The sequence below is a fragment of the Oxyura jamaicensis genome, chromosome 5 (assembly GCF_011077185.1).
Source record: "Oxyura jamaicensis isolate SHBP4307 breed ruddy duck chromosome 5, BPBGC_Ojam_1.0, whole genome shotgun sequence".
In the NCBI taxonomy this organism is placed as follows: domain Eukaryota; kingdom Metazoa; phylum Chordata; class Aves; order Anseriformes; family Anatidae; genus Oxyura; species Oxyura jamaicensis.
In genome coordinates, this window is record NC_048897.1 from 8,665 (window position 1) to 74,052 (window position 65,388).

A 65,388-nucleotide genomic window follows, 5' to 3' on the forward strand; every position below is an offset into this window, starting at 1 on the left:
TCAAACTTACACATTTTACAGAATGCACTGGTTTTGATAAGTTTACGGCTATTTCTCAAGTTCAGCAGAAAGCTTCTAATGAGAAAAACAGTAGAGTATACTGTAGAGAATATAGAAGTAGCGAATACCCCTCAGAACAGCTGATATACAGATTTTCATGAAGATGCTTTGGAAATAATTGAATGGGGAATAGAAGTATCAGTAACTTCATTTTCCCTTTTTTTTTTTTTTCAGCTGGGTACTACAATATCTAGTTGCTACTGTGGTTATTATTATTTTTTTAATTAGCTTTCCAAAAAAAAAGCTAATTCTTCCAGAAAAGTGTTGCTTTTGATCTGCTCTCAATAGAAGAACTAGGGTGTTTTTATTTTTATTTTTATTTTTATTTTTTTTTCTCTCTCGAGGAAAAGCTATATTCTACCTAGGTGGACTCTACCAGTGTCTGCGTTAAAATTAAATCCATGGTATCGAGCTATGAAGACGAACATTTTCCCTCCAAATTGTAAATGACCACATAACTATCTGTAAACAGATAGCTGTCCGTGCATAAGTGAACAAACGCATGTGAACACCTATGCAGAATTACATTCCTATCAAACAATGAAAATAATAATGAAATAATGAAAACTGAGAAGTTCGCAATAAATGCAAAATATATCTCAAACATTTCATTGCCTATGTTGTTTTAATTGCTGCATTTTGTGTGCAATACGTTTTCCTAAGAAACCTGCTATTGTCAGCTTAAGACACCTAGACAGACCCAGTACAACAGCATGTTCAGAATGCTCTGGTGCTCTGGAAGATCTGTTTTCACAACAGTTAGGATACGTAAAAGGAAATAACTGGTGTTCTTATAAAACGTTTCCCTGACATACATTACAGAAATATGTCATTCATATGTATATATATATTTGAAAATGTATAATTAAAAGATCTAGTTTGGCCTGTAACACACATTTTACCTGTCCTAGAAAGCTCTTCATTGAAAAAAAGGCAATGACAACATAAATCACCTCAATTTTCAAAGCATGTAGTGTGGTGAAATGTTTAAAAGGTATTTGCTACTGAACTTGCTGCTTGGCATTTTTCAAGGCCACGTAGTAAAAATTTGTGTTAGTCACATTAGCTGTTTCACACTACACTTCTGTACTATAATGAGTATTTTAAGCGTGATGTGAATAGTAATAAAAGCTCTCAATTTATGAGGTAATTATGACTTTAGCAATTGTCTTCGTTTTATTCTGTATTGGAAACTCGTCTGTATGCATGAGTCTTTTGCTCATAAACACCGAGACAAGGCTAAGCACGAAGCAGCAATCGATCTTCATAAAAGTGGGGTTTGGAAATACGTTTTCTATCTAACTCAGAGAGATTCTTCCACTTATTTTGTTTCTCTGATTAATTAGTGAAGTCATAATAACAACTTTCCCAAGCAAAAACAAATAAAAACAAAAAGAAACAAACAAAAACAGAACAAAACCCCAACACCCTGCACCCTGGCCTATAAAACTCCATCTCTTATCCTTCAGTTGCTCAACTCCATAAACAGTTATGCTTACATTAGCCAGAGAGATTGGAGATTTTCTTTTATTTTAAACTCTGGATGGTACTTGCAGAAAGTGCAATAATATAAAGTGAAGTTCATGTAATCTCATCTGGAAAATCGTCCTAAGTACTACATCACACATCTTCGCAAGAGTTAACTAACTGTTAAAGCTATGTTTGTTGATAGATAATAACTACAGGTTACTTATAAGTAGAGCCTTCTTGGTTTGTCTCTGCACATAGATCTTGGTCAGATCACTCTTACACCTTTCCTCCCAAATGTAATCACATCTTTTAACAGTCATGTCAAAGACCAATATTTACACCTACTCTCAAAGGCAACACACAGAGGATTCTGCAGGACATTATGCCAGCAAGCCATCTACAGCACCACATGGCAGGGGATGTCTTTAATTTTTTCCATCCCATCATCAGTCATCGCTGGCTGCTTTATATATGTACATTGGGCCTGATCCAAAGTTCATTGAAGGGTTTGAATTCACTCGGGCACGGTTTGTAGCAGACCATACTTTCATCTCAGATCTTCCCAGTGCTGCCATGAGCATGCAGGGATGCTCCAGCACAGCAGAGGACTGTCCCCAGGACAGCCGGAGCACCGAGAGGTGCAGGGACAGCAGCTGGGAGAAGCAGTCGGGGCCCTGCATTCTTGCAGCCACAGAAGAGCCCAGTTTGGTGAGCTCATTCTTCAAGCGTGTGGGTAAAGAAGTACAGTTCCCTTCAGAAAATTCTCTCTGTGTTCTGTATACTGCAAAGGAAAGCAGATAATTTTATTGAGAAATTTTCTAAACCGTTTAAAGCCTGCAAATCTTTGGTTTAAAAGGTTACTGTGTGGTTTACATAATGCATAAACTGTTAATTGTGTTCAATTCTTCCCTTCAAGAACTAAACACAGAAGAGTTTCTGTTTATATTAAAGGCAGAGATGGCATTTTATCAACCATTGACAAGCTTGGGCTTTTGAAATACGACATCTATCAAGCCAAGTTCAGTTACACCCTTGCAAGGAGTCCTTGGTTACTTCATTCTGCCATTTAAGTCAGGAAGAATTTCTGAAGGACCGAGTTCCACTACTTGTTCCTTTGTGCTACCCTCGCATTGACTCCAGAGACCTGAAAATAGCCAAAGGCCATGGATCTCTGGTCAAGGTCTCTCCTGGGGGAAGAACTAAGGGCAGGGGCAGTAGGGAAATATTAGGTCAACCCTGCAGCAGCTGAGGTGGCATCCAGGCAGCCTGGTGAACCTTGTTCATCATTCCTCAAGTCACTTTTATGTTTCTAAGGTAACACAAATAGCAAAAGCCACGAAAACACTCAAGGCGGTCAATAGCTGTAACAGAATTCCCCCTTAAATCCCTTAGTCTTCAAGTCCTCTTTATTAAAGAGGACACTATTATACAAAAAATAGAGATAAATCCTGAAAAATGGTTCTATGCACAGAACAACAAAAAACCACAGAAGTTAAAGACAGGTTGAAAAGAATCCTCTAATTGCCTTGTGCCTCACAGGAATAAAAACAAACTTAAATTTCTGCTATTAAAAAATAGTGAAGAAGCTTTTCTGACACCCAATGTGTTTACAAAGAAAGTTGAGCTTTCAATCAAGAAAAATCAGTCCTGCACAGCACAACAAGTTTTCAAATACCTTTTAACATTTTGAAAATTACCTTTTGATTATTTTGTGAAAACAACTGGTATTGAGTATAACTTATTTGCCAGGAGGTTCATAACATCAGTTTTGAAATCCCTTTTGCAAAGGACACTGGCTACCACAGAAACAATTAATGAAATATACTTCCTTATAGTAGATGAAATATTACATTGCAGAACAGTAGACTGTAAAATAATCATATGAAAAAGCTTTAAAAACATGACAAAGGCCAGTTTTTGAATTTGAAGCTTGTTCTGAACTATAAAACTGTGAGGCTTCTTGATGCATAGATATCCTAAAATACCATACCTGTCACTAAGATGGTATTTGAAAGACAGAAGATAGCAGAAATGAGAAAAGATCGCTTTTTTAAATCAATTTAAACGAACCAGGAAAGCAATTACTGAAACACAGGAATGACGTGATAAAGTGCTGTCCTGTCTTTTTTATAAAGGTAATTACCTAAGCCCAGACAAACCTGAGCCAAGCTGAGAACTACAGATGAGATTTCAATCTTCTGCAAAAGCAGCATGTACTAATCAACAACATTTTGGTGTACAGCTGGCTAAATTACTGTTTAGTCAAAGAAGACAAAATCTGAAGCTAACAGACAAGGGTAGGCTAACCAGAAGAAACCAAATCACTTAAAAAAAAAAAAACAAAAAACAAAAAACAAACACAGTGAGCAAGTCCAGAACTGGATAATTATTTTTTTTCTGCCAAAAAAAATACCTTCTTGTGAAGAAAGATCCATTAAGATTAGACTTAAACATATAAATACATTTTTACCTTCTCCCAAAAAGTCTTACTGGAAAACAAAAATGAGCATGTTCATAAATAGGATGAGATTTTCTTTCATATACTATAATCACTCTACTATTCTCTTTCACCTTCAAAACAACTTGCCCTAGGAAGAATATTTAGGTTTCCAAAACTAGTATGAGTATCATCACAAAATGAAAAGCTGCTCCACTCTTCCTCATTTGTGCCTATCAGAATGCTGGAAGCCACAGCTTCACAATAAACACTTGAAGGCTTGAATAAAATCCAGCTTTCATCAATACCCAACATCTAATACTATAAACTGATGAATACAACAGTCAGATTTGATGTAGGTCCTGCATTGCTAAGTATTACTCTAGTATCAATAGGGAACCTAAAATATTCCCTCTGACCAAGACAGCTATGAGACTTACAGAACCATAGGCCAAACTGAAGTTAATGAAAGTTTACAGTAAGAATAAATACGTTTAAATTTGAACCTGCACTTCTTGGACCAGTGTCCACCCAGCATCTTCATTCCTGGCACCACTTTATTTGTACTTGCCAGTTATGTTTTATGGGTGACCAGAAGTGCCTACAAGTACCAACGGTTAAGAATAGTGAGCTAGACAAAACACCTAAAATATATTTTCTTAATACAGAGACTGTCACCAGCCACTCACTGCCTATAATCGTATATATCTGGAGACAACAGCACAGTCAAGGACAGACATCCATGCTTCAAATAAACATGTTAGCCTGGGAACAGAAGAATTCATGTATGACAAAAAAAGAAAGTGCTATCAGTAGTGGTAGTAGGCTGTGGTTTAGATTTGCTCATTTTAGTTGGGAATACTGGCATGTAAGAGGGAAGAACTGAGTTCTTGCTCTATGAAGTAGCCATATTACATATATTCAAGGAGAGCTTTGTGTTTGTTAACAGCTATCTCATTTCTGCCTTTTATTACTTAATGTATAGAAAAAATTGCAGTTATGCTTCTAAGACAAAAAGCTCATTTAAATTTTACCTTCATAAGTAATTTGGATTTTTGGAGCAATTTGAAAAAGAGAAAGCAAAGTTAAATGGTCCCATTTTTCTTGCTTTCCTAATATGGGCAGTTTGAAATGCGAGGCTACTCCATTACTTTCCTTCATGTTGCTTAAATTCCACATCAAGTATGCAATAATGCATAAATACAACTTCATACATCATTTTGGCAACATTTGTTCTTTCAAGCCCTATCTAAGCATTTGCAATTTTTCTACTAAGTGGGATTACCCATCTCATTTAACTACTGATTTCCTGTGTTGGTTCACATTGAATATTTCAAATGCAAAACCTTTGTTTTAATTGGTAGAACCTAGAAGTTCTATCTACTGACATCTACCTTTCTCAAACCATACTTGGCATTTAATTCTTTGCTCATCTCTAAGCCTTCAGTTTTGTTTCTGTCAACATTTAGTCCAAAATTTTGCATATTTTTATCAGACAATTTGTGTTTCACAGTATTTGGAGTTTGAAGTCTCCCTGGAGAATGTGTACATATTGATAACTATTCTCAAAATGAAAAATTAGTAACCAATTCTTGTTCTTTCACCTTCCTGTCTCACCCACCTGTTCCATAATATTGCAACTGAAGTTTTTGTAACATTGCGATAGAAATCTGCTTTTCCGACAGGTTACTTTTTATCACCTATTCTCCTAAACCTTGCTTGCTTTTTACTTTTTTTTTTTTTTTTCAGAGGTGGAAAAAATCCATTTGATGCAATGTCTATAGTTAATCAATCCTTTCAGAATCAGTAGAATTTATTCCCTTTTCTGTATCCAAGCAGTTAAAGGTTCCAAAAAACAGTTCCCTCCTGTACCAAATGCTAACATGATTTTAGACATAACCTCCTACATCCAAAATGCTAAGAAAATTTTCTTCACAGAATTTACTTCTCATTTACCTTGAAAAGCCAGAATATACCACGTGTTTTGTCAGTATAAATATTTACGTCAAGTTGAATACTACTATAAAGTTGTGAAGAAGTTTTGAGTTTATACATGTAATTGGTTTGATAAAATAACTGCATAAATTTTGTCAAAAATTCCTTGTTGCATGTGATTAAAATATACCAGCATAAAATAAGATGGCTCAAGATAAAGAGAAGTAATCAAAGAGGAATAAAAAATACCCACAATATAATAATCATGCTAGTTTATAACATACAGTTACTTAAATTTATTTATGGCCATTAAAGGGTAAAAAGAGCTTTGACAAAGAGTGATTCAGAATGGTTAAGGCTTATTACATGTATTTAGATTTTTTTTTTTAGGGGAATCTGAGATTTTCAATCTGGGAACCCATTTCAGGTGGATATTAGCAAGTTTCATCTTGATAAAAAAAATTACCAAAAGAATCAGACATGTGAAAGCAGTGTGCGATCATTGTAAAATCAGTAGAAATGTTGATTTTTCAAGAAAGAAAAAAGCCAAAATTAAGACCGCTATAGCACTGTAAGTACAGATACCTGAAACTACTTCAGCTAATATCTATACTATCAATTAATTACACAGTTCTCAAAAAACAACAGAAGACTCACACAGAATAGAAACACAACAAATCCTTCTACAGAACAATTATAAAAATAAGCCTCTCTGAAAGTGTTCCAGCTTTTGAAGTGAAGAGATTCCAGCTGACTCTTCAAATAAAAACAAATAAAACAAAAAAAAAGATTTCTTAAATTTCTGTTTTGGAAAATAAATGAGTGTGAGATACATAGAAAATCACATTGTGCAGAGCAGTAACAATCACTCGTGTACACATTTAGATCACAGACAAGATGATCAATTGAACTGTTTCCTCTTGGTGCAGCGGGTAGTACAGATAAGCAGCTAACAGAGTAGGTAACACAGCATCCAACTGCCCCATCCTTGTCCCCCAAGCACATAATAGCACAGCTACATTTTCTAACACAGGAGCGAGATTAGCTTAAGTTATTCAGGTGCCTAAAGATGAGCCCTAGTAGAAGGGTCAAAACATCTAAATATCCACAAACATCTAACATTCCTAGGGCATGTAAATGCAAACAAATGCATTTACATTTTTACCCTTCAAGAAATCGTGCTTTCAGGTTAAAACAACTCGTTCTCCAGTTCATGGAGTGCAGAACTAAGATGTCTTTAAACAAAGACTGGGGCAGGAGTGAAAAATCAAACCACTTTAATTTAAAAAGATGACATGAACAAGAATTTTAACTAAATCCCCCTGGCATCTAACCCATTGTGTAGCAGGAATGTACTAACACAAACAGTAGATTTGAATTTCTGGAAACAAGATGGCTAAGCTTACCCCAAAAATATGGGACCATCCCTAAAGCAAGCTTTTACTACAAGACAGATTATTATTCAATAAGAAGTATAGTTTAGCTGTCAAACTACCCAGACTGTTTAGGAAGGACTTAGCTTAAAAATAAGACAGGGAGGAGGAAGGAGTTAATCCCCCAGGAAGAAATCCCATCTGGCAACTTCTGGGAGAACAGATCATTGTGAGATCTATTTCCCCAAGGTCTCGCTGTTTTGTCATAAATGCTGTAAACAATATATATCTTATGAAAATGGGGTTTTGATTAAAAACAAACAAACAAACCCAAACAACAACAACAGAAAGAACACAAACACAAAACCTCTCTGCCCTTCCAGATTGCTATGTACTACAAAATTAATGTTTAGCATGTAAAATGAAACATCGCATGTCCTGGGAACAACCTTTTAGAGGGCAAAACCCAGGTGTTTTAGTTGCTTTCTCTATCCTTTGTAGACCAGGAATTGAACAAGGAAGTAATACTTGTCAATGTCATTTTGGTTGAATACGCCTGTCTTCTACGTAGCTTCCACACGCCAAATGTCTGAGGCCATTTCTCTCCAAGCAAATCAAGCATGTGATGGTCTCTGCTCTTATGCTGTTAACAATGTGGAACGTAGTAAGTTATTACAACAGTTTCTGGCACACTGAGAGGCCAACGTGGTGCTCCCAAACAATGCCCTTGCGCAATCCAGAAGTAGCACATATGCAATAGACAGAGATAATGTGCAGATCATTGACTTGTCTATTCAGTGTTTCCTGTGCCTTGAATGACCACCAAAAACTGACTCACTGATGTTGCTGTAAGGTTATCGTACTTGTAACCAAACCTCCAAGACCCAGAGTTGAAGCAAGAGCCAGCTACCACACTAACGGCAGTGCAAGCAAGCTGCATCTGCTTCAAGGAAACCTTTTTCTCTGCTATTGCTGTGAATATATGGGTTAAATGTATTTAATCTGGCTATAGCAAAATTTCATGTCTAATCTACAAATACAATCAGAGTTTTAAGGGCTGCTAGCTGAGGGAACAGTAGTCAATGTAACCAACTTACTTAGAGGAGCCTGAAAAAGGAGGCACCAAAGTGGTGCAGATCTCACTAAGGTGAGCTCTCTTCTACCACTCCATTATGGAGACTGGGCCAGTCCAAGAAACACATGCCCTTACCTGGGTGGCTGGTACAGACCACTTGTGGCTAGGCAATGTGTTTGACAGCTTTACCACCTGTAATACTTGCCATTTCCTGCAGCGTTGCTGAGCCAGGGGACTAATAAGAACTACAGATATCTGCATTGCAAGGACGGGCTCACCAAAAGCAGTGCTCTGGTTCCAAAAGGCCAGCGCTGTCTCCACAATAATTTTTCATTAAATTAATTCTACATCTAGCTTTATGTTCTTTTTTGTTGTTGTTTTCTTAATTCAGTGGTTATTATACCTGGACTTAATACTAGTCCTCCCCAAACTGCTACTTGTCAAAGCAAAAAACAGCAGCTATTTTAAACATTTAGAAGAAACAATATTTTTCCTAATCGGCTCAAGATTATGCAAGTTATTTCACAACTGCATTTGAAAAATCATGGAAGTCATGAATAATGTGCAGATAGAGACATTGCTTCTCCTAGAGAATATAATTTGAATTGGCCCCCAGACCATATTGGTGCTATTGTCTGGTTTTGTTTTTAACACCTGTGTAATACTATCTGAAAACTGATAACAAAGGATGAAGAGTTAAAAAAAAAATCATTTTTAATCGATAATTTTATAACAGACTGAATGGTCTTCATTGGCCTCTGCAAAGCATACCTCTAAATTTTTTTCACTCTCCAGTAAAGGACAAAAGAGCCAAGGTATTAAATCCTGGAACAGCCCTCTATATGAAGGCATAAGGAAGCAACATTTCACAGTCCTATTATCCAGAATTCTGAAAATTCATTGTTTTTCATACCTCTGCATCCTCAATTTAGCAATAGAGAATCTTATTCTAATTTACAGATGTGGAGCTAAGTAATCGAAGCTGAATATCCCAGACTCCCATACAGTACGACTGAAATATTTAAGATCAAAACCAGGAAAAAAAGCCGAGACCTAATTTTGCACAGCTGAAAAGGACTATTTTTACTTATAATTTACTTCATCTCACTGGAAGATGTAGACATTGTTCGTATCCATGTAACTACGCTAGTTCTCTGTCAGGGATGCCTTGTTGTTTGTTTATTTAGACATCTTAAAGCTGAAAATATTTGATTGGTGCATATCTCTCAAAAAGTCATACGCCCAAACTATGCAAGCTCAAACAACAACAGATGAATTTATTTTTTTTTCCTTTCAGGGAGAACAGTAAAAGCTCTAGACTAGAAACATGACGAACATTCACTTTACCTCCAACAACTGCAGAAAAATTGCATTTTGAATTAGTAATCAATTTCAAGCCGTTATAATTTAGGCTAAAAGTTAAAATCTACTTTAAAGTTTTATGTTGTAGATCGTGAGGATTAAGTAGCTTCAAACCAAACACCTGAACAGACTTAATTTCTATTAATTATACAGATATTATTATATCCAACATCAGAGACTTAAACTTAGTCCAAAAATATCTTTTGCAGAAAATAATATCCTTGGAAGTCCAAGTTCCTTCATTTTAAAGAAGGTGCGTTGAGCTACCAGCCACACCAGTTCTCTATTTCAAGTTCTCTCGAAGATGAGTGAGAATCACAACACAGGAATGTGAACTGAATGGCATATGAACCGTGAGGACAAAAATATTATTAATAGGAGAAAACGTTAATAATCATGCTTTAAGTTGCTACCTCCATTTGTTGGAGGCGGTTTCCTCAGGTTTCTCTTAGACTACGCTTCAGCTAAGGTTAAGGCAGGGGAATAACACTTTAATTTCTCCCTGTTAGACTCCTCTTGCCTTGGACATCACCTAGCTGCTAGTCCAAACACGGCCTGCTGGAAAATGCTATTTGCACTTGTGGTGGTTTTACCGTGCCAGGCAGCTGAACACCATAACTGTGCTCTCACTCCCCCTCCTCAGATGAGGAGGGGAAGAAGTGAAGGAAAGAACAACTCACGGGTTGAGATAAGGATAATTTAATTAAAGAGAAAAAATATTATTAAGGAAATATTACTAATTAAACAATTCAACTAAAAGGGAAAAAAGGGAAAGGGGAAGAGGGAGGGGGAAAGGGAATAACAAAACAAAACAAGTAAAGGCTGTGTGGAAGTGCAGAGGGAAGAAATTACTCTCTACTTCCCACAAATGAGCCATGCTTGACCACGTCCTTGAAGCAGGGCCTCAACACACGTAGCTGGTGTTCGGGAGGAGGACAGACGTTTTTGCAACGAGAGCCCACCCCTCCCCTCTTCTTTTTTTTTCCACCTTTTATTGCTGAGCGTGACATCATACGTTATGGAATATCCCTTTGGTTGGGTTAGGTCAGCTGCCCTGGTGATGTTTCTCTCTCACTTTTTTGCCCACCCCCTAGGAGGGTCAGAGAGAGTCCTGATGCTGTGCCAGCACTGCTCAGCAGCAGACAACACCGGTGTGAGACCACTGCTGTTCTAGCTACAAGTGCAGAGCACAGCACTGTATGGGCTGCTGCAGGGAAAGTTCACATCCCAGCCAGACCCAGTACAGTACTGCAGATAGGCTGAGTACGCAACTTGCTGTTTGTTCAAAGGTTTCAAGAGAGCAAAGGTTGAACTTATTTTTCTTGTCACAACGCCCTTTTTTACATAAAAAAAATGAATCAACAGTACTACTAACACAGAAATAAGAATAGGCAAAGCACATTTTACCCAGTACTTATTGATCTGTATTGTCATATTTCAAGGTACAAATCTTCCATCATGTTAATTAAGAAAAAATGTGAGTCAGAAAGGTTATTGATATAGGAATACAGAAGATGAGAAGAAATTAGCCATGAACCTGTGCCTGCATTGATCATTTTTATGTTTTACAGAAGGATTGTATGATGAGAACAGCGGATGAATGTCTCAGAAGAACCATATTTACTTTAGCACAGCCATTTTTAGTAAAGCAAGTCAAAGAGGACTTCCAGCATCAGAAATAAATAAGCAATATATTTCATTAGCTAAGTGACACAATGCTTCTTTTTAATGATTGATTCCAGAGTCTACAAGTCATTGACATACACAGAACAGACTTGTTTCTTTACTGCAACTGTGGGTTCATGTTTCCAGTGTGGAAGATGTGCTTCCATCACCATCATCAGTAGCTTGCTCACAGCTTTCTGTTTTTTGTCCTAACCAGTTCACACTGAGCTACCAAATTCAGCCATGGGAAAACTCTGCATTTTAACTCATCAGATTTACCACGGTTTGACACAAAAAGAAAGTTAACTTTTGATCAAAGTGATATTTTTCAAAATATCAAAAATACCAAGATGACCTCTATAACTTTTGTCTATAGTGCACTATTTCCAAGTTAAGAAAATACTAGGAACTCTACAATCTCAGCATCAGTCACTTCTGCATTAGTACCAATTATTGCCAGTAGTAGAAATTATACAAATTATGCTGTTTCTGTATGCCATCCTGAACACCATCAATTATTCTGTGTATGACTTTCAGAAATAAAATCATACCAAATAACATGCACTAAGGAAGCAACTTGTCCTTTGTCAATGAGTACAGATGCAAGAAACAAGCCTTGAAGACAAGCAATTTCAGCATTTCAGATAGCGACACAGGATTGCGAACAGAGTGCAATCTTCCTGTAACGCGTGAAAATAGTAACAAGCATAGAGTTTATCAGTAGCCCAGAAGCAACGTCAAAGAGGCCAAAAGTAAAGGGATGAAAAGTAAACAAGGAAGTGAAAACTTTAGGTACAGTTTCCTTAACTAAGTCTACACATTGCCTCCCAGTTTCTGTGGAAGATGCCCTATCTGAATGCTGTATGAAATGTAGTCATTGAGAAAAAAATGCAATAATTATTCCTTAAAAGACAGACAGATTCCAAATACAAATTTGTAACAAGTATAGGTAGAGAGAAGATGAAGTAGTAGTAGTTTGATCATTACTTTGGCACTTCCCATTTCCTGAGCTCTGTACAAAGACCTATATGTTTAGGCAGTTAGCAAAATTGTCATTTACAGAGTCACATCTACTAATGACTTCTTAGACTTATGAGATTATAGAAATAACAATACTGCCAGAGCACCCTTGATTTGGTGCATTCTGTCAAGGCAAAGTCGTGTCACACCAAGCCCTAGTCATTTCAGAGCACAGTTGCACAAGTAATAAATCATTCAGCTTTCAACTGTTTTTCAGCTAAGCCAACCCCTTACCATGTCGGCAGCTTATACATATTGCACCTCATTCTGCACTGTTCTTCAAATGCAAAGTTTGTTATAAAAAGCTTTTCTAATGTAGTAGTTCTCGATGTATATTGTGTCAATAACTACACTACGTGTCATGTGAAAAATATCTTTCACAAATGAATGATTCAAAAATTACCTTTTAATACTGCTTAATTAGTTGATATTCTGACATCAACAGCCGAGTCTGAGGATTTTCCTTATGAATATTAACTTATGCCCAAGCTAAATAAATATATTAGTTAGAAGCAGCGAAGATGAAGAAATAAATTGTCACTTATTAATCACCAGTTATGTTCTTTGGCACATCCAGTTTCTGCAGTAAATGCTATCTGAATGAATGCTGTGGAGCAGAATGCCCTTTGTTTTGCTGCACAGCTGACTTTTTCTGTTCTTTCAGAGATTTTCTAACTACTGCAGCACTACAGCATAGCTCCCATCTCTTCAGAATCCCAATACAGGGAAACATTGCTCATCAACACAGATGCAGAAGCCCCAGACCCAAGGCCCCCCTTACTCACTGTGAAAGCGTTACTGGATCTGATTGATTAAGTTCTAAAATGCAAGGAGTACAAAGAAATGATTTATATCAAGGTTTCTTAATTAAATAAAAACTACAGTTGTGGGTTCAATCTTTAAGAGGCTGTTAAAATCACTAAAACATGCAATTGTCTTAAAAGGTATTTCACAAATCTTTGTTCCATGTCTAGGTTAAAATTGCAAAGGCACTTATAACAATGAAAAAAGTGTTGAAAATTACAAAGATTCAATTAACGTGCATTCCTGGTGCAAGTTGCCCTTGTTAATGGCCAATTTTAACAAGTTATCTTCCCCAAAAACCTATAAACGTTTTTTACTTTTTTTTTTATATACTTAAAATAAGAAAAGCTTTAGTCAGGAAACATCCATATTCTGTCATTAAAGATCATGATGCTCACCATTGGTTTTCATAGCACAAAACTTTAACAAAAAGCTGTCAAACTACGGATGACCAAGCTTACAACTCTCTGCTGCACCGTGTGGTACTTAATTTTAACCACACACTTCAAAATGCTGATATCCGATTTTAGCCTACACATAAGTTGCAAGAGCATGGCCAAGTTAAAACTCATCATCTGAGCTTCTTGCTGATATAAACTCTTATTTAAAGACTGTGTTGTGAGAATTTACTGTACAACTCCTTGTAAATTTTTTCTTTTTTTTTGATTCACATTTTCAGGCAAGAATAACAAACGAAGGTATGTGAATTTCATGATGTGTATTTGCAGTATATCAAAGTAGTGAAACTATTAGCTGCTGGAGACATTTAAGCATTAACTGACATGCAAACCAATCGCAATTTTAACTTGCATCGTATCCCCATGTTGTGCTGCAGCTACCCGAGACTGACACTTAAAGCAGGCTTTCTCAAAGCAGCAGCCTCAGAGCCAGTGCTGGTGCGTGCCAGCACAGAGGGTGAAAACAAAGAACTTGGTGCAGTCAGGCTGCTCCGTGCTGTTTCATAGAAAATTTTAGATACATGACACTGCAAAAGAGAAGCACAAACAGCTTTAGATAGTGCTGGATACTAAGCCATAGTTTAAGCAATGTACTACCGGAATATGCTCTCATAGCAGCAGCTTCAGGAGCTGAGTCTTCTCCCATGAGATGCAAATAAGTTGCTATTGATAACAAAAAGAGTTATTTGCATCGCTCTTTGGTCATTTTCATATTTTAATGAGGTTATAAAGTAAGTCAAAACATAATTCATATTGTAATGGTAAGAGGAAAATAATAAAACGAGAATGAGATTCCACCTAGGGAACAAAATTATCAGCTTGACTCTAAACACTCAAAACCTTGATTTGATTTAAATAGCTCTTCCAAAATGCATTTGGATATCTTAAGAGAGAGCGCTGTGCAGTAGCTTTTGTTCACATCTGAGTGAGGAACAAAAGTACCTTTGGAGTTGATTTGGATACTGGGATGCTTGTTAGAGGAAAGTTGTTAGCTGGCTTATAATTAGCTTTCTATTGAAAATGCACTATTGGATGACAACTTCTATCCAAATTTGTAGCCTCATATTAGATTCACGACAATTATTTTAAGTTTTTAAACACTGTCAGGATTGTGTTTCTGTATCGCCCTTTCAATTTTTAATACTGTTTCCACAATCAATGGAATCTTCAGGTCTGGGCTTTACTCAGGTAGTCTGACAGCAAGTAGCCATCATAAAAAAAAATCGCAATTGTTTACTAATGAAAGCTGGTGCTGCAGAACAAGTCTGCAGAAGCCTGCTAATTAACTAGCAAGATGGTGTGTTCTTTCAGGTGTAAAGTACATATTTAGAGTTTTTTCCTCCTACTTAGGAAAAAAGAGATAAATGAGAAAACTTTTGCCCTGCTTCCCTGTGCAGTGGCAGAGAGGAGGAGTTTCATAGCATCATTAAGCTTGTGGCGTTATCATCAGAACTATTTTTGGAGGACAGTTCAAACAAAGCTCACATGCTAACTTGGAATGTGTAGTAGCTTCACCTTTCTAACATTCATCTGGTTTTTTTATGCCTTATTTTTAAGTATCTTTTCAAAAGGCGACAGGAAACATTCACACACATGGCTATGTATGACTTGCCATTACCAATCCAAAGCCTCAGTTAGACCCACACCTTGTTTCATGCTCACATTGCATGTGCTGCAAAGAACAAAGGAGCACTGACAGTGCCAAGAGGTTGCCTTCCCAACCTGTTCTCCAAGAAGTCAACATATGTATATATGTACTGTGAGTTGTTCAGGTTTTAGCAACATGTCAATTCACCACATCAAATTCCTCAAAAAGCACGTTGTCACAAGCTTGGCACATCCAAGAGATTCATTGGTTCACTCCCTTATCTTTTCAGGAGGAAAGGCTATACCATTTTTTTTTTCACTCTAGTCTATTAGTTACAAAATCATTTTTGCAAAGCTGTCTGTAAGCATTCCTCCCTCCAGAGAAATCGATTTGCCTTTCTAAAATAAAAGTAAAAACCTCTTTGAAACTCACTTTATCTCCTTCACAAATACTTCAAGTTGCTATATGATGATTATTATTACTACTACTTCAAACAGAAAGATCAGTGCTTAAAGTACAGGAGTATCAGTAAATGACTACATTATTACACCAGAGCTATTTCCTTATGAAGATTAAACTGCAATTTTCTTTACTTCCCTAAATCACTTCTCACAAGTGTTCCAACTGATTGTTCAGATGATTTTCTGCTCACAGTTGAGCTTCCCTGTGCTAATATCCTTCGGGATTAAAAGTGTTTTATGTCTGTATGGTGAGTTTGAGGTAGATCCCTCATCTGAAGCAAACAGGTATAACTCCATGAACCAATCGTGAACTCAGCCTTGCACCAGCAGGAAGCCTTGGTCTTCCTTATTGTGCATATTTTTGAATAGAAAAGATCTGCTTATATCAGCTTATCGCCTAGAAATAACTCCTTATTTATATTTATATTTATTTATATTTAATATCGCCTTTCTAACTCCAATGGTGGTCTTCTCTTTGGACTTATCAGGGTATACCCTGACTCCATGTGTATTTTTGCCATTACAAGAAGGGGTCACTTACACCTTCAAACTATCTTTGCTGTCTAGAGGCAGAAAATGTTGTTATAAGGACATTTTATTCTTGAAGATCATCCAGTAAACATTATATAGCACAACAAATATTTAATTTGGGAACAGTTGAAAATATACACGTCTACGTAGACCTATGTATATTAAAACCCACAGGCAGCTCCATAGAACTTAGATCTCCCAGCTGCTTCATGGGCTTCGTCAAACGATTCAGGACCTGTTTCCCAGAAACACCAAGGGGTCCCAGTTCTGTGCAAAACCTGAAGGAGCTTGAATGTTTATTTATTTTTTATTTTTTGATTTGAGGCTCCTCATTCTCTTCACACCTCAATTTTCCTAAAATTGCCAAAGAGAAATTTCCTTATCCCTGAAGACATTTAAAGCTACATAGATGGCATACATCACACCAGATCTTGTATAGTTTTGTGAGCTGCACCCAAAAAAAAGTATAAAAATATCAATTTAAAACCCTTGTCCTTATTCCCCCTTCTCCCCCCCCCAAAAAAAAACACAACACCATAACACAAAACATTAAATGTACATCTTTGTAGACTTAATAAAGGAGAGAATAACTTTACTCTTTTTTACTCAGAAATAATATCAGTAAAGTTATGCTATTGGCACGAGAAGAGAAAGTAACATTAATGCGACATAAGTCAAAGCATTTAAAGAGTGGTTAATAAAGTAAGGTACCGTTAGACAACTGGTTACAAGAAATGGACTGAATGAATACTGATGTTTAAAGCCTATGATGTACTTGGATAAAAGTTGTCATTCAAAAAGTGAGAGGTGTGAAGGAATGAGCAAGAATACAAATGATAAGAATAAATCCAGACGTGCCATGTGAAAAGTCATAAGTGAGATGACACCAAATAAAATTTATTGGACGGATGACTAGTTCAGCAAAGGTCATGAAAAAACCTCAGGAGTTTAAGAAGAGAAGAGTGTTTCATGTGCTGTATATTCAGTTGATCAGAAGACAGAAGAGAACATTCTCTGACCATGAATAAAGAGAGAGAGAAACAGACCAGCTGAAATTGAAAAACATGATTTGCATAAAAGAGCCAAAATCAGTTAGGAGGCTTTTCAGCATACATCATAAAGGAATCATTTTTTAGCTGGTCTTCCTCTGCCCCCAGCCCATTTAAGCATGCTTTATCCCAGTTTTGAACTAGCTAAAATCAGTGATTTAGGAACTTCAGTCTCAAGCAGCCAAACTGTGCACGTGAGAATCCGACGACTGATTTTCTCAAGCTGGGTGCCATACCTCCTGCAGGATTTCACCACTGTTTGTTCTGACCATGTGGTAGGATATCCCTGAGGAGGTCCTGGAAATATGGCCAACAGGATGCATTACTATTCTCCTTTCTTCTATAAGGGCAGATACTGATCCATGCCAGAAACGGTATACCAAGTGAGGTGGACTTCTGACATAAGTAAGGGAATTCCTTCAAATCCTATCAAGGACAGAAAAGCCTAACAATTCCCCCTGAGATCCCAAGTCAGCTCTGCTTTGCCTTCCTGGCAAAGAAAACAGAAAACAAAGAAAATCACAAGGAAAACTTGTGGAAAGGTTTCCTAAAAATAAAAGGAGTACTTTGCAAGTTTAGGTCCACTGTAACTGGTAATACAAACCGAAATAGTAGGAAGTGGGAAAAATACAATGTATTAAAGGCTATGTGGGTCTGAGGCTGACAGAACATCTATTAATGGGACACCTATCCGTATGCTTCTCAATGCCCTTATTTCCTTCCTGACATTAGTGAACAAGCCAGAAATAAAACCTGTGTGAGAAGTTCGTACCAATGACAAACTGTTCCTCCAGAAACAAAGAAAATAATATTAAAAAAGTTACATCTTTTAGTTAAATTCAGAGGACAATGACAAGTACCTCTCAAGGAAAAGAAAAGAAAAAAGTCAATGTTTGGAATAAACTTAATTCAACATAGTTTTTAGGATCCTTGACTTCTGAAGATTTATGGTCTCATTGGGTTTTAATAAACAAACAGCCAACACAAACATTACAGCAAAACTAGGTTCTCTCTTTCAACAGCTCTTCGTTTTCTCAAACAGCTTCCAGAGTCTGTGCATTTTTTTCAAGACAGTCATTTAAAAAAACACAGATGAATATAATTACATTCCTGATTAACGTACATCAGGAATTGCCTCTCCAAAAAGAAAAGTGACAATCCAGTATCATAATGCCATTAAATAAAACGTCATTTTGGCGTGGCAAGGTTTCCAGGCTGAGGGCCTCTATTAATTAATTTTTGTCTCTCTAAAGCTGCGCAAATAGAGCTTGCCTTAGCAGGGAACCTCAGAGAAAAACCACACATACCTCATTTATCTCACCCCTTAGCAAAATAGTATCTGACAACAGGAATCTTGAGTATAAATCTGTGACACAGCAACACAGGACTTTGATGGTGGTTCACTTAAATAATTAATCTGACTCCTTGTTCAGGTTCAGCAGCACGATGTTGGAGTGAAGGAGAGATGGAGTAAACAAATATCCCCCATAAGAGCATTTTCCTTGAATATTTTATAGTCTTGCAGAAATGAAAACTTTTGTATGGAAAGAGGTGGGAGCAGCTTTGGAATGTCAACATCAAAATGTCTGGAACAGCAAAGATATACCAAGATGAAATGAGAAAAAGCTTGCAGAATAGGCTCTAAGTTATTTTAATGACTTCAGGGAATTCTACTCTTTAGTCTTCTATCAATGCCTAGGTAAGGAAAGAAGAAATCTGTTTTAACCTCTTATTCACAGTCCCAGTGCTACACCTTGTATGGTATCTGTCAGCAACCTTTGCAACCACAATGACTGGAAGACTGGTTTGAGCTGTTATTCCTTATTCTAGAAAGAAAATAAGGGAGAAAAAAATAACTCAGGAAAAAAGATAATTAAAGCAACTGCCAGAAAACCAACCAACAAACAAAAACATGCTGATAAAGGTGAAAGAGTTTCCTTTCTAAAAACTATGAGAAAATGCTTCATTTCTAATCACGCCAGGAAAAGGTACTATGGAAAGTAGATTGCACTTCAGTGCTCCAGTAAGATGAATCGATTTCATTTCGATGGACATCATAATGTTCCTCGGAAGCAAGTTAACTAAGCAGTGTTTAACTACCTTTCATTTTAATAACTTTCTGACAGCACCATTAATAGCTAACTACAGTATCAGTTTCCATAGAACACATAGCATTACAGAGCAATGTAGAAGTAAAATAGTAGAGAAATAAGGAAGGCTATTACTTAAAAGATTTATGATGCATGATCTTATTTAGGATGCTGTTTTTTTGTTATTGTTGTTGCAAAGAAGTACAAGCTCTTTAATTTTAATATTGAACAGTATGTATGCATTTTAGAAATAGTCACCTTCAGCATTCAGTCAAAGCATTAAAACAGACACTTGACATTGATCATCCTCACAAAATACACACAGTTAAAGTGATCTGGCATAATTGCACTGGCTCAAGAGATGCCTGTATTTGGATCTAAGTGACATGCCTCAACAAATCCCCCAGAAGTCAAAGCATAGATATGATGGAGATCTAAATAATAATACCTTTGCACGTACAAGAGCTTAATTCCTAAAAATACCATCTCAATTTATTATTTTACCAGCAAAACTGGACATTTTAGGATTGAAACTAATAGGCAGCCAAATTCTTTCTCACCATGTGCTCTTGGAAAACCACACTTGTCCCTTCCAGCATCACTCAAAGCTCTTTCTATTTATAACATTCATCTGCCTGCACAGATAACTCTCTTTCTCCCCCCCGCCCTCCCCGATGTCCCTTTTAAATATTAGTAAACATGTTTTTTCAGGAAGTTTATTATTATTATTTTTTAAATCAGATTAACTTCGGACATAGTATATAAAGAAATATTAAGAAGGTCTAGTGGAACGTGAAACTAGTGAAGTTTCTGTATATTCAGGGTGGTGTAACAATCCCAAGTGTGTTGGCTTTTTCTCTATTAAGACAAAATAAACTGAAACTGATTCTAAGCAATAGCTTATAGACTATGTACTGACATCATTTGTTTCCTCATTGCATGCTGTCTAGACAGAGTTGTCAAGCTTTACAGTAAATAGCCTTCAAATATCGAATACAAATATATTCTACACTGCCCGAAGAGCACTCTTTATTACTCAGAATCGTAGAATGGCCTGGGTTGAAAAGGACCTTAAAGATCATCTAGCTACAAACCTAGCTTTGGACAAGGTTGCCAACCACTAGAGCAAGCTGCCCAAAGCCCCATCCAGCCTGGCCTTGAACACCTCCAGGGATGGGGCATCCACAGCATCCCTGGGCAACCTGTTCCAGGGCCTCACCACCCTCAGAGTGAAAAACTTGCTTCTAATTTCTAATCTAAGTTAGAACTTACCAAACGTCTTTGATAACTTACATCTACTGTTTATAACATGAACCTCAGGCTTTTTTTTTTTTTTTTTTTTTTTTTTTAAGTTAGTGCCACAAAACATTATTTTATTATAGTAGCATACAAAACTATATCCTTACACTAAAATTTTTAAGGAAACCTTAAATACAACAGCGACCTCCCCGATCTGTGCTATCATCTTGCATCCTTACAGCATACTGGACACCCTTTTGTCAATACAAACTCATTATTTAAAGAATAAAAGAAAGAAAAACCATATAGCCTCACTTCTGCTAACAAGACACGGGTGTTCCATTGCTGCAGTCAGCTTCTCGAGGCTTCAGATAGTGTGCTACAACAAGATTTCTCTGATTCTTGCTCTCATTTTTTTAAGCTTGGTTATTGACTCTATACTGATGTTTTGTAAACATTGAATTCACCTTTCAAAAAATTCAAATCTCCTGTTACCTGTGAGGGTAACATTCTTTATTTAGACATATTTGATCTATTGCTATTGAGAGAATTTGGGAAATACAACCTGTGATTATAAATCATTAAAGTATCTTTAGTTTGAGTGAGTTAAACTACCCCACTCTCGAACTAAAAGTAAATAGCTCATTATAGGAAGGACGAGCACAGAAGAGAAATGATGCCTCCGGGAAAAATTAAGTTTCTATACTCAGCGTAGTTTCCATTTATTGTAGCTATGTGAGGAGCAAAGTCATGACCCCCGGGGGCAGAGGTGAATGCCTCAGTATGCTCAGCTTCTATACCATCTCTGAATTATTCATTAGCTACAGGCCTATTTTATACATTATTAATGAACTTTTTGGTATAGAGTGCAGTGCCGAGATGAACCATCTTCCACATGTACCTGTAGCACATCATAAGGTTGAATAGCAAGACTGACTCGTCAGTACTAAAGCATTAGCTCTACCAAGCACATTCTACACGATGTCTCAAGTTCCAGCCTCCATAAGTACATGATCAGAGATGCTTTTTACCCGTTTCCCTTCTCCTGCAATCCCTACACAAGACACCTGTTTCGTTTTGAAAGTGAGAACATTACTGAACAATGACACAGACATCGCCTTTGTTTCCAAGATAAAATTCAAATTCAATATAATGGTGAAAAAGATAGGTAGTCATTAAGTTATCCATAAATAATGAAATCCATACCGCTGCATTGAGGGTAAGAGACTAATAGCATTCCTGCTCTATTTCTGATGTCATTATGTTGCTTATTGGCTTTCAGCGAAGCAGTGGTTTGCTGGGGCAGAAGTAGTAGGATTGTTCAGAACATTGATCTTTGAAACAAGATCTCAGCTGCTTCTTGAAATCAAGGAAAAAACCACTCCTTGACCCCTTATTGTGTAAGAAGTAGTAGAATAAAATAGGACCTAAGTTTTGTGCCATTGTTTGTTACTTTTGTTTATTTTACAAACGCTTGCACAGTTCCAAAAAATTGGGTAAGTGGAAGTGTTTCAAGCTGTGATTCTACAACAGGCTGCAGCTACATCCAAAATTGATTTCAATATACAGACCTTCATTTGCACTGCAACTATTAGACATGGTTTTCCATGTCTGGTGTATTTTCACTTGTTTTCCCTGTATAGTCCTACTTTTCCTAGGAGTAAAGCAAATCAGGGGTGGGGTTCAGGTGACTCCTGCAGGAAACTACAGTTTAGTTATCTGGTTCTCTGGACATTGCACTGCAAACAAAGCACTCCTCAGAATTTAAATAAAAGGAAGGAGAAAATTTGATTCAGAAACTAGAACTTGGTAAACTTCAGAAATAGGAAATGCTAGTTTAGTAGGATTCTTCTGAGGTTCCAGCAGAGATGGAAACACACGTTGTCAAGCATAGTTCAGCAGGAATTATGTTCATATAGGGCTTTGCAATCAGAAGAAATTCACATATAACATGTAGGTTTTGGATTTTTCACATGGTAGAATTATCATTAAACACTTGAATTTTTAATGGAAATGCTCCATTTAAAAGACAGGGGTCTACCACTCTGCCTTCTACTTTCAGCTGGTAACAATGAAGTTACATTATTCATGTTATGAGGTGTGACTGCAGTTTGTCCACTGTGAGCTCTTCTGAGGGGGTAGTATAGCAAGCTGTGTAGACGGGTTATTGAGAGGGCTGTTACTTACAGGGATCATAGAGAGCACTCAGGTGCTCTCATAGAGAGCACACAATAGTGAGATGAAACAGAACAGTACCTATCAGTGATAAGGTTTAAGCTGGAATATTGAGGTTGGCTTAGCTTCCTGTGAGAACTCTGAGTTGCACATACAAAAGGTCCTGAAGGAACTTCTGCCCTGGCCGATACGGAGATCTAATTCTGTATTTCTTTAGCTTAAATAACCTTCAGTTGCCCACTGGTCAGGACAAATTGTTCCATGTGCAACATGGGCATGTTATCTCATGTTATCATGTATTAAAAATAAAGTTGATTTTTTTAAAAAAATTCAGTATTTACTTGAAAAATGCACTTAGTTTTCTTAAGGATTGCTTAGCTTCTTTAAAAACCACCTTCAGCATTATCCTGTGTTTACAGGTATGTCTACTCCATTCAAGCTTTCACTCAGTTTAGCTGTTCTTAGTGCCTTAGCAATCAGTTGACATTGGCCTTTCACATGGTCATGAAGCATTTTGTTGAAGAAGGTCAGTCACTTGTGTCCAAATTCTATCATTTGAAACAGTTTCTATATTACACTATTAGTCAAGCCATAAAGATGGTCCATGTGGAAAAATCAGGACACAAAGGTTGACACTGTCCCTCACATTCTAGGGTATTTCTCTGGAATATATTAACATTGACATACTCGCAGATCCCAAATAAATATGCCTCAGGACTGGTACCTGCATCAGTGATGAAGACAGTGATATACAGAAAGTTAAGCTCATTTATATATTTATTAAGAAGAGTCACATAGGAAAACAATTGAACATTTATATCCCATGATAAGGATTTGGTTAAAGCAGGAACAAAAAAGAAGTTTTTGTGTCCCAGTAACTCTGAGTCAACATCTCAGGTCTTCTAATGACAATTCAATTTCCTGTTTATAGAACATCATACTATTTCAGGATACCACTTTGTCAGAGTATTCGCTTTTCTGCATTAGCGCTGCTGAGTGTCACGTTTGTCATTAGACAATTGGCATGCTACAGGAGAAGGCTCTCTCTGAAGCAACCGTGTTTCTACATTGAATTGGGTTTTGTACATGAAAAGTCACGGCACAAGCATGATAAATTAGTTTTCAACAACTCAATACGTGTGAACAGAAGAAAATATCCTAATGCTTCTCGGTTTACACTGACTTCTAATGTTTTATACCTTATGCTATCATTTGCTGGTGCTTGGTATGATTTTAGAACAGAGTTCTTCAAATCCTTTTCAAAAATACTTCATTTCTTAAAAAGCATAGACACCAAGTGAAAGATTTGGAATCTTTAGAGAGTAGAATACTGTGGCACACAGGAGCCAGCACCAGCAAAACCAGGTGCTACACCCTGATGCATGATGCATGTTGATGTCTTGGAAGATTTTTATACTATTGTCACTGCCTGAGAAAAATGTTTGTTTCCATGGCTCGAAGGTTTCATTTTGCGCATTAGACAGCACTGCTAAGAAACAGATGATTCTTGAAGACATCAGGTTCATTTTAATACAAGCAAAAGCTTTTTTTTTTTTTTTAATAGCTATGGGTGAGCAAGTAGAAGTTCCTTTTAGGAAATGACATTTGGAATCCCAATTCAGCATGGTCACTGCTTCATTCAGATTTCTGCCAACCCAATGCAAGACTGAACTATGGATGACTTGCTTCCTTCAAACACTGGCCAAGTATATCAAGGAAAATTTTCAAAGAGAGAAACTGCATTAGCACTCCATTCCAGGGACCATGACCATATCAGAAATACAAAGCACCAGCATTTACCTCATTCTTCCCATGCTATAAAAACAAATCCCCCTAACACAGTGACAATGCATTTATACAAGATGATCATGCCAGCCCAAGTAAACCATTTGCAACACAATTCCAATAAGTAATTCTTTGAAAAAGTATCTTATTTCCAACATATGCCTCCCACAAGGTTTTTTTTCCCCCCTCTCCTGCAGATGTGTTACCATCCCACTAAAAATACACTACTCAAGCTGAATATTCATTTTAAAATTGATTGACAAGATAGGCTAGAACAGATTACTTGGGCTTTCCAGTAATGCAGCCAAGCACATCACCTACTGCAGGCACAAGTTCCTTAATGACAGTTTGGGGTAGGAGATGGAATTTTGAAGTTACATTGCAGGATCCCAGGGAACAGAAACACGATTCCTGAACTTGTCTGACCTGTTTACAGAAAATCCCCAGATTCCACAAACATTTCTACTATGAAAAATTTCTACTATGAAAAAAATACAGGAAATATAATCAAGTTGTTCAACAATTGAAAAAAATAATAAAGCACAAGATATTTTTTTCTTGCAAGAGAACAGATAGGATGACATTTCTCTATTTTCAAGTGCAAGAACTGAACTTAAGGACTAGCTGTTCCAGAAGTTCTTCACAGAGTTGAAAATGTCAGTTACTTCCATATTCACCTACTTGAGGTGAGTGGAAGTTGCAGTCTTCCGGATCTTGCAGGTTATCCTGTCACAGGACAAACATCGCATTCAGATATTACCTATTTCTCTTGCTTACATTTTGTTCCAGTGATGATAAAAACATGAAAGTATCAGGTTATCCCCTGGGAGTAGTGCAAGTCCAAATATATGCAGTCCACAAGATATTGGAGTCGTCATTCTTACAAGGGATTCCTTAAATGTATTTCCATTGAACTCTTTCCTAGGCATTAGGGACTTAAGTGGGATTACATTGATCAGCTGTGGTTCTGTAGAAATTGAGACAGCTGCATTCCTTGTTTTCATGGCTGAATTTTTAGAGAAACTCAAGTTTCAAGATGCTTAGTTACCTGACATTTTGGGGGGAGGGGGTTGTTCTAGCTATATCAGCTAGAGTAGCTATTTATAGCTATTTTAACACCTGCCCCAAAATCAAACCTATAGACGAGTCACAATGGTCATGGAAGAGCCTTACAGCATGCACATTTACCACTTTGCAAGCCCGGGTGTGATAAAAAGGCCAGAGGAAAGCAGAAGAGGAGGCACAGCACTAAGCACTAGAGGGCACACCTCAGGTACACACTGCACCAAGTGTAATGCCAGCACAGCCCCTTGGGCTGCTCTGATTTACATTAAGAGCCACATTAGCACCCACATATGATCACCATCCAGGTAATACAAGGTAACAGCCTCTTGGGCTCTTCTAGCAGTACCTTGTATGCTGGAGTGCTCAGAAGATGCTGAAAACAGGGTTTGTTTGCATATATGTTCTACCCATTATCTTAAAGAAAAACAACTTCAGATTGCATACACGTGACAAAGACTGCCGTGTTGCTCATCTGGTCTTGTAGTTCACTCACCTGTTACAGGAGTCAATGCACACAGAGCTGAGCAAACAGTTTATATAAAGGCAGGCTTACCAGCTGGTGCAGAACACGAGCAGTGAGGTTGAAAACCATGATAAATCGGCACATAACTCTCTCAATTTGCCTTCCTGAAAGTCTGTCTTGGAATCCTCTTTGCTCTCAATTTCATCTGAAGAAAGTTTATCCAGTTCAATTAGCACCACTGACACCATGAGACAGTCTCAGTATAACCCAATAAAAAAGTGTAAAGAACAAACCACCTTAACTTCAGCTTGAGGTCTGGGGAAAAAATAGCTACCTATCATAAAAATATTTCCCCACGCCATACCCGTGCAAAACACTTAACTTGCTGACTGAGAAACTCCATTTCCATGAAACTGTTCTTCCAGCTCTGCAGCGTTTGCTAAATATTGTGGTTCTATAAGGTAGAAAACTACTTCTTTAACAAGTTCTCTTCTCAGAGTGACAGCAGTATGATGGCATTTCTGCGGAGCTGGTACAAAAATAGAAAGGCTAAGTGGAGACATCTGTATCTCCACTAAGTTCTGAACTAAGAGTTGAATTCCCATGTTGTTACCCGCTGGTCCATCTGGGAGGGGCTAAGCAGTACCGATGAACACAAGTGCATCCCGCACACCAGCCTGGCAGCTGCACAGGGGAAGCTGCTTCTGCCACAGCTCGGTTTCCTGGGTAAGCGCTCAGCTCTGTGTCCAGGATGCACACAGCAAGACATAGGCACACCACACACTCCATCAGTCCTTGAAAACAAACAACAAACAGGTCTTGGTTCCTCTGCTCCATGGTTTTAAGCCTTGATTATACCAAGTTCCTTTTCAGGAAGACCACTTTTAGTAACGTTAGGCTTCCAGGACTGAGCCAGTTTGCTTTCTCTGCAGTTCTCCCCATGCTTCGATACCAATAAACCCCAGCAGAAATCCAGAGACCCGTTTTGCTCCTCTCCCCTTGCCCCAGCAGCTGGAGACGCCGCTAACCAGTGCTGATGGAGGCACCCACCGGTGGCGGGGGAACTGCACGGCCACCGCCTGCACCCCTGGCTCCAAGTTGCCCTGAAGGACAGCAGAGCTGCTAAAGCAGGAATCATCATTCCTCCAAGTGTGCCACACGGGAGTTTGTGCTAAGAAAAAATCAAGCCTGACTGGAGAAAAGGCATCTATGGATGAGGCATCAGGTATTGGCTGCTTACCTTGTTTGCTAGCAGGAAAGAGAAGTGAAAGCAGAGACATCTATGCAGCCACTCAGTTTTTAGTAAAAGAGTCCCTTAAATGGTACCAACAGGATAAGCACAAATCCCAAATATGTAAACTGATGTTGATAAATAAGAATTGCCAGGGCAACCCCAGCTAACAGGAGCCTTGTTTAAAACAAAGCCTCTGGCTGTTACCTCTCCAATCCCTCTGCCGACTGGGAGCAGGTAGAGCTCCCTGGTGCCTGCGTGGGAAACCCATCCTTCACCAGCACCCAGCCATCAACCGAGAAAACCCCAAACATCCCAGTGGGACGCTTCTCCAACTTAAAGGAATCTGCAAGAGGAGAAGGTCTAGGTGAGTTATATTCTAAGCAGGAAACCCAGGAGGGGAATGAGGCTATTGGTATTAAGTAGAGAAACAGGGAAGTGGAACTGCAAAAAAAAAAAAAAAAAAAAAATCAGTCACAGGGGAGGCTTTCCAAGAGGCCAGAAATAATTTGAAGCAGTTCTTTCATTTCACTTCAATTAATGCACATGAGGGGTGGGAAAAAAGACAGCCTGGTCAAAGAATCACAGCACTTCCCCAAACTTTAGAAATGGTTATGTAACAGGGAAAACAACCAAGCCAATGTTATATAGTTCAAAAGGCAATTCCAGCACAACTCATGCCAAGAAAGGCAAAAGAGCTGAACAGACATACGGCAGTATTAATAGAACCCTATTTCAGTTCTTCTTTTAATTACATCAAGTCTGGTTATACTTTTGTTGATAGCTGAAGCAACATGATGGTATTCTAAAACCATCTTCCCCCGGTTGAAAATGCTGGCTGTTTATGACACATTTTGCTGTGCTTAGGTAGGTATCCGTGATTTTTCCCAGCCTATGCAAACAATTTTACTTCCTGTACCAATCCAGATCTGATATTTTAGGTTTCTCTAAAGGTATTGAACTCGGTGTAGTTTACTGTAAAAATAAACCATCTCATTATTAGGTTTCTACTATTTTCTGCTGTGTAGCTCTGAATATGCAAGTCACTCTAAGGTATATTACATCTTTCGCAGTGTGACCGCCTTGCATTTGTATAAGCTTTTTTCCTTGAATTTACACATTTCTGTGTTAGCAGTAGGCAGTGCTTGTCATCAATTTAGAGACTCCCCGAACTGTTTTACGCTGTTTACGCATTTACGTGTGTAAAAACCCTGAAATAACAGTTCGCTGTGCTAACAGGTACGGATCATCCTTTTTACAGTGGTAGAATATGACAGCATATTGTTCATGACTATTTACTTTTAGTTTATCTACTGAAAGCAGTTACCTATTGGTGAAATTTCATAAACCACACTCTTTTCCCTGTGGCCAGCAGAAGGCCTGAAAGGCAGCAGATGCCTAGAGAGATTTCCACATTACTAAAGCAAAACAGAGGTGCAGGGCCTAACACTGCACCTACTTTGACAGCACAGAGCTGAGCCAGCCTGTGAGCAGCTCAAGTCCTGAGTGGTATGGTATCTTGGGCATCTCTCCCTTAGCGTTGTCGTTCCTCTTTCAATACCATCAGTAGATGGCAGAACCGGGAGCCTGATCTATTTTAATACTACTTTTATTTGCTGAGAGGTTTAGGATAAGGAGGAAGAAAAAGAATACTATCCAAGAGTCCCTTCTGGCAAGGTATTAGAACAACATCTTAACAAATCGCATAGGAAGAAACCATTTTCAGAACCTGAAGTGCCTGGAGGCACTCATATAGGCACCTAACTAAACAACCAAAAGCACCAGAACATGCTGTTCCTCCAAAGTCTCTAAACAATTTGACTCTTTTAAAGTTGCTCTGTGAATAGATACTCTAATACCCCTGGTCAAACATGTATATGTACTGGCAAGTTATTTACACTAGTCTCATGGTTCTCATGCTTAGAGCATCAAAATTTGCTGGTGTTGGAATGTGACAGTAGGGTTTAGACCACTAGCAGTATTTTAGAGGTAAATAATTGTCTCATTTGAAAAAAAAAAAACACTCTTAAGTCAAGAGAAGTACGTTTATACAATAATGAAGATGCATTGACCCAACTCTACCTTAGTCCAACGTTTCAGTGCTTAGGCCTTCACTGAACTGAAGACCCGAGCTTAATGACCTCCTCAGCTTGGACAGAGCTGTGCCTGTTCCCAGTGAGTGCTCTGTTAGAGTGTCACTGGGGAATCCACGTGTTACCTTGAGCCTCTTGTCACACCTATTTGAACCACAGATAAACAAGATGTTCAAAGCAGAGGAAATGAGTTACCACCTTCCTAGAAAAAGGCTGAACTGCCATGGAATTATTTATTTCAATCACAGCAGACAAGAATATTTGCTTGTATTACAAGGTTAACATGCTCCAACCACCAATAATATGGGAAGTGATCTACAGATTGCTGTGCTGCATTTGCTTAGAAGTGCACTGTTTGTTTGAATACATATTCAGAGGTGTTTGACATTTCGACTCTCATGTAGTAGTTTTTAGCCTGACTACATTATTCAGCAAGCCAACGGTAGTCCAACAGCAATTGGCAAGGCCTTTGCAGCAAGGACACAAACTTGCCTAAGGAGGGGGAGTGAGAGCGCAGTTGTAGTGTTCAGCTGCCTAGGACAGTAAAACACCACCACAGTCCCTGATAGAGATCCATGGACAAAAAAGCAGAGGCTTCAGTGCACTGACAAGGAAAAGAAATGCATCTGGCTGCACGTTTCCCAGATGAAACGAACAACATGGAAGAGAAGCAGTAATCAGTTGAATTTGTCTCATTCTTGGGTGTTTGTTGACACAACCTCAAACTGTGAGAAGGCAAAAAAGGCAGAAAATACAACTAGTTCTGAATTCCTACCTTTCAACTCCTACCAAAGGAAATCTAAACAGGTCCAATATAAAACCATCTCATTTCTATTATCAAGAGCTACCATCCTTGCTGAGGGTTTTGGTCACAGATGACCCACCACATCAAGGGCCAGAAAGACTATCTCAACAGAAAAAGCATACAACAGAAAGAGCAGCTAACCCAAAATGCCTTTGCACAGAGGCTCTCCTCCTTAAGTCACATCTTAACACTGATGATTTAAGAAATAATGGTGTTGCAAGCAACTGTAAATATTTGTACCAGAGACAGCTTCAATGCATACAGAACTTCATTTATACCTATAAAAACCAAATGCTGCTTTACCTAATACACAGAGAGACCATAAATATAGCATGCTGTAATGAACCAGAACAGTTTTTAAATAACAAAAAAGTTTATACTACCATAGCACATTTAATGTTACCTTAGCAATTAATTGAAGAGCTATCTGTTTAGATTTCCACAGAAGTGGTTATTTACATCATAAGAGGTAAGGAAGAAAACTCCATCTGTCTTCTGTTACAGACCCAGGAATACCTCAGACTGTTGGCTAAATCAACTGAGGTACTATTTGTATTTATTTTACTAATGTCATCTTGATCTTTTTCGAGCTGGTAGAAAAGTGAACCAATTCTGGCTACACTCTGCTGATGAATTGACATCAATGATGAATTAGCTTTGCCGGCAATATTGAATAATCCATCTTAAAAGCATAGTTTTCTACTTCCTGTTTTTTTTTTTTTTTTTTTTATTTAGAGTTGTTGGGAGGAAATATTTAATTATGAATTAACTATCCCATAAAAACTTGAAATTCCCTTTGGAGTTTACTGCAATTCTTTGTTTTAAAAGCATTACTGCATGATTCAATGAAGACCTACCCTAAAATAGGACACAGTGACTATCATTCTCCCCAGGGAAGGAAGAACATAATTAAGCAGCCAGACAGCACACTCTGTCATCACCTAACTTTACCATTTATAATAGGAAAATAAGTTGGGAAATACCATTAAGAGCAGACACGCACTTAATGAACTGCAGTCCAAAAACCCAAAGGCTTTTTCATCATAACACTTCTTAGCTGTAGAGATGTTATCTAAATTTAATTTAAGCCACACTTCTTAATATATCTTGCCAGCACGTACATATACAAAATGCATCTAGAACATAGTGCAAGAAGATCATTTATACTACTGAGTCTTTAAAAACCTATTTTGTCTTGAGCAAAATGCTCATGTTTATTTTGTTCCTAGATAATGTTAATACGTTTCCAATTACATTTTGGATTTTTAGCATGCTGAACGCAGTCAGCAAAAATAGATAACAAAATGGATCCTTCATGTTTGTAAGCAACAGTGACAGCTGGAATCAGTTTACATTACAGTATTACCAATAAAAAAACAATACTTGGACATTTGCATTAATTCACTTTCTAAGAGGGTGAGGGGAGACTGCTAATCAAGATATGCTGATACCAGCAAGCTAAAACCAGGATGACCTATTACACACCACTGATGTACATCTAGTAACTACGTTTCCGCATCGTCTAAAAAATCTTTTCCATAAACATAAGAAAGGAGGCCCATAATCCTAACTCTGCCCTTATATAGATGCCTTCACTGTAATGTCAGGTATTTACTTGGATAAGAGACCATTCCCATAATGCACTACCAAACTTATGCTTTGTCACACAATGACCTTTTGCAGTTGCTAACAAAACATTCACATGGTTAAAACAATGCACCATTTCCACTAAGGTGCTGCTTGTAGCCTAAAGCAAAGACCAGAATACCAATAGGAAAGACAAACAGTCTTGCCCAATTATGGAAGACAGTTCCTCTTGCAGGCATTTCCTAACCATCTAACAAGGTGACTTTTGAAGCTTGTGGCATGTAAACCTACCTTTCTCCACTTGCACAGGAAATACTATAATCTAATTGCCCTTAGAGATAAATGAAACAAAGATCAGCCCCAGAGGAAACCGGTGGCTAAGTCCAAAACCAAAACGTGCCCTAGTTACAAAGCAATTACTCCTCAACTCTCCTCTACAATGCTTGACCAAGTTCCTAAAGGCCTTAATGTATTTTTCTAGTTATGAGCTACTATTACACAGGTTCTAGCAAAAACAAAATGGAAAGCTATGCATTGCTGTCAGTAACTGCAACTAAATAATTTTAGATGTAAATTGGGGAATTTAAATATCGAAGATATTCATGGGTGTAATGGAATGCCTTGGAGTTTAAAGAGTCCTCTGTGATAACTGAAATCTTAGTGTTAGACAGTAAAGGGCATGAAAATCAAACCCAGTCTCTCTAACGATTTAGTCTATAGCAACTCTCAACTGCAAACATAGATGCAGGGCAGGTTCTCCAAGACTAATCTCCACACTTTAAAGCACAGTGACAGAACTCAGACAACAGGAAATTAAAGAGTCCTCAAACCTTCGCTTACTGCTTACATAAAAACAACATTTTGTAAAATGTAGTAGTACATCCTTACAGACAATTCGTGTTACTCAAAGCACTAAGCCATTCAGCTGTTTACTCCACACGTGCATTTTTTCAAGCTGGATTTGTATTTATGAAATTACTGAAGTTGTTTCTTGAAAAAAAACACATGTACAATCTTTCAGATGTATACTATTTCCTCAGCATCAGGCAGCAACTTTGAGCATATTAGTCTATGAATGATAGACTTGCTCAATTAATTAATTTCAAGTAGACACTAGGTGTCTGACTTGCTTCATGATAGTATATGCTTGTTGTTGGACAGAAAGGGAATGGGAAATACCAAGGAGAAAACATGTGTCCCCCCCGCCCATCTGGCATTATCTTTTAGTAACAGGAAGGCCTACAGTATGTATATCTGAAATTTGGGGGGGAACAAAGCCATTCAATTTTGTGGCCCAGCTCTTTGTATTGCTGGTTGCAGTTCCCTGTCTGTAGGGGACATACCACTGGCCAACAGTAAATGTCAGTGTGAGGCCTGGCATTTCAGTGATGTTCTCATAAGTCCCAGCATGTAGGAATAAAAATTTTCCATATTCCACCCATCCCGTAGCTGTTGTGTTCCAAGAGCTATTGCCATGTCAGCAATTGTTTTCTTTGTCCCTTCCTCTCAATTCCTGATCTTATCTGCCTGTGCTGTCAAAACCCTTCTGTAAATCCAAGTATATAAAAACAATCCAACTGTTTCCCTACCAAAAGACTCGTGTTCAGAGAAAGGGCTGAAATACGCACTTCACTGAATGCAGTATTCTGTAATTCCACCAAAATATCAGGGTTTGTCTAGAGGAAAGAACAATTCCTTTTGTACATCCTAGAAATTAACTCTTCATTACCAGGGAAAAATGCTGATTTTAACTGACCTTTTGGCTGGAGCTCTATGATGCCAGACTTACAAGGGGTGACTATGATACAAGTTCTGCTCTGGAAGAAACCTCTGACAAGGTAATTCATGCATTCAGTTGCAGTAGGATAGTGAGAAGCATGCGCACAGACTGGTTAACATGGAAAAAACAGTTTTTCAACACAATTTGATCACAGACTTGCCCAGTACAGAAACAGCTGAACTATTTTTGAAGATTATGTGAGCTCTCAAGCTTTGATGTTCCCCTATATTCTGTGGGTTTCAGTTTTCAAAAACTGTTGTATGACTGAAACTGTTCCTGAATTGTACACATCCTGCATCACCGATATTACAAAACCTGAGGTCAAGAGCTGCTTCGCACAACTGCTTGCAGCAAATCTTACTGTAGACAGTTTTATGTGGAGTGTTGGAAAATTTGTTCCCTTGCAACTTAGAGAAATGCAATGGCACGTACACTGCTGTGTGCAGCTGCCTCCAGTAAGGATTTCCTCAGAGAAGAGGGTACAAGCAGGGGTAGGGAACATGGCTGGAGCATGCACATGCACAGCAAACAGGGCTGCGCAGCAGCTCTGGAGCCCGCAGCAGAGCTGTGCCTATGTGTCCCTATGTTTCCCTGTGCTGGATGTTGTTCTCCCTGCCAGCATATATGATATGATACCCTAGACACTTTCCACACCTCTAGCTGTGTGTTCAGTTTCAGGTAAAGGTCTTTGGACATACTAAAAGCCTTAGAAGAACTGCCACACCTAATTACTTTTGTCTTCCTTCCTGAAGACTTTTTTCAAATGCCAACCTCAAAAATTACAATATAGCTATCTTAAAGTTAGACTGAAAACGAAGGTAATTCAATTTCAACACCACCCTAGCGCACACACATTTTCTGATGTGTTCAATGAAATCCTCACTTCACCATACTATGGTCTCTAGTTTTGGTGAGCATCCCTTGAACTGCTGACACCTCCTACACTGCAAAAAGATGAGACCAGATTGCTCTGTTTGCACTCATTCAATAGAATATTATACAGGTGATTCTGTATAGAATGGGATAGTAACATCCATTACAGTAGAAACCTGAACAATGCAAGGTATGCTCCAATAAATTCACTCTCATGATTGCTTCCCATAGCATGATGCTTTTCTGCAGTGTACTCACAAGGCAGAGAAATTTTCTCATCTTAGAAGAGAAGACATTTTGGATACAAGCAAACCCAAGCAATATTATACACAGATTTAATACTTTGGTCTACCTGAATTTTTTTTAATAAAGCAAACACAAGATAAAGTCTAAAGACATCCAAGTCGTCAGAAAATGAGGACAAACAATTATTACAGGGAGCAAAAAGACACCTACTAATAGCACGAATCCTCTTTGCCAACACCACTGAATGGAACCAAATACTTTTCTAGCCCAAGACAAAGACCTAATGAGGAAGAAAAGGTTATAAATGAAAAAGATGGTGACATTAGGGTTAGTTCCTTTGCATAAGAAAGGAAAAAGCTTTCAGGAACACAAGCTAATAGCTAGGGATAGGAGGAATCAAAACAAGCTTAACTACTTGAAATCTCATATTTAGTGAAACCTGCCCAAGGCATTTTGTATAAGCTTAGCTGACCTAGCTGACTCCCATTCACTGATAACAGCCTCCAGGGCTATCATGGACTTGAAATAGGAAGACTTCAAAATCCTATCGAATGTGTAAGAAACGAGTTCCGGTTTCAGAAATGACTGATTCCTAAGTGGCTCCCAAGGGGATCATTTTTACTATTGAAAATTCTGTTTCAGAGCTACATCTTTACATCTGCAGTCAAGCGAGCGCAAACTGGAGTTTGACAAGCTAGTGCTGGCAAACAAGGACAGTACAAACCACTCAAATCTTCAAACCTAGTCCCCAGTGGTCACAGGTAGTCATTCAATCCCCTCTTTTCAGAGAAGACATGGTGAAACAATCATTGAGGAACCTTATGATGTGTCATGCATCAAAAGCTAAGCACTTCTTGATTCCTGTAAGGCAAGAAATGGTCACAGAACTATACGGTGCAAATGCCACCTAATCCTTGCACAACTTTTTGAAGATATTGAGTAATTAAATCAATTCTCATTTTCCCAAGACCTTCACCTATTCTGTTCTTTCCATGAAGTTACCTAGCTCCTCCTTGAAGTTGTACTCTGCCTCCAGTCCCACCAAGAGAACCATTCAACTACTCCAAAATCCACATAAGATACCTAAATTATACAATGGCCAGTTTTAGATTATTTCTTTAGTCTTGTGACACTACCTTTGCTTCAGAAAAGGAGAGGAATTAGCTATACTGTACCCACTTTTACTCAGCTTGCAAAACTATCTCCATTAACCCAAGACAAGTTAGTCAGCTTTGTGGATTTTATATTTCTATTTGGTAAGATCAGCAGCCTGTTTGGATTCAGTCATCTTGGAAAATCTTAGTCAGGCTGTACTTAACAAGTACTTAAGTACTTGACAGTACTTAAATCAGATCTTAAACCAGATCCTGTATAGCCTCAAGCTACAGTACTCACACCTCCCTGTTTTGAAATGTTTCACCTGATACCCTCTAAAATTACTTCAGTGCTTTTCACAGCTCCATCACATCAGCAGCTGAAAATTACCCATCAACTAGCCTCATTCCATTACTCTTGACCAAGTCACATGATGGGAGATGATAGGTTGTCCTCAGCACAATAAATACTTCTAACATGTTTTGTCCCTCGTTTTCAGGTCACTAATGAACATGCAGAATCCCCACATTCGTTATTTCAAAATATTGCTGCTGATCTCTCCCAAGGATTTAATGTTACCCACTGTAACTTCCTGTTCAACCATATCTTCAAACATTTGGAATGAATCCCCATTATCTTCAACTTCAAGAACCATTTCCTGTAGGGAACCACACCAAGTTCTTAAATCACAAGACAGTTTGTCAAAACATGTTCTCATTTTCTCACAGTATTCAAGTTAATTGCATCTTCCTTCTCTTCCCCACTGTTGGCAATGCAGTTAGGTTACATATTACCAGTACTGCCTCCAGTTTGAGGGATCATCGCTTTCCCATTTGTGATGCTGATTTTTTCACCTTACAGAATTAATAAGACCTGTTGATATTGTCACAGGGAGGTTATGCCTCAAACTGCAACATTGCATTTCAGACCTAGTTTGCACTGGCATTGCAATAACTCGGTTGCAAAAACCAAACTACCTGCTTCTGGGGGGCCAGGTAGGCTATGGAACCAGAGCCTGCTGAACATGCTGTCCTAGAACCCCATCCTCTGACCTCCTGCCCTAAGGTAAGTGTCCTTTTAAATGATGGAAAAGGAAAAGAACCAGCAACACAGCTGCTGCTTGAGAAGATTATTTCATCTGCACTTAATATTTCCACTGATCTGCAATAACATACACCTCTGCTCACTTACAGTAACCCTTAGCCTTTCGTTGGTATCAGGCTAGCCAACTCCTGTTTGTTCAAGCAACAGAAACACAGGTGTTTAAGTGTAAGAGCTAACACTCATACCTGCTTTGCTTCACTTACAACATAAAACAGACCCAGATAAGACACCATCTGCTACTGCTCAAACACCTTCTCCCCTACCTCTGAGAAGCTGATATTAACAATCTATTTCCCCCCCCAAATATGGGGAGGGCCAGGAGTTCAGTGAAAAGATTTAAGCTATTAATATTTATAAACCATTTGCATTTTCAGATCTTTTCCTACGTGGAACTACTCAATTGGTATCTTTTCTGGAACTTCATATATTCTGAACATGTTATGCAAGATTAAGTGCATGATTTCCCTCTGAAAGGAAGATTTATGAATACTAAAGAATAAAGGGAAATCTTGTAACAAACATTTGTATTCAAATATGCATTAAGTGTTATACCTATGTAAGCTCTACTCAGGCTTCCTTTCAACTGTAAAGGAAAAGAGGTGTTTGTACACTTGAAGATACAAGGTAAGAACAACTTCATTGCCATTTGCAAATCCAAAACATTCCTCAGACTTGACAGTTTTTCTGAAAAGCTCTGCTAAAGGATGTTCATTTTGGGTGTTTATTCTTGCTCTAGCATATGGTGTCTTGTGTCAGGAGATTCTGGAGCACATCGGTGTCTACACAAGCTTGGATATCAACTTGCACTGCAGAGTAACAACCATCTTCAAGGAAAACGGAGGATTCCTTGCGAACTCCACACTGTTTAGTCCCCAGAAGAAAAATCACATCAGCCTGCAAAACTTTCACAATCCAAAAGGACCCTAATTGCTGAGATACGGAAGCCACATGGAAAATTAAGGTAGATCTTAATCCAAGGTTGGCACAGTTTTTTCATCTAGACTTCAAAGCAATTAAAGCTACATTGTAGACTATATGCAGCTTTTGATTTCCACTTCATAATTTTTTCTCTGCTTTTAAAGCTTTATCATTTAACCTCCGGTTTACCAAGATCTTCAACTGCTAGCATAAGCTCTTCCACACTGTTTACAATTTTCAGTAATAAGTCTGCAAGGTTTCACATAAAAATGTTGGAGGGCACAATTCCATCTTTGAAATTCCTACTTAGTAGTTAATAGTTCCAAAAAGTTTAATAACTTGTTACTTATGACTCCTTTTCATCTGTAAAAGTCACTATTTTACATGAAAACTGTAAACAGGGTTTCTAATAGTGCAGAAAAAACCCTGACTGATGCTAATGGAAAAAGACTACTTGTAACTAAAATCGTTATTGTCCATGCAGCCACTGACATTTGATAGTACTAATCACTGTGCTACCACCCATCAGAGGCCCAGAAGTTTGCCTCTAGTGTTTAGTAGGTACTTTTTGTCCAAGTTTCTGATCACTAAATTTACTTCATAGTATGCAACAACTTCATTTCCTCATTAAATACACTTTTTTTTCTTTAAGCTGTCAAGTTTCACTTACACACTGAGAAAAAGTATAAACCTAGAGACAAAATGAATACATAGATGCGCAAACCCTCTTTGTACAGAAGTAAAGGAAAAACACATGAACAATTTCTCACATCCCTTTCTGGCTTCCCATAATGGTTCATCATAAACCCACACCAGCGTTTCACTTGAATTAACTCCTGCATCTTTTCTGGGAAATACACAGGAGAAGATTGAAAGCCCATAGTTCTAGTTGTATAAAGTAAAACTAATGTCAAGCTGTATATATGTAGCTTGATACTCAGCTGAAGATCACTCTCAAAGAAAACCAACCAATTTCCAGTGGTTTTGATTTCTCTATGGATGGGGTGATTTTTCTTTGCATCTAAACAGTCTCCTTTTGCCTTTATCTTTCCCCCACAAAGCCCAAGAAAAATGACTTCTCATTTACATTACATGTTCATTTGTTTGAAACGTACCAAAAAGGCTTATTTAGCATACTGAAATGCCTGGTTTTCATGCTTCACTCTTTCCATATACTTGTTTACAATACTCACGTGTTATTTTTCTCAGCCGTACCCACCTCATTACTACCACACACAGTAGACTGTTTTTCTAATGCAGTGAATACCCTCCATTATGGGTGTCTGATGTCTTTCTAACAATATTTGAGTCATCTCCTCCCTCACACCACCACAATAAAATTAAACAACCCAACACAATTCCATCTTTTTTTGGACAGGCATGCCACTACTTCCATCTCCAGTGTGAGACATACTCCACCTCTGTTATTTAATTCCTATCTGAAGTATTCAGTAAAAATATTGGTTTCACAAGGTTCTCATCCCCACCTCCCATGCACCCTGACCCCATTTTTTCCTATCACCCTCTTATCCTTTCCTCATTATCATTGTGCCCATCACAAAACCTCTTCTGGTAAAAATTGATGTTATTAGACTTGAAATCACCATTGATGTTACTAGACTTGAAATGCTACTTTTTTCATTAGTTCAATGAAAAGCGATCTGAAAGTACTTCCAGAGGTTCTATTAGATCACATATTGCACTAGACATTTGCTTAATAGAACCCTCTGATGGTTTTGTATTACACTCACCACTATTTTCAAAACTTGGGCATTACAGATGTACTATGAGACAAACATAGCATTGAAACTAGTTTGATAAAAAGGAATAGCGAAACATTTTTCTCATCAAGAAAATCTACCTTGTGAAATAAATGCCACTTTGCTGAAAACCTGAATTCTTTTGGCCAAGTACTGTCTACCAGTCTCAGTTATGTTTACTACTGTACCTGCAATGTTCTTAGGCACAGATTTCCTGTGGAAAGTATTTATTTTTTGGTTAAGTAGGCCTTGAGAGTTTCACACAAAGATAGTACCATGGAACCAGTGCACTTCAGAAACTGAATACTTGGTCTTTACTAAAAAAAAGTAGTTTCAGCAAGAATATCAATATCTACTTTGGAGAGTACACTGTGTATAAGAACTATCATTTTGTGAAGTTTAGTTGCATTCCCAGTTCTAGAACCGCTCGGGTTGGAAGGGACCTTAAAGCTCACCAGGTTCCACATCTCCTGCCAGAGGCAGTGACACCACCCACTCGGTCAGGTTGCTCAGGGCCTCATCTAATCTGGTCTTGAAAACCTCCAGGGATGGGGCAACCGCAGCCTCCCCCCAGTTGTCCTAACAGATCCCTCAAGATTTGACAACAGGTTCCACCTGATTATGAAGTATAGATCTCAGCCAACTTACTAAGATAAAACGCTGTCTCGTAATTCTGAATATACACACCACTTTGCATTACTAATTATCCTGTATAGTGGGTTTTTGGAATTACACAATAAGGATATTTACACTATGTTCAACCTTGCCATGGAAGGGAGGGGGAAGTACAAGGGAAATTGGACTTCTCGCCATAGGAAGCACTCCTGTGTGAACACTTCGAACACCCAAGGCCTGCAGCCAACAATGCCATCATCCCAGCATATGCTACCTCTCACATATCCTCTTCAGCACCAAGGCAAGCTGGAGCACTGACATCACCTTGCCTAACCCTCCCATCATTTTCAACTCAGCTGGGGCAAGACAGCTCTTGGAAATTTCTTCCTTGCCCTGGACTTCCACCTATTCACAGCAATTTAGTTTCAAGGGCCCTCTGGAAATCATCTAGCCTATGTGCACACACAGGTCTGTTCACCCAGAACAGCCTGTCCAGGACTATGTCTAGACAGCTGGAGATACAGATTCCATAAGCATGCGGGTTGCTTTTAATTGTGGAATTTTTTCAGTCATGCCACAGTGATCCAAGCCATAAACAAACAAAACCAGTTATTCATGGAGCAAGCCATTAAACTAGGAATTTCTAAGGAACTACACCACCTTTCCATGTTACCATCATAAAACCGTTTGGTACCAACAAACGTACCAACTTGAATAGCAAGCACTCTATGCATGGGACTGCCATACTGCAGCAGAACAAAGTTATTTGAGCCACGGGAGTCATTTGTTCCATTACACACTCGAAGCTGAATGTAACTACCTCATAAATAACGAAAATGAACCAAGCAGCAACAACAGGCCTGAGAGCAAAATGGGTGTTGTATGAAATGTCGGTTTTGAATATAGAACTTGAAGGGGGTAGCTTTCTTTTGTCACGTTAGTCCATCCTGGTGGCATTTCACACAATTCACCGTGAACATCCTGCCCATGTTCCTTCTTTTACAAAGAGCTTGTTATAACAAGACCACCTCAAACATCTATGGCTTATGAAAATGCTGCCTTCTTTCAGGTTTCCCTAAGAACTGCTCATTTATGCTTGATTAAATCTAATGTGTTTTGCATGAGACAGTTCCTAATGCTCACAAATGTGTATATTTGCTACAACACTATAGTTCTTCATAAGATAGTGTCTACATTTTGCTTTCTTGATTAAAAAGGAAATAGTTTTTGACCTGTGGAATTTATTTCCTCTTCACAATAGTAAGAAAAAAAAAAGGCAACAATATAACCGCTACATGAAACAAGGCTTCTGCTTTTGTACTAAATTCTTTTTAATCTACTGTAAACCAAGGATCTCTAGAGGAAAACATGAGTAAACGCACAAATACTATTCCTGCGAATTCATCTTCCTGTCTTCTCTAACTACTGCTGAACCCACGTCATCACCTTCAGGTGCAAGATCTGCATGCTTCCATACAGTCATGACAGATACTGAAACTGGAAGTTAGACAGAAAATACAAAACAAGGCAATTAAATGGTTTTTAGTTGGACATTTAATTGCTTTTCCAAGTATTGTGTAAAACAATCACTAGTGTGACTGTCAGATGCAAGTCTAACCCCTTCATACAGGTACCCAGAAAGGAACAGGAGTGTTTTTTAAAACCCAGTACAACTACTGGATGCTGAATGCTATACACTCTCAGTGAAACTGTAGATGACAGGATACAGACTACAACTGAATACAGTTACTTCCTGGTACTAGGGGAAAAATAAAAGACACTTGCTAGCAGCAGTTACAAGATAATAAATATGGCCAAAGGCATAAAGAAAAGGGACAAATTAGGTCATTTAGGAGTAAAAGGGAAAAACAACAGGAAACACTCCAACAGGCGATAGCCTTCAGTTGTGTGAAAATGCTAGGCATAAGACAAGCACCGGGAACAGTGGCAGCTTATCACATCATACAAGTTTGAGTGCAGATGGTCACTTGCAACCCAATGCAAGTATCTTACAAATTAGAATATTTTAGTGTCTTATCTGATTAACCCTCATTCAACATGGAAGAGTAAACCAAGTATTAGCAACTACAACAACATGGATATCTGTCTTGAATAACTCCTTGCCTTTCAGTAGCTTTTCAGTAGCTTGGAGGAGTCCTATTGCTCTGGATTTTCAGCATCTCACACATACTGAGAAAAACACTTCATGCAACTGCTTAACAATGCGACCAAATTCAACACTGTGGTCTGAAACTCGTTTCAATAAGGCTCAGTACTTAGACATTCCAGCCTAAAACAGTTTTCCTTTATCTATTATCAACAAGAAATAAAAAAATTAGCACTGATTTGTTTAACTGTTTTTCCCCAAAGCATTTCTGGAAAAAAAAAAAAAAAAAAAGAACTGTGGTTGGTGCCTTTTGAAAGCGGTGTCTTCTATAATTATAACCCACCAACTTATGTAAGCACTCGGAAGGCCATGTTAAAGAGTTTTGGTACAAACCCTGTAAACAAGCATTCATTTATGTATTGCTTTCTTTTGAATACTTGTTGAAAGAAACAACCAAGTGTTACATTTGTGCCTTGACTTATAATTAAGCACTGAAGAAACTGGGAGATGCAAATGCAGTCCAAATCTTAAACCACTCCTACTATTTATTTATCTAATGTTCTCAAAAGACAGTGAACACCTTCCCCTCTAAGCTTGGATTACTGTAGCAAGCTTTGAATAAGAACCTCACTCACAAGTTTTTTTTTTTTTTTTAATGTATTTCTAATCATGTGTTGCTTGCACTGATTCAAAGGAGTTGATGATTAGCCATAGGTATTTCAAGCTTGTGCCAGCATTTTGAGAGTCAACTTCTCTTCTTCCATCCAATTAAGCTATCAGCTCACTGACCCATAGTTCATCATACTTGGAGTTTAATAACCTCCTTAGTTCTTTTCTTTAGTTCCCTTAGAAGGCATGTTACTTGAGATTGGAAAAACAGTTAAGAAAACTGTGCCTAACATACTCAGAAGCCCTGCAAATCAATGGATCTGACACTACTCAAAGCAGTAGCTCTCAGCACATTTTCAGAGTGGATGTTAGCATGCAATTTAAGAAAAAACAGATTTCAGGCTGTTCCTTGATCTGTAACACAAATCTCTTTCCTGAAGCATAATGAATTGCTCTTTACACCTGTTTTGCACAGAGGATTGACATCTTGAGTCAAGAAATTTCAAATATGAACTGTAGTGACAAACTAGGATTACACTCTGATGTCTGAGGCTTCCTTCTGCATCAGTGCAAGCACCAAGAGAAGATAATCCTGTGATGGCTTTAAGAGTTTTCAGCATACAACATCCTGCAATAAATCATGAAAGTGAAGACAGGGAGGTGTTCTGGCAGTCAATCTTGAGTTTGGTATTTGAGAGGAACTCTACACAATGCTTCCATTATTTACTCCCTATATATCATACAAGGACTAGTAAAGTAAGCATTTCTCACAGCCTGCATAATACTTTCTCCCCAAGTCAAATATGCCCCATCTTAGAGGCACTATCCTTTTATCCTTTTCCTACAGGATCTGATGCAACCTTTTTTTGTCCAACACCTCAGCAGCACTACATACCCAGCCAGCATTCACTCCGATAATTTAACCTGACATTTACCAAATAATGAACCGTGATGCAAACTCCTTGCCCTATCTGACCTGTAGGTGTTGAGATGAAAATAAAATCAAAGTTATTCCAGACAGGTCATTGACTTAGAGTAAACCATGTCCTATAAATTGTTCTAATGCCCCACCCCCAGACCTGTTTAGATGGCAGTGGAAGACAGACTGTGCTTACTTGTTTTTCCCTTTAACACTTCATGAGTATTCTTAAAATTAGTGCAACACTGGAAGCACAACTGGGACCATGTTTTGGCAAACTTCTTAGTTATTAGGGGGTGAAAGGGCATTTCTAAAGCAGCTAAAACCATGTATGATTTACATTCCATTTCCAAATAGTCAAATGGATTTACGTTCCATTTCCAAATAGTCAAACTTTTGAGAAAAAAGTAAAATGTTTAGGACTTGCAATTTTCCTTGTTTGGTGTCTGACAGTGATCTGTTCACATGTATAGCTAAGATGTGAATCAAGCGTGATTGTAGGAAATCTCACCTACACATTGTTTAAATGTAGCTATCAAGTCTGCATCTATAGCCAGAGGAAAAGTTACAGACAGAACCAGAAATCAGAGCATACTGGTGGTTTATGTAAAAACAGAAGTTTCCCCACTTACAGGTAGGAAGATTTGGAGTTTTTTCCTCAGCCCAATAAATGATGGACTGATAAAACCCTAATCCTAAAGATGCTTGTATTTAGGAATGCTGTCAATTCCTATGTACAAGGCTCTATTTTTGTCTGTTTTGAGTTGCAATAGCACCTTCCGAGGCAGGAACTCAGAATTAAGACACTTGTGACATGTTTAACATGCGTGAATAAATTGGACTCTGCTGCACAATTCCAACTTAAACCACAACCTTACACATATATTAGTTATCCAAGGAAAAATTAAGTCCATAACAGGTGTAGATTCACAGATGTCTTTCAATACCGCTCTTTTCCTCTCCATTGCCTTGTAATAGCAATAGTACATAACACATCACACTTCATCCGTCACCCATGACATTTGAACATTGATTTTTACAGGGGCTCACTTCAATCAGGATGTGTCAGTTATTTGAAGGAAAGGGGGTGGAGGGCTCTCTTCCCATTTGTCAACACTTGAAAAAGAGAGCAATTTTACTGCCTCTTGTGCATCTGAACATGCAAGCTCAAAGCTCAGTAAGTACTTGGGTGTTCTGTAGAGACTTTTTGATACATAGAGAGTGCAAATACACTGAGCTTTTATTATACCAATGTAACACATGAAATATTTAGGGAAAAACATTCAGATGTCCCATGGAAGGAGCTTAAAAATCAAAGCCGGAATACGCACAATATTTTTCTTTTGTTAATGATCAGTATTTGCACAACCCTTGTCCATGGGAAAATTTCCAAGGTTAAGCTTGCCAAGGGCTTAAGATAGTCTATGCCACCCAGAAAATACACTGGTAATACAATGGCTATTAGAACACGTTCGGTACATAGAGCCAAGCCCAGGCTTACACGCAACTCCTTTGGGTGCTCAGAGTACATCCCTCATACTGCCCCAAGTAGCAAATCCCTTCTGCTTCTGGTAGCTGCACAGCTGCGGCATCACAGATCTGGGCAACATTGCTCTGAACATGCTTTATGTGAAGTTCTCAAACATTTTATGATTTCATTAAATCTTTCCTATCTTTAATAATTGTAAATATTAAGAAAAAAATAAATAATACAACCGTGACATCCAGCCTTTCGTTCCATGTAACTGACAGTTGACAGTAGCAAGCACTTAGCACATCCAAGTGTGCCAGTAAGTGAATACCAACATTGGAAAACAAATCGGAAAGCAAGTTAGTTTTTCCTTGTTCTGGAGAATTGTTCACCTTACACTATTTTCCCCTTGGTAGCACACACACGAGAAACATCTGTGTCTGTACGCAGAAGGGAGATTTAAAGAAATGCTGTAAAAATGAAGATCATATGAAAACTGGCAATCTGAACGTTCATGCAGTGATTTATGAATATTTATACTAACATGGAGGTTAAGTCATTTGAATATGCATGGAAAAGGTGTTAACTATGGCTAATACTGATATTACATGTTTGCTAAACTTACTCTACAGCTAAAAAATACAACAAAAGGTCAAGGTAGCTAATGATAAACATTAGGTGTCATCGTAAGAATTCAGCTCCTAGAGCTGAGAATTCAGTGTGAAGAACTTATGGTCCAAAGGCATATTGAAGTTTTCTTTCTCAAGTTCACTCTTAACTGCATTAAAGTGCTACAGGATAAAGTCTCGAGATTCAGTTCTTAACCAAAAAGGAGTCCAGGATCTTGCAGTAAAGATCACTGCTGTGCTAATTGATACAATTTTAAGTCACACAAAGCTCTGGCCTCATCTGTGGAGGAACTGAAGTCAAGATACAGATCCATAGCAGAGAAAAGAACACGTGGCAATACTTTTGTACCACTATTATAGTTTAAAAATCTTTCTGAAGCAATTATCTCAAATATCTATTTGGACTCCCTGCTGCATATAGACTTTTACTTATAGAAGCAACTTGCAATAATACTCAGTACCAGGACTTCGCGTTTTCAGTTCTAAAAGCTTCAACTCAAAATGCCAATGTGTTCTATCACTGTACACAAACAACACTTGCATTCAACCTTCTTGTTAAAGCAAACAATTTCTTTCTGAAATCTGAAAAAAAAAAAAAGAAGCTAGGAACAAAGTTCCTGAGGACTTTCCATACGCTGGCATTTTAATACGTGTTTTCCTGCTGTAGGGTGCAGTTACTTAGACTAAATCCTAGCATGTTGATTTTGAGTTGAGTTCTACTTATGCTGTTGTCACTGCTGATAAACTTCCACTGGAGCTTATGCATTAAATCAAATAATTAACTGAATAGCTTCTAATTACAAGCTGGTATCACAAACTGCATACACAACCCCCAAAAAATGATAGAATAGTGCTTCAGAAAAAGTTAAAAGCTATCTCACAGCAGAAGCAGAGGAGGAGCAAAGCAACTCTCCAATAGCAGAAAGGTGAGCAGAGCATCTGGCTGGCTGAGAGCCTGGCAACTCAGGTGCTTTTTCACCCTGTCTGTTACCACCACCAGGCTGAAGAAGAGATGCTGCTTACAGCCTATCAGCTTGTCCATCTCCTCTTCCACTTGAGGTAGGACCACCAACTCAGAGCTGTCACAGACCATGAACTCCCTGTGCTAAACCAGCAACGTGAGCAGTCTGGAGAGCACAGCTTTTCATGATCCAAAACTGACAGAGGTGAACCGAAAAAGAGGAGGAAAGCACAGGAGAGAACAAGATTTAGATTGAGCAAAGCCAGGCAGAGATCAGCTGGGTAGCAATGACCTGGATTATGAAATGAACATGAATAAATCATTCATAAGCAAAGGAAATACTCCAAGAATGCTACAAGACTGTGATTTAACTTCATATAACTGACACTTAAAGCAACTGGTAAGCTCGCCCCCATTAAGGAATAGAAGGTGGAAAGCACAATTCATTTTAAAACAAATCACAACTGCTGTAAAACATAAAAGACAGAGCAAAACAGAAATTCAGCCAAGGCACCAGTGCTCAAGTCAAGCATTTTAAGCGCAGAGTTGTCTGAGAGGAAAAAAGTAATCTGAAGCATAGCTGAACACAACTCTCTAGAAAGAAACATGCAGTCATTATTGCAACAGTAATTTTGCAGTATGGCATCTGCATTATGTATCAAAGCCCCACACGATATGCTTACTGAAGGATAGGTACTTCTGTCGAGAACCATCTGTCAAGACCTTATTGATTCTATCAACTGACAGAAAGTATTCCTGGGCCTGTAAATAGGATATAGGAGTTAATATTGATTAGCCTGGTAGTAGATTCTATCTGAGCAGAATATATGGAATTGAACTAACTCCTTCCCTTACATCAGTAAGGGAGAGATGAGTTTTCAACCTGAGTTGCCTTGAGCTTAGTCTCTTACCAGTAGTCTGTCACCATAACCTCTGTACTTCATGCAAGGGTTACTATGCTTTTTTCCCCCTCAACATTTTTTCCCTGCTCCCTGTAGCTGTCTTATCTGGGCCAGCTGTAATACATACACCATATGGAAATAGCATTTGCCTGACGGACTATTAAAATTTTCAGATAGGTATTTAACTACCACACATTCAATTGGATACAAGTTCTTTACACATTACACAAAAATATTTCAATTGAGAATACTTAATACTTGATTTAGCCTCCTCCTTAAAGATACTGCAGACAACGCTGACAAATCATGGTTACAAGCTGAAGACACCACAGTAGGACTTATCCCCCCCCCCCCCCACCCAAGCACCTCTAAGTAAAATACAGGTTGAAAATAAATTGTCCAGCTCAACTGTTACCTGTCATTTTTCACTATTCTTAAATGATGACCAAGAAGTGTAGCACAACCCAAAGCACCCAGCTGTGAACAACCCAAAGCCTGTACATCATAGCAGAGGGGGAACCCTTCTGCAACAAGGCAAAAACTCTTGGAGAATGAGGCATTAAATTTGGGGGAGAGAAACTACAGACTGCCTGTTTAGTTTAGTATTCACAGCCTGGAATCTGTAGTTAAATATTAGAGTCCATCTAACTCAAAGCCTAAGGTCCTGTCTTCTCACATGTGCTTAGATGAAAGGCTAATCATCTCACCTGTTAGGTTCAGCAGTTCAAGCGCCTGATCTGTGCATTTTCAGATTGAAAAAAGCCATCTGAACTACCCACCCAGACTGAAAATACAAGGAGAAATTGTACTCCTTGCGTCAGAGCCAGGCAAAATAAACAGTGAGTAATGAAATGTAACCGCACTGAGTTAGAAGAACAGCAGCTGTGGACACGATACCAGTGAACTCACTTAGGGTGACTGAAGGCCTAGAATCTCACAAACGCAGAAAAAAAAAACACACATGTATTTCTAACATCCCTGAGTCTCCTTAGGATGACTGAAACTCATCACAAGCTGAGGCTAAGTAGTCACATAAGCTTTCTGCCTTTCTACATTCAACTGGCAAGTACGCCAATAAAGTGACATTTCAAGAATAGATGGATAAGCCATCTGTCAGTAAGAACTAGATTACAAGGTAGCACCTGGAAAAGGACATTAAGGATGTAACATCATTCAAGAAGAGCCTGCTGAATACAAGAACAATGGAAGTGGACAGTTTGTCTTCTGACAAAGCAATTACTCCTGCTTTTCTTTTGCACCTACGAGATGATAGAGGTATGAAAACTGTACAGCTACAAATCTTTACTTGGCAAACACATGCTCTGAAAGCTCAAAACTTCTGGCAGAAAAAAAAAAAAACTTAAATCACTTAAAAGCTATGAAGTTTTCACCTATGCTTTCAGTTTTACATTTACTATAAGCATTCATACTTTGCCATGTGGATTTACACTGAGAACTATTCTGTTAGCAGTTGCTGTACATCACATGCATAATCTCACTGCATAAACTACAGAAAAATGTATCCTGTACATATCAATCAGATTTTAAAATACTTGACAATACAATGACAGGCAAGGCATAGGCCCAGGGCAGTATTCCATACATATTAAAAAACAAGACCAATAAAATGACAAACTCATACCCTTGACAGCTCAGTCACCTGATAACTCTGCAGAGAAAGCCCTGTATCTTCATCCCAATATGTAACAGAAGGGTTACTAAAGCTCATGCAGATTCAGTGACAACTAACAAGACATTTACATTTCGCTGCATTACACATGCAAAGCACAAGCACTCTCTGAAGTCATTAAAAACCACTTTACTTGAGAATCACAAGTTAATTGGCTAAGTTCATTATCATTGTCAGGTGGAACTTTCTTCAGAGTCCTACTTACAGTAATACAGAAAACCCAGATGAATAGGCTGCGTTACTTTCAAAATGAAAACCAAGCAAAGACTCGTACAGACAGTTGAATCAGAGTAGATTCCCACGTGAGGTAGTACAAACTTTCCTGGCTTGCATGTACAGCTGAAGGCCCTCTAAACAAACATCTTTCAAAATTAAGAGCTAAGAACGAGCTGAATTGCCATTTCAATACATCCATTCATTTTGCTCAGACTAGAAGACTGAGTATAAAGCATGCTTTGTAAAAAAGAACACCCCTTGTTTATACCAGCCGCAGTTGCAGTTCTAACTCACCAGTTACTCCCATTTCCCATCTGGTATCTGAAGACCTCCTGTCATCTGTACCATTGCACCAATAATGATGGCAAGCACTCCCAGAACAACGCCTTATGCCATTTGTACTGGATGTGTCCCTACCATCCCATTTATTTACTGTACAGCGATTTACTGTACACTGGTTATCTCCCACTGAAGTCTCTTGACTTGTGCTCTCCACAAGGATTTACCTTACTCACAGTACTAGCCCCCCCAATTATCCTTGCCTCATGCTGGCTTGACATTCAGACTTGCAGCAATTGCTCTTAATGAGAGGAAATTGCAGTTCATTAAATAATTCATTAAATCATTCATAATAGTTCATTTTATCCTAGATAAGCATTTGTCTAACCAACATGCATCTCAATAAAACTTATGCTTAAATGTGTGTATGAGAGCCACTACACCAATATAGGAAGCAGGGTTATTTTTTTTTTTGCTTTCCCATAATAAATGCAAATTCTACCATATGGTGTGCGTTGCTTAGCAAGCGTATCCCTAAATTTATCCCAGACTATTAAAGGATGCAGCTTTAAAGGATGCAGCTATAGAACTCTATGTCTTAATACAGAAATACGGGTGAATTGCTAAACAGCTTGCCATGGGAAAACGACAGCAGAGCAAAGTCAGGCCAGAAAAAGACTGCTGATCTTTCTTGTTTCTTAGGGTTTCGGTACCTGGCCAGAAACTGTAATACCAAGTATAAATCAAGAGGCCTATAAAACTAAGAACCAAGGCATTTACTGTTCAACATACTGTTTCCTTGTTGGTCAGCGTTTCTCTAAAACCTTTCACAAAGTCTGCAGTTTCAGCTAAAACATTTGAAGAAAGGTTTAACTGCAAAACCCAGTGAGTCAAAGTTTTGTTACAAGAAAGAATATTTAATAACCCTTTTACTGTTCCTCAAGTCCCATTTTACAATCTTTGCAATTTATCACTAAAAATGATTGAACCAATTTTGTTGACACTTACAGAGTGGTCACACGTGCATTTAAACTACAGGGCTTACAGTTGCATTATGAAAACCTACGTGATACAGAGAAATCCATCCACAGACTCATACAGCACTTAGTTCTTAGCTGACAGTTAAAGAACACATGCTAGTATTTTATATAGACATTGTGAACTCACCACATAAGATTTGTCCATAGCATCACCTGACTCAGTGTATTAAACAAAAGAATCGGTAGGAACAACATTCATCTCTTACAATAAGATGTTAGCAATCTCAGTCTGTTGAAAGCTTAGCATTTACTAAATAACCTAATGTTATAAACACTTCAGTAAGTGAGCCAACTCTAGTCAAACCCAATGTACCAAGTTACAGAAAGTTTTGTCGTTAAGGGTTCTGACCATTCCCGCAAAAAATATGCTTTTATAGATTCTAGTTCTCCATTACAAGGTCCAGCAACAAGCACCAACCATCTCCCCTACAAAATATTTAGTCATTTACAGCCACATGGCAGAAACATCAAAGTAGCAAGCAATCATCTATTCGTGCAAGCTTAAATCCAGCCACCAAGGAATACACTACAGGCAACAGAAAGAACTAACCAAGTGATAGCACACAAGCCAAGTATCACTGCCTGGACAAGGAGCAGCAGTTCCTCTGCACTGCACTTGGAGTTCTTGGAGAGTTGATGACATTTCCCAATACTCTTGCACACTGCAAAACAGCCTATTTCTTTATCTTGCTTACATACGCACTTCTCATAGCACCAAAGATACTGGCATTTGGTACCGTCCTTCTCATTTTGTGACACCATACCCCATCTTCCAAGCTAGCACCTGCTTTTGCTACCAGATTCATTTTCATCATATTTAAGTGTATATTGATATTTATCATTATCCCATATTCTACTTTGTCATGGAAGATACTTCAGGATGTTATTTTGCAGTTTACGGCACAGCTGGCTAGTAAGCACATACCACCGAAGCATTCACATGTCTAACAGCTGGAAGAAAGGAAGAAAGGCTGTCAATTTACTTCAGTACCTCTCAGAAAGGCTATTGGCAATGGAAGACTGCTCTTCTTCAAGCAGGTAGAGTTCTTCACCTGCAGTAATTGTATAAAATAAAAGCTAGATGAAGGATTTAACTGGTGTCTACAGAAGTATTTGAGATACCATCTTAGGATGTCAAAGTTGCCATGAATTAAGGCTGATATTATTCAAACTAAGAACGCTTCCCCCTAACCTCCTCCAAGCACCACAGGCACTTGATTTTCTTCCACTCCCCTGTTGGTAGAGCTGCACAAGACAACCGAGAGCACAGTTACAGAGAACTCTGGTCCTCTGCCTTGATATGAGGCATTCACTGACCTGTGGAGTGAAATTCCACATTTGATTCTTTGCAAATATGACCCGTAGAGGAAAGGAATTCTCTTCCTCCTTTGACAATTCAGATTTATTTTGATTAAGTCCTTGTATAGCAAAGACATCCTGTATACACCTCTATGGATCAGATGGACCCTTCATCTGGAGGTGGATTAGCGATTCACCATTTGCAATGGACTAAGGCAGGTCTATGCATACAGGCGTGGCTGTTGTAAATCTAATTGTTTTACCAGTTAAGATCATCACTGAGTAATTTTATTTTAGCATGCAAATGGATAAAATGCAGTATGGTGTTGACATTAAAGGACATTTGTTAGACTTCTCCAATTAAAGCAGGTACAATAGGGAAAAAATTGAACACCTGCTGAGAAAGTGGAAGTGAATTCCTTCAGGTGAGCAAAGCTTATATTGTTCCTTGAAAACTAGTACCATTTTCTTGAAATGCAATGAATTGCTATCTTGTCAATCTTACAGAAAAGTCAATCAGCATTTTTTTCCCAACTATTTTTGAACTATCAAAGCTTTTTTAAACTTGGGAGTTATGTGCAGAAGTAGAATATTTAGCTGAGTTTCTTAAATGGCATCAATTCTAATAAGCCAAGTCACTTTTCATTTATAGAACCAATATTCCAAGCAGAAAGTTGCATTTCAATCATACAATATCCTACATCTCAAAAGTATGCTAATAAGAATATATTCATCAACTTATGATTCTTATAGCACATTTTTTTCAGAATACTGAGAGTAAGAAATCAATTAGGACTATCAGGTATGTAGATAGATTTGGTATATTTTCTAGGAACTCACTATGCAGTTTCTCCTATTTCCTAGGTCAACAGCCTCGGTATATCTTATGTTAACTCCTACAAATAGAAACTAGTGTGGTGGAGACATCAGGAAAACAAAGGATCTTATATATTATTAAAAGAGTCATGGTCATTACAAATGATTGAAGGAAGCACAGAAAAAAATCTAGTTCTGCAATACTGGGTCCTAATAAGTTCTATGAGCTCACAATCTAAAAAGAAAACCAAGCAGCTTTTTCCCAGTTGGGCTCATAGGCATACATCCCTGTTAATTCTCAGTCAATGTGTAGTCCGCTGATATTTTCCTTCTAACCTGGCCACAGACTACAGCTTGGAACCCCAGGTAACCAATATATAGGGAATACACAGATTTATCCTCAATATCCTTAAATGCCTGGAATCGTCAAGCAGCCAAAAATCAGTTCAGGTTAGACTGTACTCTATTCCCCACAGCTTATTTGAATTGCTAAAGGTACATCTACACTCCATTATTGCTTGTTTTGGGCAAGCCCTCATCTTATAAGGGTAAAACATACTGCAGAAAAACAACACGATTTAACGTAAATACTGATGCAATAAAGTAACATGAAAATAACCACGATACCAAGCTAAAAACCTAGTCCTGTCAAGAACTATACATCTTAGCTATGACCTGAAAAAATATTGTGAAAAGAACAACACAAAGCCTTATGATAGAGACCGAAGACATTTCCAATTAAGGTGGCAATCGATATGTAAGAATGCCCCCCCCCCCCAAGAAACAGTCAGGATACACTTTTAATCCGTATCCTGAACACAATCACAATACTGGTTCCTCACCAGGAACTTCACTGACCTCACCTTGTTTCCCTAGTTAACAAGGTGTTACCCTGGTGCCCTTGAACAGAAGTTGTCTTAGCCTGTATTTCAGGAGGCTTACCACACTTAAAATATTATTTGTAACTTGGACTTCTTCAATACCATTAAGGCTTAATATAAAGACAAATTATCATCTTTGTACACCTAAGATATGCATGTTAATAAGGAAGTTGATAAGCAGACTAGACTGCGGGTCCAAGAGAAATCAATTTAAGTAGCAATTCATCTTCTGAGCCATTGTCTTGCTTGAGAACAGTCAGTATTTTCCATCATCTAGTACTTCATAAACCCAACCTTGCTTCTCATTTCGCATTAGTGCCTATCAAATTTGCTCCTCAAAGACGCTAAAAGAATAAAACTTCCATTCACATCAGTTTCAAGACTAACCGAGTATTTTGATTTTTCCCTACATGTGGTATTTATCAGATAGTACTTTTATCAGCTACTGTTATCAGCTCCAGTACCACTCCTCTGTTGAGTCCATAACCTTTTTCATTTGAGAGTTTTGCTCTGCAACTTACTCTGTTGTAAGCAGAGGAACTGCTTCTACCCTTTCAACCCCAAGGCATTGCAATGAACTCAATTCTGACAACATCTGCAAAATATTGCATCTTATGATTTTCCTTCTCACACCAATGAACAAAATTGCTTTTCATTTACTACAAATATTTTAGAAAAGTTATAAGGATACTACTTATGCAAAATTTGAGTCTGAGGAAATATACTATTGCAGTGCAGGTTTTGAAGTACTTCATTCATATAAAATATGGACCTTCTTTCAGTTAAGTTATTCCTTGGAGCTCAAAGAACATAAAAGGAAGCACCCACCATTTCCAATACGCGCTTGGCTTTTAGATTATTCTGCAGATACCATTTCAATCTGATCTCAATATGAGATGTGTAACAGGTTTTTCTACTTTAAATAACATTACACCCCCTCTTTTTCTTCAAGGCCATTTGCGCACTTGTTCAGAGTTGTAAATTTTGTCCATTTTGTGTTGTCAGTCAATTTAGCAAGCTCCTGGTCCCTCACCCACTTGACTGATAGTAACATTTTCTAGAAGTGACGTGCATCTATGACAGACCCCTGCATAAAGAGCTAAGAGCACCATTCCTGGTTTCAAGTGACCCACTTGATGAATACTCTGTGGACAGTGAAGCCACCTGTTCAGACACCCTGCAACAGTTGCATTAATATCAAGCACCCTCCTCCACCCCTTGTTGAGGCTTAGCCTCACAGAGTCACCACTGAAACAGTTTCTCCAGAAGGCAAAGAGCATGGTTAAATATTTATAGCAAGAGGCAGAGAACAGCGAGAGCTTTTAAGGACCTCAAACAGCCACAAACCCCTCCAATTACTTTTTCAAAACAGGGCCCCGTGTCTGCTTCTGCAAGCAATCACATTTCTTCAATGAATAAACCAAGTTTCTTCCAAGTCACAGCCTGTATGTGTAGCTTTTCACATGCTACATTGTCATCCTTGTTTCACTGATTACCAATACAGTAACGTGATTAAAGCATTTCTGTCAGATCATCTACTAAATGCTCTATAAATCATTATTAGAAACTCAAGGAAATGAAATCTTGCACGAGGCTCTGAACTAAAATTGCTCCTGCACAGAACCATCTTGGGCAGCTTTTTCAAGCTTTTCCAGATTTCCAAAATGCAAGCCACTTTACAGTCAGCTTGTTTCTGGAGTACTTCATCTCCTATGAAGAAATGCAAAACAATACTCATACAAATTGTCATCTACCAGCTACCTGCAGAAAATCATTTCAACTTCATACGTAGCAAAAGACATAGCTCCTTTGACATAGCTCCTCTGAATTTATACAAACAGGGCCACTTTGAAAATTTTAGTTAAAGGCAAATAAACTCACTTTCAAATTCCTCCATCTTCTCTGCAATTTCTACAGGAACTATAGCACTGAACCAAGTCCATTGCCCTTTAGGCAAATTATTCCAAGTTAACATTCACAGTTCTGACTTACCTCAAATCTATTATAAAAATAAAGTAAAAGCGTATTATATCCCTTGTCCTGAGCATTCAATGTTTATGTGCTTAAGATAATGAAATCTATTAGATTGACATGGCAAACGCATATGGAAAGTCTGTGCTGAGGCAGGCAGCTTTCTCACATCAGCTCAGTCACCAGAACATCAGTGTTAGTCTCCCTTTCCAGAATAAGTGCAGAAACTGCTAAGTGATCCGCTATCACTACACTTCTTCCCCTTAGGTGGGACAGCACAGTTTTCTCCTAAGAGTGAAGAAGATTCTCAGAGAAGATTTGTCCTGTCCTCCACATCTCTACCAGTTATGAGTGAATGGGAAACCAAGTCTCAGAAAATGATCTCACCCAGACATTCCAAAAAGCATTCAACCTGCATGGACAGCCAAAAAAAGGCTCCTCAAGTAAAATACTGGTTTGGTGTTAATTTATTTGGTTATTCAGCTCCTGGAATCTTTCTTAAACAGCTTTCATCAAAACAGATCAGTCAACATCCATTTCTGACACCTCTCAGACTTCATTCTTGGAGTGCTTGTAACCTCAGAGACTTCCCACATCCACAAGGAATACCAACACAGCTGCAAGACTATTCAGCATAATAAGGTTTCTTCTGAGCATTTAGAATAACACTACTTTTATACACTATCCCCCCAAAAAAACCTTCTATTGAAGAAGTGACAGTGTCTCACTAGAGGTTTTCTTCTCAGACTGATCATTAAGTTTAAGTATTCACTGACACTCCATTCCTGTTTAAAGACCTGTCACAACACCAATGTTCTTTCAGACAACAAAAACAAGCTTCTCACTTGCTGTCCTTTCATGAAGCCAAGTTGAAAAAAAGAAAGGCACATCCTAAGTACATAGTTGCTGAGTTATGGGCAAATTTTTTTTTTTTTTACAAAAAAATTTACTAGGCAGCAGAAAAATGTACAACATCAAGAAATATCCTTTGAATCATGTCAGCTCATATAGTAAAATGAGTACCAATTATAACTAATGAGGAAGTTCTCAACTTACTTTTCTCATCTCTAAGAGTACTTACCATGGATGAATGTGAAAAGCAAGCTAACATCTTGCAGCAGGTAGACTGTATGAAAATGCATTAAAGCAGCCTTCTCTCAGGTGCTTATTTAATCACAAGCTACGTACCAAGAAGAGCAATAGATATCTTCCTGAAGCAGTTTTTCAACCAAAGATGGACTTTTCAAATTCTATGGGACAAAAATCAAGGTTCTCAGAGAGTAGTAGACCTACTGCAGTACACCCCCCCCACCTCCTCTAGCACAACAGGGCAGAACAAGAAACATGGAGAAAACACAAGCCTCCGTAGTCAACATTAGAGCTTTTTGATAAGTGCATCAATTATCCATACAATGGTATTACTTAAATATCCAGTAGTTTTAGATTTAACTGACCCCCAGAGGTTGACAAACCCGTGAAATGCAATCTGCCTTTACAGCTGCTTGTGTACTGGCCATTTTGATAGGCCACCTGAGAGCTTAACCATAGTAACCTGCCTGTGTAGAGCCATGATTACAAGAGGGCTGATTAAGATAAACTGTTTCCTGGGAGCAGAAGGAAGTTTTATTCATAAATAAGCTAATCAGGTAAATTGAAACATTTAATGTCTTCAGTTGAAAGATATGTAAGTAGTAGCTCTTCAGTTCGAACTTGCTAATTTGTTTAACTACCCATTGTACCTTGCCAGGCTAGGAAGTTTGGGATACAAAGCAGAAAGTTCAAATACAAGTTTGGTATTAGAAACAGCAGTTGGATTCAATTTTCAAGGCAAGTTAATCAAACATTAAGCCATAGATTCTTCTATCAAGGTAGAAATGACTGAAAGAAGAAGTTGTGAGGTTAACAATATTCTTCGTTCTTTCAAACAGATCCGTCATTACATAATGACAAAACAGCTGGATTCCCAGAACATCCATGTTACACAGAAAACTCGTTTTCTACTTCAAAGCACCGCAGTTGTCAATGCTAATTTTCCACTACAAACCACAATCCAATTTCCAGCAGTGACTACTCCTTCAGTGGCAGGTATCAGGTAAAGTTCTCTGCAATTCATTTTGACAAACACTAACAGGATTTCCTCAAACCACTTCATAACATATATAGTTCTTTACACTGTAATTGCAAAACAGACATGCATTTTATGAGCTCATTGAATAAGAAAGGAGGATATGTTCTGCATCTCAGTCCCACATCAAAAATAAAGGAATAAAAGGAACATGAACTGCTTCCACTTTCAGCACTAGTCTCAATTTTGCAGATGCAACACAAATGATTAGCCCAGAGGCCTTCCAAAATTCAAGCGCATTTCTTTCACTACACAACTCCAGAAAAGTGTAATCTCACGTCGGAAATATAATCCAAATTAGACTTCTTTACTCCAGAGTACAGAATTGAGGAAAAAACAGCTTCAGTAACATTCCTCTAAAAAAATCTGTTTTCATTTTAAACTTCACCATGAATAATACAGCATAAGTGACATGACTGATGACCACATTTCTCCAGGCACCGAGTAGCTTCCTGTGATCTCCCCACTTAAAGCAGGAAAAATAACCCCTTTTTATAGATGTTTGGGATGATTTTTGTCATTCCACTTGTATTACAGACTCTGGAATAATTTATGCTTGGATGTCACTTTTGGTGTGACCTCCAGTGTTTGTTCAAGCAGTTGCTTGGCTAATATTTGAATCTAAGAGGGAGCAACTCAGACTCTATTGGCAGCCTGTTGCATCCTCCGGTCACCCTGGTTGTTACCAGAACCTGGTATCCAACAGCAGTTTCCCATTTTCAGACTCATATTCCTTGTCTCATCCCATTACACTAAGGTCACTCCTTACCTTTCTCTTCCTCTGGCTACAGCACAGCTCTCTCCAACTCTTCCTCTGGCTACAGCACAGCTCTCTCCAACTCTCAGTGTGCAACTTGATCCAGCCCCCGAGTATCTTGGTGGCCCTCAGCTGGACTTGCTCTGATTTATCAGTCTCCCTGTGGGGAAAACAAAACTCAGCACAGGACTCCGGGTGCTGTTCCAGAAACACTGAAGGGAGAGGAACAAATAGTGCCTTGCCATTCCTCCCCTGTTTACAGCCCATTGGAGCCCGACCAAGTCTCTCCTCATCCTTTAAGTTTGCTAGCCAGCCTCTATCTCACCACTCTGGCTATCAAGATTCTGTAAGATACCTTGTCAAAGGCATTAGAGAAAGCTGAGACATACAACACCCACAGCTCTTCCAGGTTTACAACAGAGAGGGCAGGTGAAATTCATCATTAGTAAATTGCAAGGCAATGATCCATCTGTTCTTTTCCCAGTTACAGTCCTGACATTCAGCTTGAACTTGCTTCCAGCAGCACTTGCTCCATAACCTTTCCATCTAGGGATACATGAACCCTCAGGAAATGGGAGCTACTTACCTGAGTCCATTCTGTATCAAAACAGGAGGCTACTGTTCAATATACCTGACACTAACTCATGGCACTCTTAGCTTTGATACCCCTTGACAAGATGAGGTGAATAATAATTGAATGAACTGGTGGAAAACCAATTAATACCTGGCGTAATGCATTTAGGGAGTTTCTTCCTTGAACAGAAATTACAATGTAGACTACTGGTGACCAAGTTAAATTATAAAGAACGCATCTTTCTTCATTGGGCATTTTAAGTTGACTTGTATGTCAAATAAATACATGAGAACTACACCACAACATATCGCTTCTGACCAGACAACGATATTTAGTTCTAGCAAATTAAACTGAGTACCTTCACTAAGCTTTGATATATCAAGGCACAACACATCACAGTTCCTTGGACCTTTCATTTTGCAGTGGTGTTGATTCTGTCCTACCAGATGGACAAGTAAAAAGCAAGTATGAATTGAGTTCACTCTGTTGTAAAGTGTTAAATAAAAAACACCTGGGGCAACCTGAATAGATCACTCCATCTATGAGAATATTCAAAACTCAGGTGGAAAAAAGCCCTTGTAAAAGCAACATGGCAAGTAACCCATGTAATAACTGGATATGAAACAGAAAGGCAGTCATTTCCCTACTTTTACATTAATACTTGGAGCAAAACTCATCTATTTTCACAAGAATTATTTCACAACAGTAAAAACCAACATTTTGCATTGTCACTGCAGAGATACAAACCCTTTTTTTCCTGGCCCTATTAGAATGACTAAATTAGTCAAACTTCAAAAACATGTTTTTGTACATTTTCACAGTATTAACCTATCTTCTACAAGCTGAAATACGAGTCCCTACACATGCCCCTACAATACAGGCTCTTCCACTTGCTATTCTGAGACAGATTTTTATCTTCCTGATAAGAACCCTTCATTGTAGAATTATCATAAAGAAAGCATAAGCCTACAGAAGAACAAAGAGCATTGGATTCTTTACCCATTACCCCAGCACCATGTGAGGCACCTGAACACTCAATTGACTTGATAGTTTATGTCTACTAATTGAAATATTGTTTGGTTTTCCATCCAACATTATAAAGCAACAATTCTTTCAACTTTTCCATCAAAAGTATTGGTGGGAGGCCACCTGAGACATGGCTTGACACTTCAGTTCAAATACCAATGCTACTTGCACTGATCTGACTAAGTAGTAATTTTTCCTCACTCCCCAATTAACCTGTCTGCATTAGCTTCTGCTTTTACACATCTCATACAAAGAATTGACAGGTCATACAGGAATTGACAACTCCCAAAATAAAAATCCTGTTTCAAGACATGCCCGTTCATATTTCCATTCAGGATTCACATTTGAAATCACTCTTCCTGTGTGCAGCCCCAGACTAACATTTCTTTTACAGGACTGAGGTAGTAATAATCCATTGTACTTATCAGAACAAAATCCAGCACTGATTGGGAAGTTCTGAGCACTCAGCAACTTAACTTTTGGCCAGTATAACAAATTAAATTCAGAAGGCATAACCATGCAGGCACAAAGACACAAGGCAGTCCATGGCAGTGTCAGTCACAGACCAAACTTCAGGAGAAGGACATGGCAGGTGTCTTCTGCAGCTCTGACAAACAAGCCAACTGAGATCCTCCTGAGAGCCACTAAGCCTTTTTTTTTTTTTTTTAAACCACAAAATGATGAGTTGACTAAGCTCTGCAAAGGTTACCTGTATGGGGCTTTCATCTACCATTTGAGCTCTGAGGAAACCCAACAGTTTCCATGGAAACTAGCAACATAAGCAATTTGGCTACAACAAAAAGAGAAACTACTGGGATAAATTCAGGATTGTAAAGTGCTGACAAAGGAGTGGTCTTAATACAGCACTAAGTCACAATAACATGCCTCTGACAACTCATTTCCGAACTCTAAAGTAAGCATTTGTACCAACTCCAATGCCCCCTACCCAATTTAACAAGTCCAAGTCCCAGACCCCACAATACAAACCCAACTGGTCAGCAGAACATGTCACACGGGGCAGGCTAGTGGCTTTCCAAGCTTCCCAAACTCTAAATGCTAATTTTTCAAACACAGAACAGTTCACTTAGGAGCTGAAAAAAAAACATGAAAAACCCTTCAGAAACATCAGGCTGACAGCATGGATAACCCTGGGTTACCAACCCCAGCAGGTTCAGAATTTCTCACATAAAACCAAGTTAAACTTCACCTTGCCATAGACTTCTTCAAAGAAAACTTCTCTTTTGGAGGAGAATAGTAACAAGCTGACAGGAAAATCTTCTACAGGTCCCAAGAAGTAGGCAAGCATGAGCTGACACCCTGCAGTATACACTTGCAGTGATTTTGATTCTTCAGAAACCCTTGTGTACGTGCTGCAGTAGCCTCTCCCTGAATGCTCTTCTCCACCAGTACAGATCATGTTATATGCCCCTCCAAGAACTGTTCTAACATTTCATTTACAGTAAAAAAAAAAAAAAACAAAAAAAAAAACACATTAGAACAATTTCTTCAGCTTCACCTAACCAAACAAATATTTTATGCTATTTAATTCCTTTCCCTCCAACTTCCCTTTGTTTCCTAGAGGCGTTTTTAGTGGCTCATTTTAATGCATTAGGGCTGCAGAGTCCCTTTGGAGGTCTCCGTAGAAGAAATTATCAAGTTTTGGTACAGTAGCAGCAACCATTCCTCTCACATTACCTTGTCATAAGACCTGACCATGACATTTTTACTGGCCTAGCCATAGGCACATATGATTCTGCAACATGGAGTCAGACTTAAAGTTTTTGCCTTGAATCTCTAATTGTCACTTTTTGTTCTATCTTTCCTTCTATTCTTTGTCTTTGGTTAGTCACTACAGCAAAAGCAGCATCCAGAGATCATTATTTATTCCTTGCCCTTAGAATAAGTATAAAACAGTCATAAAGATGCCATTGAAATATCATTTCAACATGCTGGTGAGAAAGGAAACCTATTTGAAATGTAAAATTTAATTAAGCCTTACACCTGGAAAATTTACCTTTTATCTTGCCCTCTCAATATTCAAGCATACACTGCATAAAGGGATAAAATATAGATCGCAACCTCATAGAGTAACAATGAAAAGATTCATTAGGGAACAGCTTCTAAACAGAGACAGAGGTCAGATGAGAAAAGTTAAAACTAGCCGTAAGGAAATTTCGCTGGAAATTAGTTAGGAGTTTCTATCCATCAACAAAAAGGAGGACCAGTCTCCTAGCAGCAGACATTGAAGCAAATGCTCCTGTGTCAGATCAGATGGGGTAATGCAGGCAGGAAAAAGTCCTCAGTCTGTTGACACTTCACAGACCCGTGCTTCTATTAATACCTTTACAGCAACAGAAGATCAAACAAATTTCCCAGTGTACCTAAAAATGCTCATTACTGTAATACAGGGATATGTTAGAAATAGAAAATAATGATGTCTAACAGGTTTATTAGGAAAAATTGCTTGGCTGCACAGGAAAATGGTTTCTGAGCCCTGAAAAAAAAAAAAAAAAAAAAAGCACTGCCTTAAAAGAAGCACTTTTGAAGGGGAGAGAAGCAATAAGCTGACCTACTTTCTTTTCTGAACTGCCAAGCTATGAATTATTGACTTTCGTCACACGTTTCCTCTTGGCTCTCTGTGGAAGTAGGAGGGCCAGAGTCTCCATGCTGCAAGTAAGAGCTTCTCATGCCATGATTAGCGACTCCTTTGGGGTGAGTACCAAGGGTTACAATGGTCTAGAAAGCATTGGAGCACCCATGACAGACAAAGTATCAGACAGGTTTCTCAGTGACATCCAAATGAGAAGCAGCTGACCATGCCAGCAGCACCCTATCACAGAGCTGGTTATCACCACAAGTCTGCTCAACACCCATCCCAGAGCACCTGAACAACTGCAAGACTCAGCATGCCAAGGCTTCAGACTGCAAACTGGCACCTGGGATTATTTTAATCCTGTTTCCTCTTCCACTTTGGAGCTCAAGTCAGACACTGTCCATATCCGCAACAGATTCATCCATCCATCTGCTAAAATTGCACAGAACAGCTTAATGCACAGGAAGGGTGCCAACAGACCAAGCCCACTTATCACCCCCAAACCTGTTATGTCCATTCTAAAGAAGTGCTTTCTGGTACTTAAGCATGATTACAGCTCAGCAGCAAGCTGCTACCTGACTGTCACACAGTATTCTGATATTCCCCCAGCATCCTCTCTAATTCTGCTCTTGTCCCACCTATAGCCTCTCCAAGATTCACCTGTCCAGCATCTCCAAAGCAAGGTCAACCCAGCTAGACCACGCCTAAAGAACAAATCAGTCCTAAGGAGTGCTTCTTCCTCAGGTGATGAAGCCACCTGCTTCAGGGGAATTGTTTCATGCTCATCTCAGACTTCCAGTGTTTTCATATATTTAATGTCATTGTCCCAGTCTCCAAAACAAGGCACTTCTTTTAGACTTATAACACACCAAGCACTAACCATATTCCTGTACAACATAACGTACCCAGGCCACAAATGCAGTTTTTATTTGCATCCTTGAGCATGTGTTACAGCACATATACAACACAGCATAATTACAGCATGTGTTATTGCAATGAACTACAGCAACATTTCTCTTTTCCACCAATTTTTTCCCCAAACGCAAAAACTCAAATCATGTCTCTTAAGTGCTAATATATATAGTTGAAAAGCCAAAGAAGTGGAATTCTCAGCTGTCAAGTTTATATCACTTACACAAGGGGACAAGGATATTTGGGTATTAAAACGCAGAGATGCAGTGAATTGTATGAAGTATTACTGCAGAGCAAATGAAGCATGAGACAGGTGATATTTACTGTTGCTATAGAGTATTACCAAGACACTTCCAATTTCCCTGCCTGTCAGGAGATTGTCCATTTGTGTTTCTGGATGCTGGAGACTTGAAATCCTTCATAACTGTTACAGACCCCCGCTTATTTCACTGCCAGGCTCTTAGCATACAGGAAGGAGGTCTTTGTCCTGGCTGCAAGGGAACACCACAAGAAGATGCAACCCAGGTCCTTGTGAGGATGTCTGACCTTCCATTTCATAGGACCTGCAATTTCAGGTTTGAATTTTCAGTACCAAGTGCCCTCATTGTTTATACCTCCAGTAACTAAAACTCACGTGTTTTTTAAAGTCATTTAATGATGGTGTACATCAGACCCAGGGATGAAATCTCATAGTTTGACTAAAACCAATTTTTCACCAACACTGCTAATTAGCTGACAGAAGCATGCATATCATTCTTTTCCAAGCACAGCATTACCTGGAAGAACACTCTTCCAAATACACACTTCAGTACTTGAAATAAGTCACAAATTGCATCAGAGAACAGAAATGCCTGGAAGTGATTTCTCTGCCATTTCAACCTTGTGATTTTGCAACTGTACATATTTAGCAGTAAATTGTCAAAACAAGTGAAATGAACCCGACTACAGTTATTTAAAGAAACAAGAGAAAGAGGGGAGGTATAAAGAAGAGGATCATCAACCAGCTGTTTTAGTTCACCTATACACGCACCGAAACAATCGCAGAGTAATATACCTGTATTACAAGAAAACAAGATAAGCAAAGCAGTGCATAGGGATTTTCTGGCTAGTACAAATTGTGCTCTGAAGTGGACAACCACTGACCCCCTCTGAACTCAGACTCACCCTGACAAAACCTCCTTTCAGGGTTGATGCCTTCACAGATGCCAGCACAAGTGTGCGCAAAGCGTTGCGTGATGAGAAACAAGCTTTATGACAAATCCTAAATACAACCTTAAACATAACTTGAAAAAAAAGGCAATGATTCACCCCTACTTGAGCTCCACATGCATTGCTGTTGCCTAAACTTCACAAATTTTAAGCAAAAATAATTTAAGATGTAATGAGAAGTCCTTTACTC

At 38.5% G+C, this 65,388-nt stretch overlaps 1 long non-coding RNA gene across 1 annotated transcript; it reads right to left on the reverse strand.

Annotated features, from left to right (window-relative positions):
• Window positions 1-36,667: 36,667 nt before the first annotated feature.
• Window positions 36,668-59,203, reverse strand: LOC118168582. Its single transcript, XR_004751658.1, has 2 exons — window positions 58,897-59,203; window positions 36,668-37,849 (listed from the first exon to the last, which is right to left on the reverse strand). It is a non-coding gene; the product is annotated as an uncharacterized LOC118168582 (long non-coding RNA).
• Between the last annotated feature and the right edge of the window lie 6,185 nt (window positions 59,204-65,388).